This window comes from Sphaerodactylus townsendi, linkage group LG13 (genome assembly GCF_021028975.2).
Source record: "Sphaerodactylus townsendi isolate TG3544 linkage group LG13, MPM_Stown_v2.3, whole genome shotgun sequence".
Lineage (NCBI taxonomy): Eukaryota > Metazoa > Chordata > Lepidosauria > Squamata > Sphaerodactylidae > Sphaerodactylus > Sphaerodactylus townsendi.
Window position 1 is genome coordinate 32,995,465 of NC_059437.1, and position 70,168 is coordinate 33,065,632.

At 48.9% G+C, this 70,168-nt stretch overlaps 3 protein-coding genes across 5 annotated transcripts in view; all 3 read right to left on the bottom strand.

The window, feature by feature from the left end:
* Nucleotides 1-17,817: 17,817 nt before the first annotated feature.
* On the bottom strand, nucleotides 17,818-37,071 carry TSC22D3 (TSC22 domain family member 3). 2 transcript variants are annotated; one of them, XM_048514667.1, is made up of 3 exons: nucleotides 36,355-37,071; nucleotides 20,193-20,244; nucleotides 17,818-18,994 (listed from the first exon to the last, which is right to left on the bottom strand). In XM_048514667.1, the coding sequence occupies exons 1-3, from the start codon at nucleotides 36,672-36,674 to the stop codon at nucleotides 18,743-18,745; spliced, it is 624 nt and encodes a 207-aa protein (XP_048370624.1). In that variant the 5' UTR covers nucleotides 36,675-37,071; the 3' UTR covers nucleotides 17,818-18,742. The 2 variants fall into 2 exon arrangements, with proteins under 2 accessions (XP_048370624.1, XP_048370625.1); XM_048514668.1 differs by lacking the exon at nucleotides 36,355-37,071 and adding an exon at nucleotides 20,392-20,612.
* A 3,169-nt stretch (nucleotides 37,072-40,240) lies between these two features.
* On the bottom strand, nucleotides 40,241-52,298 carry LOC125442893. Its single transcript, XM_048514666.1, has 8 exons — nucleotides 52,187-52,298; nucleotides 47,706-47,822; nucleotides 46,511-46,612; nucleotides 46,121-46,243; nucleotides 45,012-45,104; nucleotides 44,217-44,309; nucleotides 41,367-41,452; nucleotides 40,241-40,472 (listed from the first exon to the last, which is right to left on the bottom strand). The coding sequence occupies exons 1-8, from the start codon at nucleotides 52,290-52,292 to the stop codon at nucleotides 40,464-40,466; spliced, it is 729 nt and encodes a 242-aa protein (XP_048370623.1). The 5' UTR covers nucleotides 52,293-52,298; the 3' UTR covers nucleotides 40,241-40,463.
* Nucleotides 52,299-63,964: 11,666 nt separating this feature from the next.
* Nucleotides 63,965-70,168, bottom strand: part of LOC125443061 (glycine receptor subunit alpha-4) — a 21,796-nt gene continuing 15,592 nt past the window's right edge. The window contains exons 8-10 of one of the 2 annotated variants that reach the window (XM_048514932.1): nucleotides 69,138-69,287; nucleotides 66,157-66,267; nucleotides 63,965-65,281 (exon numbers count right to left, since the gene is read on the bottom strand). In XM_048514932.1, coding sequence (XP_048370889.1) covers nucleotides 64,988-65,281; nucleotides 66,157-66,267; nucleotides 69,138-69,287 — 555 coding nt within the window. In that variant the 3' untranslated portion in view covers nucleotides 63,965-64,987. The remainder of the gene's footprint in view (nucleotides 65,282-66,156; nucleotides 66,268-69,137; nucleotides 69,288-70,168) is intronic. The other variant, XM_048514933.1, reaches the window with a different exon arrangement.

Genomic DNA, 70,168 nt, shown 5'->3' on the forward strand with positions numbered 1-70,168 from the left:
GAATAATTGGGTATGAATGAATTGGCTGGAATGAATTCAGGCCCACAGAGAGTCAGTTTTCGGACATGTTGTGGGGCTCCTTCACTATGGCATGCCCAGCCAGTGGGCCAGTCATGTTAACCCAACCTCAGTCAGGAGCTGTAACAGGCAATTTGCACTTACTATTTATTGTCATCAAGTTGGAAATATCTCCAGTTTGTCATCATGAGGCCCCACAGCTCCAGAGTGCTGTGCATATCTCAGTTGTGGTGGTTAGGTGTGGGCTGAACACACCACTCAAGATCAAGGCAGGGTCTTACAGAGCAACCACAATGCACCAGTACTGCTTGCAGAAGTTACCCAAATTAGGTGGGTTATTACTGGCAATCTCCTGGCTGAAGGCGTGCATGGCTATCGCCAAAGGACTCAAAGGCTTAGCAAATGAACAGAACCAAGAAGGTGCCGGGCTATAAGCAACGGCTGGGTGAAAATGATTAACATTGCAAAATCTGTGGAACCTGCAGCAGAAGAGGGAGGTGGGGAACATCTTGCTAGCAGCAGCTGAATATAATCCGGGCTGACTCTGTTTCTCTTCTGTTTGTTGGTATTTAACCTGGGTGTGGCCAGGAGCACAAGTGTTTGGCCACGCCCAAGACTTTGCAGTGAGTCAGCCTGGGCCCAGTCAACAATGGAACATTCTTGTTTGTTTGTTTACTTACATTGGTTTTTTTTCTTTGTAAACCACTTTAGGTCCCTAATAGAGAGAAGACTGAGGTAAAAATATTTAAATAGAAATAAATAAAATAAATGAATGGGTGCTGGGACTGAAAAAGCTAAGGATCGCATAGAGGTCAAGAGTGACTGGAATATGAGGTACTTTTGAAAGGAAAATACTGGGCCAACCTAAGTTGGTGAGCTGGTCTTTGTGCTTACCCAAACTGTACCATTAATCCTGAACTCCTTCAACATTAACTCAGTAGTGAAGCAATTTTTCACAGAGCCACAGTGGTCCGATCTCTTGAATCTCAAGGCAAAACGCACTGAAACATAAACAAGTATTTTTTTCCCCTCCAGCATATTGATTAATATGGTGACATAAGTTGATATGCTTTGGTTGAGAAAAAAAATGTAATAGCACCTTTTGTAGAATTCAGAGACAGCATTTGTTTGAAAAACACGGGAAACCCCCACACATACCAGTATCCTTGCAGGCAGTTGCCATGAAGTGGTGTTTAAGGGAAGAGCGGAGAAGAAATGCAGTAGAGATTCTTGAAAGTGAAATGGTGGCGGCAAAGAACAGCACTGCATATACTTTCTAAATTCCTGCCTTCCGACAGGCCACCCTCCAGGGAACGCCAACCCATTGGCTCAATTGTCCAGGGAGCCTCCTGACTGGTTGAGGGGAGTCTTCTCAAGGACTTTGAGTAGGGGGCCACGAAGATCAAATCAACAGAGGTGACCCCTGCTGATGTGCCTTGCATACTGCGTGAAACAATGGCCTGTTGTTTCCGTGTCCATAGAGGCGCCCTGTTTATAACTCCAACTTGTTCCCCCGAATGTAAATGAGTGCCACACAGCCCTGCCATCCACTTCTTGCCACCACTGTAAAAGTGATCTGGCAGGACATGAAGGAAGCAGGAAGGAGTTGGCAATAGGGAGGGGGTGAGAGGGGTGAAGCTAGATAGGCTAGCCAGAGGCAGAGAGATCACGTCTGGGGAAAAAACTGTGCTCACTGGCAAATCTGGTATGCTGTGGCGGCAAACGAAATTAAAGTTGCACTCGAAGTGGTACCACTTGCCATTGGAGAGAAGGGAAAATGAATGTGGGGCTCGGGGAAATACGTCTGTACAAAAAATCTTGCCCTGAGTGACATTTGCCTCTGCAGCATGGTGGACACCTTGTGCATAATTGGCCCAAAATAGCAATAGGAAAAGTAGAAGGAATATAATACAGAGAAAGCAACTGTGCGGGTCTCAGTGCCTATTGGATCCATGGCCTAAAGGAGAATGTCAAGACCTTTCTCCTTCTGAAAAAAACAGGGCAGAGAATGCCTCTTGCCAGCATAGCGTAGCAGTTAGAGTGTTGCTGGACTAAGATCTGGGAAAGCCAGTTTGAATCTCCACTCCTCCATGAAAGCTTGCTGGGGGACTTTGGGTCAATCACACACAATCACCCTTGCCTACCTCACAAGGTTATTATGAGGATGAAAGGGAGGAGAGGAGAGCAAATTTAGCCACTTCAAGTCTTATTGAGGAGGAAAGTGGCTATAAATAAACATATACATAAAATAAAAATAATTACTGCAGTGGGGAACCTCTGGCCTTTAAAGTGGAAATTGGGTGTCTGCTTTTCCTAGCTGCTCTGAAAGAAAAAGCAGGAGAGGCAAGGCAAGAAAACGTGTTCTCACCACAGTGGCCACCGCCTGTGTGAGACACTTTGCCACGGGGGACTCGGCTTGTAAACATGGAGAAAGTTTGCTCAAATACTAATTGCAGACATCCCAGCAGGAGCATGTATTGTGCTGTAATTTGGGGCTCTTGAGAAGTGGGGGGGGGGGAGGAGGAAGGCTGAATAATTGCTGACTGGCACTGACAAGTAGCAGCCCTTCTCCTCTTTGCCCGGCTGGCACATGGTAGAGAGAAACTGGAATCTCAAGGAGCTGTGTGGTGTGTGTGGTGAACAGAATGTCCAACCAAGGCTTTGGAGGAACCTGCCCCAAATCCCAGCTCAGCCTTGAAATTGATCTTGGACCAGTCATTCATTCTCCACTTAACTGACAGGTAAAGACAAAATGGAGGAGAGGAAGAACCACACATCCTGATCTGAGCCTCTTTAAAGAAGGGTGGAATGAAACATCAGATAGACAGGGACTCGTTAACACATGAAGCTACCTTATTGTGAGCCCGACTACTGAGGTCAGCACTGTTTACTCCAATCGGCTTCTCAAAGTTTACTCCAGTCGGCTTCTCAAAGGGGCTTCTCAAAGCTTCGGCTGGAGGTCTTTTGCATCACCTACTCCCTTAGCCTTTTAGCTAGAGATGCCAGGGATTTAACTTGATACCTTCTCCATGCAAAGTTCTAGCACCAAAAGGGTATCATTTAGGTTACAGTTGCAAATGCAATAACTATTGCCCAGCATCAGTCATGTCCTGGAGTCTAAGGAGAGTTGTTAGCAACTATACCACACCTCTGCTCAGAGACTTATCTAGGAAAAATGTAGCCCAGTGCAAAATCTGAGTTTTCTGCCCCACCCCCGGTATGGGCGGCCACCCTCCCCCACCATGACCAAACAACTTTTTTTGCACCAGGTCAGTGAAGTCAGTGTATGGACCCAGGGGGATGGAGGAGGGGTTTTTACGCCCCCCCCCCATGACTAAAGGTCCGGATGGATATGCCGCGACATCCCTGTCTAGGCGACGGGCGGATTTATGCCCGCCCGCGGAGACTTATGGATCCTATTGGATTCCTGAATGCTCTGTGGGACCCTGAACCTACTGGCACCCTCGATGAGCAAGTGGAAGACTGGAATTTCCCGCCTTTCCGATGCCAAAGCCAGAGGTTGATTGCTTTCCACAATCAGCCTCTCTGCGCTCCCGATTCGCTGACTAGCTCCTTGGTACACTGAGGAGCTACGCCATGGCATGAAACGGGAGCCTGGCGACTGCCAGAGCTGGAAGTGTGGAGGAAATCTGAAATTGTGACGGGGCTTTGCGCCAACACTATCTTATAGGACGTTTATGAAGGCTTCTATGAGATGGCTGCATGGAGTGCGAGGCGAAGAGGACTTTCTTCTCCTCCTCTCTCGCATCTGCTAGCTCTCGCCCGGCACAATGGTATTTCGTATCATTTTGGTCACTCACCTCATTGTCTGAGGGCTCTACAAATCAACAATTGGCACTATTAGCTGTGAGAGCATTTATGAAGGCTTTTTTAAGCCCGGATAAAAAAAAGTCGCGTACCAAGCTCCGCCAGGACCCTTCCTTCCACCTTAGAGACAATAAATGAACTGGAGGCTCCCTTTGCCGTCTTCTGGCGCTTGTTTGACCCTATAGTTTTCCCCTTGCTCTCTGAAGCCGCTGTCGACAGGGTCCTGGCTTGCTGTTAGACCTACTACCTGTCCTCTGGATCAACGTGCCCCTCCTGGCTTATTAAAGCATGCCGGGTGGAAGCCGCAATCCCCACCTGTTGAATATCATCAATAGCTCCCCTTGAGCAAGGAGTTTTTCCGGGTGGATTTGAAGGAGGCAGTGGTCTGCCTGCACTCTTAAAAAAACCATCAAGTTAGATCCTGGAGATCTGGCCAATTACCGCCTGCCGTCTCGAATCTTCGTTTCTGGGAAGGTAATTTGAGAGAGTGGTGTTGGAGCAGCTTCAGGGCTTCCTGGAGGACACTTTGCTCGGCTCTTCGATCCCTTCCAGTCCGGCTTCCGTGCTGGGCATGGGACGGAGACTGTTCTTGTCGCCCGTCACAGATCGCTCCGTATGCAACTTCTGACCGAGAAGCGGATCATGGCGCTGCTGGTGTTGTTAGATCTTACCGCAGCCGTTTGATGTGGTTGACCACGACCTAATCTTTGACCCACCGCCTGGCCACTTCTGGAGTGCGGGGCACTGTCCTTCAGTGGATTGCCTGCGTTTCTCCGGGACCGGGGTCAGCAGAGGTGTGGTGTGGGGACCAAGCTTCCCGGAGGTGCCCACTCTCATTGTGAAGATTGTGCCTCAGGGGGCACTGTTCAATCCCCGCTATTATTTTAGCACATCTATGTCACGCTTACTCCTTGCTCAGTTGGTACGATGAGCTTTGGGCTGACCTGTCATCAGTATGCTGGATGACACTCAGCTCATTCTGTTGATGGAGAGGGGAACGGCCATCGCCAGCCTGGGCGGCTCTCCAGCATTGTTTGGAAAGGCGGTTGCTGGTTGGTTGAAGCAGAGCAGGTTAAAACTGAACCCGTCAAAGACGGGAGAATCCTCTGGCTGGGGGAAGGCGGGAAGGAGGGGGTGGGGATCTCCAGCACGCCGACATGGGAGGGGGGGCTACATTGGCATCGGCCTCCTCCGTTAAGTAGCCTGGGGGTCCACCTGGATTCGATCTCTTTCAATGGAGACCCAGGTGGGCCCATGTAACCAGGAGTTATGCGTTTTTCCATTCCGCGCCAAGTGCCCGGGCGGTTGGCCCTTCCTCTCATCCGGACCTGGCCACCGTGATCCACGCGATAGCGGTCACCTCCAGACTGGATTATTGCAACTCGCTTCTACGCAGGCCTTCCTCATAGCGTCTGATTCAAATTAAAAATTGGTCCAGAGATGTGGCGGCACGCTTTGCTCACAGGAGAGTGCCTCGCCAGAGACCATATATCTCATACCAATAGCAATGCCGCTTCTGCACTGGTTACCGCATTGAATTCGAATCGTTTTCAAGGTAAGGTTGGTTTTGGACCTTTAAGGCCTTGCGGCGGCCTGGGACTCCTGCATTATTACCTATGTGGGACCGTCTTGCCCCATATCGTCCCAAATGCGGCCTCTGCGCTCAGCAGAGGCAAATTTACTGGTGATCCCTGGCCCCTCAATGATCGCGGCTGGAGCCTTCCACCCGGGCCAGAGCCTTTACAGCTCTAGCCCCTGCCTGGTGGAATGCTCTTCCTCCAGCTACTGGCAGACCCTCGCAAGGGATCTTAATGAATTTCGCCAGGGCCTGCAAGCACGGAGCTGTTCCACCGGGCCTTTCAGAGCTCGGCCGCTGATGCCCCCCCCCCCCACTTTCTAAAAATCTGTGGACTCCCTGCCGTTCCCCCTCCCTCTTCTTTCCTCCCCCCTCTTTTCTTAGAAGACCTTCACGAGTAGGACGCCATCGGTAATTTTGATAGATGCTGCATTTTAATAGGGGTCGATTTTAACTTATAGAGCCATATTTAATAACTATTTAAAATTTTGATTTTATTTGTGCTCTATCTATTTGTTTGTTCGCCGCCCTGAGCCCTTCGGGGGAGGGCGGTTTATAAATATAAATAATAATAATAATAATAATAATAATAATAATAATAATAATAATAATAATAATAATAATAATAATAATAATAATAATAATAATAAATGGCCAGAGTCTAGGGACATTTGACCCCATATGTTTCCCCAGGCAGTACGCCCCTGCCTCTGCTTCTGGCAGGTGATTGGTTTTAGGAAGATTTCCCCGTAAACTAGGAACACAAATTTAGCAGTGCAATCAGAGAAGGTAGTCCTAAAAGTGTTTTAAAATGCATGCCCTTCATTAACGTGATAAGGAGTTAAGGGTGTTTGGGGTGGCTGAGCACACAGCACTTTCTTGCATGGTGAACATTTCTCCATGTGCAGAATATGTGTGCAGAATATATGTTTGAAGAAGCAATGGTAAGCTGAGGCTACATGCAGAGCAAGAAGTCCATCTGCTTAGTCCATGTGAGAATATTCATGTGTGTGTGTGTGTGTGTGTGTATGTCTTTCCAATATATCTCTCGTGTGTGTGTGTGTGTGTGTGTGTGTCTTTTAACAGAGGGAATGAAGACCTGCCTAACTTCTGCCTTGCACTTGCCCAGCCCTTTGTGGGATCTTTTTTGGAAACCACTGCTCCTTTGTTCTAAGGGTGCCCAGTGTCTGGCACCGCATAGATAAAGTGGATGATGAATTATGGCAATGAGTTAAAGATTGTGCCTCTCTGCAGGAAGAATGACAGGTATGCACAATCCGGGCTTCTCTGAGCTCCCCTCTTCCCTTTGGAATTAGCCCAGCTTTAACTCTGGCCAACTCCAGGGGGTCATCAGGAACAAGGTAGTAGCTATGAGAGCCTGTCTGCACTGTTCCCTGACACAGCTTTTGTGCATTGATTGTATTGATCCACTGAGCCCTCCAACATCCCAAGCGCACTTCTTGCGCTTGTCTGGATGCCCAGAAATCTTTCCCATGGAATAGTACTGGGGGCCTTTCTCTGCCAGGGACATGACTTGCGTCACATAGGGACCGGAGCTAATATTTACTGTGCTCTCCTTGGGGATGTGTCCGTTTGCTGCAAGGACAGCTGGCCTTGGTGCCCTCTGTGGGTCTTAGCAGGAAACCCATGCCTCAGCATGGTGTGAACAGCTCAGCTGTGGCACAGAGGCTCCTTCCGCACATGCAGAACAATGCACTTTCAATGCACTTTCAATGCACTTTGCAGCTGGATTTTACTGTGTGGAATAGCAAAATCCACTTGGAAACAATTGTGAAAGTGGATTGAAAGTGCCTTGTTCTGCATGTGTGGAAGGGGCCTGAGCTCCTACCTCTACTTACAGGAGCCAAGTTGGCCACTTGTGTGTTGCATCCTTTCCAGTGAGCAGGCTTCTAGTTTGCAAAGCTGCCGCTCTTCATCCTTGGATGAAATGGTTAAAAGTCAAGCTTTGGAGGTCCAACCAGGGATCTTTAGCCAGTTTCTCATGCCAGATGTGTTTTGGGTAACCTGCGGCCCCCTCCCTAGCCACTTGCTCCAACTGTACAAAGGAGGACAGCCACCCCCCCCCCCCAATTACTTGCCTCCCATGCAGAGCATCACTTTTCTAAATGTCTTGCAGAATGGGCTTGCTTAGAAATGCCTTTGTTCTCTGCCCACTAAACAATTGTGTCTGGCTACCTGTACGACTACTGCACAGCGGGAAGAAGGGCGGCAGTCAGATATCAGTACCCAAGACAGACTGAGTCTCCAATCAAACAGGAGGCTTGTGCTAAACAGAAAGTAGGTATTTACTATATGCCATTCCAGGCCAAAGATCACTGCTTCCAAAGGGCACATTCCAAGGAGCTGGCAAAGAGACAGATCACTCCTTGCATGTTTGCCATTTGCTTTCAAATGGGAACTGACCAAGGCACGAGGAACTCTCCTAATTCCAGCCTTCAGTGCTTTAATAACATCCAATAACATTGCCAGAAAATATGACAATTGGGGGGTGTGTGTGTGTGTGCCCAAGTGACACGGGCAGGACGCCACACAACAGCCAAGATGAACAGTGGCAGGTGGGCACTTCCCCATGCCCATCTCATCCCTTATATGGTCAGCGGTTCGTGCTTAAGCATCATGCCGGACCTACCTTGTTAAACAAACACACCCTTTGCAGGAATGCAGAGAATGACATTTGCTGGGCACAGTTCTTTTGCCTCCTTTAGCAGATCACGGTGGCCCATTACATAGGGACCGATCAGTTGTTGCTAAGCAATGTATGCTCGATCCCAGAGGCATATGCCTCTCGTGATGGGTTGAGGGCTCATCTTGTCCCAAAGAAGCCCTGAAATGTTTAGGACTATAGTTTTTCAGGACCAACCATCTTTCCAGAAGTATGCAAGGCTCTCACCGCAGCCACTGCCCCACATCTCCCTCACGTGCTGCGTTGCCATTTGAATGTGCTGTTTGCTGCCTTCATCCAGTGGTGGGACTCAGCAAGTTCGCACCACTTTGGCAGAACCAGTTGTTAAAATGGTGCTTGTAAACAACCAGTTGTTAAAATCTTTGAATCCCACCACCAGAACTGGTAGTTAAATTATTTGAATCCCACCACTGCCTTAATCCCATTCACTTGCTCAGGGGTCTGCAGCCTGTGGCTCTCCAGATGTTCATGGACTACAATTCCCATCAGCCCCTGCCACCATGGCCAAATTGGCAGGGGCTGATGGGAATTGTAGTCCATGAACATCTGGAAAGCCGCAGGTGGCAGACCCCAATTGGCCATGGTGGCAGGGGCTGATGGGAATTGTAGTCCATGAACATCTGGAGAACCACAGGTTGCAGACCCCTGCACTAGCTCCATGGACAAAGTGGCAAAGGCACTGCTTGCATGGGAAGATCTCTTGTACCTGGGGCTATGCAAATGTCTGTGTAAGATTTGCCAGAGCAGGCACAGTTATAGTGAACTACTGGTAAGAGAGAGAGAGAGAGAGAAATCCTTGTAGATTGCAATTCTATTGTTACAGTTCTGTGGCTGGACCTAAAGTGGGAAAAACAGAGCCCATGATAAAAGGATTGGTAATGCTTCTCAGTAATTATAGATGCAAAGGTCCTTAGGACATGGAAAAGGGGAGGGACAAAGGGGCAGACAGAAAAGCCATGTGTCAACAGGTAGGACCAATTTGTTCCGAGGCAAGGTGCAGAATAAACCTGCCTAAAATTTCCATTAATGGAAGGTGATGATTTATATAACCTGCACACAAGTGATGGGTTGATGAGAATGAGCATATATACATAGCGGGGGAGGAGGAGGGGGAGGCTCTCTCATCAGAAGAAATTAGGAACCATAAGACCAAATGGAACACAGCCAGTGGCAATCACTGCTCTGTTTACAGAGGCTGGCTGGCAAAAGTTGCCTTTTCTGAGTTCCTTGTCTGGTGTTCTGCTCACTCAATAGGTAACAGAATTCTGTTAATCAATAAGCCTGTAGGAACCTCTCCAGAGCTGGTGTCAAAGGTGCTCGGATCTGAACGCCTCTGGCCCCTTCCGCACATGCAGAATAATTCACTTTCAATCCATTTTTAATGCACTTTGCAGCTGGATTTCACTGTGCGGTATAGCAAAATCCACTTGGAAACAATTGTGGAAGTGGATTGAAAGTGCATTATTCTGCGTGTGTGGAAGGGGCCTTACTACATGAGAGACTTCCCTGGCTTGGAAAGAGCTGTTACTTAATCTAGCCATGGTGAAATAAGAGCAGGAAGATGAGCAAAAATGGGCATGCAGAGCAGCCTATATTTGAAAATACCAACAAGGTTGATTTTGGCTCCTACCTGGACCTTCAGAGTTCCACCCAGTTTTCAGACATGGCCTAGAAGCCCTTCTTCATCCCAGCCAATAAGTGGGTCAATGTTTTTAATATTTTAATCCTTTTTAGATTGCTGTCCAAGGTGTATGTTCAAGGGTGCTCGTACATGCATTTACTTGGAAGCAAGATCAATTGACACCAGTTACCATGGTTTGCAAAGGATGCACAGTGTTGAACTGAGAAGTTACAAGTAGATTTAAGGCTTTTTAAAATATCTGACTCTTAAGCACAAAGGCAAGCACATCAGATCAGTTCTGAGACTGGCTGAAAGACTGGAACTGGTTTTGGGTTATTGTGATCTGATCAGGTATCTCCACATAGCATCTCTGATTAACAAGAGACTGGTCAGCATATATGTGGCCTGGAAGACACTCTTGCAATCTAGAGCCACTACACTGTATAATTCACATGTCTTCTCTGTGCTATTACCAGGGATACCTTGTGCATCTGTCAGACTGCAATACTCCATGGGAACTTCTGAACCTATTGCTGCTCTGAATGACTGCTTGCAGCATACTGATGCAACAAAAAAACTAATTAGTAGCACCTTAATGATGAACAAACTTAATGGTGGTAGATAGTTTTTGTACACAATAGCCTTCTTCGGGCCTGACATTGCAACAACATTCTGTCACGCCCAATTTATGGGAGTCGCACATTTGTGCCACAATGCAGTTGCTTTTTTAGCTGTTCTGCAAAGGCTATCTATTATTCAATTGAAGCCAGTACGTATGGTTTGCAAAAGATGCACAGTTTTGAACTGAGAAGTTACAAGTGGATTTAAGCCCCCCCCCCCTTTTGATCTCTGACTCTTAAGCACCAATGCAAGCACATCAACTGATCTGAGCTTAGCTGAAAGACGGGAACTCGTCTTGGGTTATTGTGATCAGGTATTTCCACATAGCATTTCTGACTGATGGGAGACTGGTCAGCATATATGTGGCCTCGAAGACCATATACATTGCAGTCTTGAGCCACTACATTGAGCCACTAATTCACATGCCGGGCACCAAACCTTCTCTGTGCTATTACCAGGGATACCTTAGTGCATCTGTCAGACTGCAATCCTTCATGGGAACTTCTGAACCTATTGCTGCTCTAAATGACTGCTTGCAGCATACTGATGCAACAAAAATATTAATTAGTAGTACCTTAATGATGGACAAACTTAATGGTGGCAGATGGTTTTGAACACAATAGCCTTCTTCAGGCCTCACATTGCAACGACATTCTGTCACGCCCAATTTATGGGAGTCGCACATTTGTGCCATAATACAGTTGCTGGTATTTTAGCTGTTCTACAAAGGCTATCTATAGTTCAATTGAAACCAATACGTATAGGATGCACAGTTTTGAACTGAAAAGTTACAAGTAGATTTAAAGCCTTTTTTTGGATCTCTGACTCTTAGGCACAAATGCAAGCACATCAACTGATCTGAGACTAGCTGAAAGGCTGGAACTGGTCTTGGGTTATTGTGATCAGGTATCTCCACATAGCATCTCTGACTGATGGGAGACTGGTCAGCATATATGTGGCCTGGAAGACACTCTTGCAATCTAGAACCACTACACTGTATAATTCACATGCCGGGCACCAAACCTTCTCTGTGCTATTACCAGGGATACCTTAGTGCATGTGTCAGACTGCAATCCTCCATGGGAACTTCTGAACCTATTGCTCTGCTTGCACATACTGATGCAACAAAAAAATTAATTAGTAGCACCTTCATGATGAACAAACTTAATGGTGGCAAATGGTTTTTGTACACAATAGTCTTCTTCGGACCTCACATTGTAACAACATTCTGTTATCTGAATGGCACATTTGTGCCACAATGCTGTTGCTGGTATTTTAGCTATTCTACAAAGGCTATCTATTGTTTTCATACAACATTCCTCCCCACTTAGAATCCTCAATGTGTAATTCATTACATGTACCAAGACTTGCACTCACGGGTCGATTCCGCAAGAGTCAATAAACACGAATGTAGGACGCCAAGAAATGGGGGGTGGGGGTGGGGGGCTTTGGACATGTTTCGCTCCCAAAACAAGGCTGCCCATTTTAATTTCCCCAAACCTTTTTTTTAAATCACTAAACTAGCGATTCTTTTGAAAAATTCCAGGCTGGAGCCACACCTAAGCGAATGGCCACACAGGAGGCACTATTTCCCTCTTTTCCACCATGCCACTCACAGCAGGGAGAATCTACTTGTAATTGCCCTACTGTTGCAGGGAAACCCTTTTCCTTTTTTTTTTTTAAATTCAGGTTGCATCTGCATAGCTACCCTGTTTCCCCGAATATAAGACATCCCCAGAAAATAAGACATAGTAGAGATTTTGCTGAAGTGTGAAATATAAGGCATCCCCCAAAAGTAAGACGTAGCAAAGTTTTTGTTTGGAAGCATGCCCGACGAACAGAACACAGAAAAATAAGACATCCCCTGAAAATAAGACATAGCGCATCTTTGGGAGCAAAAATTAATATAAGACACTGTCTTATTTTCGGGGAAACACGGTACACAGATGCAGCCGGTTGTATTGTGTGACGATTGGCAGTGCTGTGGGGGTTCACGTAAGGAGCTGGTGTGGTATAGTACTTACAAGTGCTGACCTAGGATGTGGAAGTTCCAACTTCCAATCCCCACCGTGAGCTGAAAGTTTACCAGGTGACTTTGAGCCACCCTTGCCCAGCTGCAGGTACCTCACAGGGTACTTGTTCTAAGGCTGAAATGCAGGGAGAATGATGCTGTCACCCACACTGGGATCCTGTTGCTGGGAAAGCAGGATATAAACATTTCACGAGTCAATGTGAAGGGACTTCTCTGCATTACTTTCAAGAAACCTAGAAAAAATTTTTAAAGCCCAATGGAAGCCTTTTCAGGGTGCTGAAATTTTCCAGCCTTTGCCAAGCTCTGTGCTTGTGAGCTGTAACACCACAATCCATATTCACTGCCAATACAGTAGCAACAACTTGACATTTTAGCTGCAGGTTATACATAGAATCATAGAATCATAGAGAATCATCCCACCAGGTTTCAGTGATTCCTACTATTATATCACATTTGCTTTGCTGTGTTAAGAGTTTGAGTTTGTCTTATTTATTTCCCGTGCTCTGTTCATTCATGTAGAGACATCTAAGACCGTGTGTTCATTCCCCCTGGCTGCTTATTTAAGTTTTTTCCCCACTCACTGTTGGGTTCTTGAACTATTTGCTCAGCTCTCTCTATAATCTTCGGACTATTATCTCTTGCATGTGAATACTGCCCACTTGAATACTGTCCCCCTTACCCTCATAACTCAGTTTAAAGCCCTCCTGATCAGGTTTGTGAGCCTCCTACCCAAGATGTTCCCACCTGCAGCCATGAGATGCAACCCATCCCTTGCCAGTAGTCCATTTTTCATGAAACCGCACACCATCGTCCAAGAAGCCAAAATGGCCCTGGTGGCACCACCTGTGAAGCCCGTTGTTCACCTCCACTGTTCTTCTTTCCCTGCCTGAGCTGCGTCCTTCAACGGGGAGTAGAGATGAAATGACGACCTGGGCATCCAGATCCTTCAGCTTCCTTTCCAGAGCCTCAACATCCCTTGTGATGTCTCTTGCAATGTAATTTGTTTCCACATGGATCAAAAGGAAGGGGTAAAGGTCAGTGGGCTTGACAAGTCTTGTCAGCCTCTCTGTGACATCACAGATTTTTGCCCCAGGGAGACAGCCCAGCACACCTCTCGAGATATCTGATCAGGCCTGCATGATACTCAGCAGGGAGTTCCCTACCATCACCACTTGTCTTCTCTGGGGTTTTGCAGGGGTGGTTCCATGGGTTGAACCTTCTATCACTTGCACATTCTCTGTTGCTCAAGTGCCTGTTCCTAAGAAGAGAGAGGGGACAATGTATTGGTGTGGGGCAAATTTTACAGCCAGCTTTCCTGGGGACTTACATGCACCACTAATACAGGCTACTTAATTGACTCTCTGCTGTACAGGAATGAATCATTTCCATGCCTGGTGCAATTGTCCACTGTGGTTACATCATTTCAGCCTAGTGACTGATTTGAATTCTGCAGAACTGGAGAAAGAGTGTTATGGTATCAAATCCATGAAAATCAAGGGGAAAAAAGCAGCTTCTTTGGCTGTGAAATTCCCGAGAATGTCTTGATGAAATTACTTGCTGAGCCATTTGGTACACATAGATTGCTGCTGCTGTTTTGCACAGATACTTCTGTTTAAGGAAAGGATCGTCATCAAGTAGTCGTTCTGATGTTGCACATACAGCAATACTATTGTCTTGGAATTGGATTTTTTATACTCAGCATATCAGAGGGAGAAATGAATAGGATTGAGTGATCATAGCATGCAAGCAGAGAACTTGGCAGCGGCTACAAAATTACTTTTTTGCTTTGTTTTTTAGATTATGTTCTTAGGTCATTCACCCTGACATAGATGGCGCAAGTTTGTCCAGCCTTGGAAGCAAAGCAGGGTTGACCCTGTTTAGTACACGAATGCAAAGTGTAGGGTTGCTTCACAGAGGCAGGCAATGGCAAGCCACTTCTGTTTGTCTCTTGCCTGGTTAAGAGCAAGTGCATTCTAATCTGGAGAACTGGGTTTGATTCCCTGCTCTGCCACTTGAGCTGTGGACTCTTACCGGGTGAACTAGATTAGCTTGTGCACTCCAACACATGCCAGCTGGGTGACCTTTGGCTAGTCACGGTTCTTCTGAGCTCTCTCAGCCCCACCTGCCTCACAGGATGTTTGCGGGGGGGGAAGGGAAAGGAGTTTGTAGTCCCCTTTGAGTCTCCTTACAGGAGAGAAAGGGGGGATATAAATCCAACTCTTCTTATGGGGTCACCAAAAATCAGTTTCAACTTGATGACCCTTTCCTTCACCACCTCAGAAGTCCTTAAGGCTGTGCAGAGGACACACTGACTCATATGGTGCACACAATTGTACCTCTTTTTATGCTTCCAGGTTTGTGTTCGAAAGAATTCACGTAGGGGCATCATGTGGTCCCAGTGTGGAAATGGTGCATGCATGGTCCTGTGTGGGAGATGGGGAAATTCCCACTTTGCACAATACCTCAGAAACCTGGAAAGGAGATCAACACTTCGCCCGTGTCTCCCTGGAGATCTAAAGTGAAACCATCCAGTATATACAGCGATGCCTAATGAAGTGAGGGGAGGGTGGGAAAGAGGGTCTGATCAAGAATATTTCACTAGTTCCACCATGGCGCTTCTGCTTCCTACGTCTGTTTCTCTATGAATCAGAACTGGCTCCAATTCAGGGCTGGTAGGAGGGGCTCTTCTCTTGCCTAGCAACCAGCATTAAATCAGCTCCGGAGGACAGCCTCCTCGATTTGTTCCCTTAGCATGAGCTATAACTTGAGTTTTTAATCCCCAAAATGGAGTACAGGTCTTTGCAAAGAGGCAGAATCTGGGAGCAGTCTGCCGGGCATGGCAATCGCAACGCAGATGGTGCAGCCCACGCAGTGTGGCCAGCCAAATCCAGAAATGCAAAAGCAGGAAGCAGCTCCTTTGCTTCTGACGTAGATGTGGCGGCTGCTAGGCTGAGCTGGGAGCATGGTGTGGCACGAGATACATAGTCACATCCCACCATGCGTCACATGAGCGCTGCACTGGCTGCTATTGGCTGGCACTGGCTCATGCCACACCTGGCACAACCACAGTTGCTGCAGTGACATTGTTTTACAAAACAATCCGCTTGCAAACATGCCCTGAAACACAACTCATCCCTGCTCCCCACTCCCACTTAATGACTGCACTTGCCACACAACTCGGAGGTGTCAGGAAAAGCGGGTAACCCCAGTGCAGCAGCCAAACCGAAAAAGAACAGGTGATGCTTTGGGCGACATCAGCAAGCAGGAACATGCTCACTGGGTATGAAGGACACGCCCCTCCCCCAGCCTCTCGCTTCGCTTGGCCAGAGCTGCAAAGAAGCCATTCAGCTGCTCTTAGCTTTACAGCATCAACCAGACCACCCCCCAAGAGAGCACTGATTTAGGGAGACTGCCATGCGCTCCTGTTCCAACTCTAATGCTGTCAAGGGTGAAAAACTAAAGCAAGGGTTTTAGCTCTGCTTAGGAGCTGTAATAAACCCCAGTGAGGGCTCAGGTTTTGCTGGGCTTCAGACTACAGAGCAAAATCTATTGCTCCGTCGTGAGCTTGAAGGCTGTTTGTTGCCAGCAAAGCCACCACCTCATGTCCTTCAGCATGTGAAAGACTTCCTGCTGAGGGAAGGTGAGCTGGGATGGGCCTGCCGCTGTGTCAACGTGGTGTAGTGGTTAAAAGCAGTGGACTCTAATCTGGAGAGCCGGGTTTGATTCCCCACTTCTCCAAATGGGCAGGGGACTCTTATCTGGTGAACTGGAATTGTTTCCCTGCTCCTCCACATGAAGCCTGCTGGGTGAAGTTGGGCTAGTCACAGTTCTCTCTGAACTCCCTCAGCTCCACCTGCCTCACAAGGTGTCTGTTGTGGGGTGAGGAAGAGAAGGAGTTTGTAAGCTGCTTTGAGACTCCTTATGATTGAGAAAAGCGGGATATAAATCCACACTCTTCTTCTGGAATGATTAACTCATGCCTCACCATGGCCGTTCAATAACCACTGGGGTGAGTCTTTGGCTGGCACAGGATTAGAAGGGGACAGCGAACTGCATCATGGTGGTGCCCAACTAGCTGAGGTATCATTCAGGAACTGGGCAGACTATTGCCACTACAGCTTTTCTGGCCCACGCTGTCAGTCTGAGCTTTGCCCGGATTTCATATGTACCTTTTATGTACCCATCCTGAAAGCCTGTACGTAGGAACAAGCATGCACCACTGTAATTTTCCCTGCAACCACAATTATCTATGTGGAAGAGGCAGAACAAATTAACCATCCTATAAGTGAGCAGAGATCAAACCCCTTCCACAGTACTTGTTATGGGGTAGACTTTTCAGGGTGGAGAAAAGACAAAGAGCTCTCATGCAGAGAGCCACCAGCATGCTGTCAATTTTGGGAAATTTGCCCAAACACTGTACCTGCTTTTGCAGGAAGAAGCTCTGGATCTGGGACTCATCAGAAAGCTACCAACTGCAGAGCAGGTGGTGAATTCAGACACAGAACAGCATGTTGGCTATTGCGGAACATAATTCATGTCCTTGGGAAGTCAGCTCCCCAGCATCAAAGCGAGGGAAGAATTTACAAAGGGCCCAACCTACAAAACCCCACCTTTTATGCTATGAGGGACATGTCCTGCATCGACGCATGAACTGCCACCCTGAGCAAATGAAAGCCACTAAGTGGGATCCCACAGAACTCAACCTGTATGAATTGGTTGTTGCTCCTTAATGCTAAATCTTACCAGTGAATGAAACCTCTCAGAAGGCAGGGCTGTCTCTTCACACAGTCTAGGCAGCTCCCAAAACCTTGACACGAGGGCAAGCACTCCATCATACCTCAACCCCACAAGACCAAAGTCTTTCCTTTGAATGCAGCCACAGGCTTGCTTACGATCCTTTGGGGAAGTCACCTGTCCTTCCTTTGTGGGAATCACGTGCCAGTGTTGTTCTGATTCCCTTGGAGTGCATCTGAACACAAGCATTTCAAATATTACAGATATTTAAGAGCAGAAATCTGCAGAAAGCCACAGAAGTCAGGCAAGATCCCTCCCCCTGGGCCTGTCCATAGTGTAGCTGATCGATGCAAAAACTGAATCGGAAAGACAGCCCGTTGTGGAACAAAGGAGATTCCACCGTCTGCCGCCTGTGGAGATTCCACCGTCTGCCGAATTTCAATGAACAATGCAGTGGAAATGTCTTCACTGGTGAGTATTCCTAGGCTGCCCTACTACTGGGACAACAGGCCATACAGATACATTGAAAACGGCAGCAGCCTTAACTTCAGGAGGGTGCTGATTTCTGCATCTCCCCCCACCCTGTTATTTCCACTTCTGCTTGGTTTGATTCCCATCTCTATGCCTGCACAGCACTCCTGATCTCCGGACTCCCCCACCTCAATAAGAACAGAAACCTTATATGTATTTATACAAAACTTAGCTTTTATTGCAGTGTCTTAGGATTTACACCATCAGTTAGAGAATGTGACAAACAAGCGAGATCCCATCCTGGAGGAGGGGAGGCAGCTCCCTGAGCCAGCCAATGACTCCTCTTGCCGCCCCCACCCCCACCCCCCACTATCCTTGACCCACCACTGCCTTGCCCTCGATCTGGCCTCAGCATCATGGACCAGGGTCCACCTGGGGACAGGTACGGCAGCTGGCACCAAGCCCCTCCTCCCATAAGGGTTGTCTGTGTCAATATTTCCAGGTGGGCTCAGCCCACCACCCGCTCTGTTTCCATGCAATGGCACTACATTTTAATTTCCAGTCTGAATCCTTGCAAGCCCTGCTCCATGCAGGTGGGAGTGTGCAAGTCTGTTCAGAAAGCAGTTCTGCACTTCCGGTAGCAGGAAAACAGGGCCCACGCTGCACAAATACACAGTTCTGTAATCCCCGAATAGTTGAGCGTCCAGGCCGAGCAAGCTGTTCTCCATCCATGGGCTGGGAGGAGAGGCAGCCTCCTCTCTTTCTGCTTTTTAAACAACAGCTCTCTTCTTCCAAACAACAGTCTCGTGCCAGTGGACGGAAGGCCCTTTCCCCAGCACATTGTCCTCTTCAGAAGGATGTGAGAAGGGAGGGAACGCGTGGCAAGCCTGCAGCTCCGTCGGGCAGGGTTGCTTGGCTGTGCAGGGCTCCCCTCCCTGGCACTCTTGACTTCAAGAGACAGTCTTTGGCCAACCCAAGTCAGCCCGCCAGGAATTAACCAGCCCCATTTTAGGGCGTCATTCCAGCAGCTGCTCTCGCCTAGCCAGAATCCTCCAAAAGAGAGATGAGGAAACCGCTCAGGAGGAGATTAAGTAGAAAATGTTCTGTGGCTCTGCCCACCCCAAGGACAGAGCCACCTTACACCGCAGAGCCTCCAAAGTGCTGGGCTGGGGCAGCTGCTCCTCGGCTCTGCTTTTCAGGTATTGGCGAGGGCATCTCCAGCGGCAGCCGGGACTGGAACTTCTCCAGCTGCTCCGGGCTGGCCAGGTTCTTCAGGAGGCTGTTCTCTCGCTCCAGCTGGGAGTTCTTCTCCACCAGCTCTTTAATCTGCTCTTTCAGAATCTCCACTTCCTCCCTCACTGCATACATCAGGTGGTTCTTGACTAGATCCTGCAAAGGACAAAAAGTGTGCACAGGTGAGTAAACAGCATCCACCCATACCTTCTTCCAGAGTTGTTCTTAAAGAGAAACAAAGGGTACGGGTGTTGATTAGGATCGTCTGCCCCCAAATTCATTCAGACCGGAGCATTAGGACACCTGGTGTGGAACAGGGTGGGCTTCAGCCCAGGTGAGCCTTTCTCAGACCAGGGTTGGTCCAATCATTCTCTCAGTCTAGTCTACCTCAAGAGGGCTGTGGTGAGGTGAAAAAAAGGAGGAGGAGAGCCAGGCACACCAACCTGTCCTCTTGGAGAAAGGACAGGATATAAAAGTGTTGTCGATCACTAAAAGACCAGGTTCACACTGAGCCAAGGATTTGAAGACCAGTAGCTAGGGGGCCTTGTAGGGGGCGGGGGGGTAGGTGGGTACCATAGGTATCCTAAAGCGCCCATCTACAACCCGAGCTGGACAAGAACCCTGTTTCTCAGTAAGATGGAAGGGACACCTCACAGGAAGACCCTCAAGCCAGTGTTATTAACTGGGGATACTTTGGCAGAACCTTTACAGCACAGGTGTCAAACTCGTGGCACTCCAGATGTTATGGACTACAGTTCCCATCATCCCCTGCCAGCATGATGCAGGCAGGGGATTATGGGAACTGTAGTCCATTACATCTGGAGGGCCGCAAGTTTGACACCTATGCTTTACTGCTTCCCTCAAACAGGCACCAGTCAATTTGAATGAAGACTTAATAGCTGTTCCCTTGTTTTTTATAATGGCTCTGGACCTTCACCACTATTTTAAATAAAGGAATGAAATCAGTCGGGGTTTTCCAGCCACCCTCAGTACCCACGGTTTGAAACTGCAGGGGCTGGTTTAATTAGTAAGCCATCAACCAACCCTGTGCACACGACCTCTAGGACGCTGCCGGTTTCTAGATTTGAAGACACAGTTCAGAGCCTCGAGGGTTTGCTGCACAGCCTTTTTTCTGACAATTGTGGAAGAAGGCAAAGGTTGCAGGGGGAACCCCGGCCCCAAACCTCTTGGCTTAGCAAGGCGATTGCAGTCAGCTTCAGCCGCCCTTCCTTCCCTAAAGGGGAGGCTGCCCTGGCTACAGGCGGAGGGGCTGCAATGCGGCTTGGCCAAGTGCAGGCGTCGAACAAAGGACGACCCCTCCCTTCCTCTCCTCTCCTCTCCAAGGCAGACTTACCATCGCTTGCTCGATCTTGTTGTCGATAGCGACCACGCTGGCCCCCGACGCGCTGCAAGAAGACAAAGAAGGCCGGGGGTTAGCGGACCCGACGGGCACAGAGACAAATGGCTGCAAGCCCCTCGCCCCAAAACAGCTGCAGCCGGGCTGGCTGTCAGCCAAACACCCCCCCCCCCTTCCCGCGTCTCCTGCGCGCTACCTGTTGTCCAGCTTGACTGAGACCACATCCCCGCCCAGTAGGGACGAGAAGAAGGAGATGGAGAAATTGTGCAGCTGGTAAACAGCCACCTCCATCGGGGACTGGTACATGCCGGTGCTCATAGCCACGGGCTGCCTGGGCTGGATTGGACTGGTGGCCTCACGGAGCGGACAAAGCAACGCCCGAGCAAACCTACCGAAGCGACTGCGCCTCTTTCCCCGCCCGCTTTTCTTATATAGGGGAGGCGGCCAGACGTCACATGGTGTCAGGCATGAATACGAATAAGCCCCGCCCCTTACAGGCAAAGCGAACAACGCGCCGGCGCGCTCCCCGCGAGGCCCTCCCCCCCCCCCCGCCCTTGTGCAAACAGCGAACAAATATGCTTGGCACAGCTCAGGAATGCGGCTGCCGGGCGTTGCGCTCCGAAAGGCCGTTAAGCTTATGGAGACCATTATTAGCGGTCCCGAATTTGGCGAAATTAAAAGTCTCTCCAGTGATTACTACTGTGAATGGTGCCTGTGCATCCCACTTTGCATTTTTTATAACGACAGCTTAAATTCTACTTTATATTGCATAGTATACAATAAGCAATGTAAACCTTGTGTTCTTTGCATTTTGAGGATCTTTCACCCTGCAGGTTAGATTTTTTTCCCTTCAAGATAAAAGCCAGCATAGGAGGACCCGCTGTATACATCTGACAGGGTGGGTTCTCTACGCCACTAAAATGTGATGTTAGAATATAATTGTAGCAAGGCCCCCAGAATCCTTTTTTATTTATATTTCTGGAGGAGACCATTTGGCTTCAGTGGGCTCGCTCGGTTTTACAGAAGCCTGATGGAAGATAAAGGGAGAATAGCCAGAGAGACACACGCTTGACCTCCTGTCATATCCCCTGGGCCTGGACAAACAGAAAAGTCACCCGATGCGCAGAGCAAGGTTGGTCCCCTGGTGAATGTAGGCGGGCACCTCTCTACCTGATATGCACACCAAAGGCCTGCTACTAGGTCGGACTGGGACCACTTAATTTTGCAGGCGTTCTGTCAGAGAAGTCTTTTTGAACACCTGCTAAAGTTCAAGATCCCATGTTTTTGGGGATGCCACCAGACTATGCGGACTCCTAAAGGCTTCCGGACTATTCTAACCAAGAGCCCAGTCAGCTCCGCTTTGGCTACCGTGACCACCACCTGCAGCTCTCTGGCCGAGGAAACGTTTTTCCAGCATCTGGAAACACCAAAAACGGAAGCCGTGACTTTCCGCATGTAGATCACGTATTGTCACTGAACCACAGTCCTTTTGTGCACAACTCACCACCTTTCGTTGGGAAAAATTTGTAAATACGAAGCAGTTGTCTAAACGCCACTGAAAATTGCTTCCGAGTAAAAGCGCTTTGGCGCTGCAAAGCCCAGCGCCTCGGTTTAATTGATTTGGCTGCCGTCAGGCAGCAGCGGTCACAACTGCTGCAGAGAGCAAAGCTCGGATACGTTGCCAAATCAATTAGCGCATCAGTGTCCAAAAGCGCCTTCCTGGGCGCCCTGCGAGTGGATGGTGCACAAATAATACACACACACCCCTCCCCGCCCCGGTTTCCAGCATACACAGCCCAGGGCATTGCAGCACCGGAGTCTGGTTCCAGAAATCCAAGGTATCGCCCAAGCGTAGAACTAGGTCGAAGCTTAAGATTACATAAGAAGTTACCAAAACATGTTGTTGCGTCTTTCGTCAGTTCCAATACGGGCCTTCCTGCCCGGTTTCTCTCAATGGTTAAGGGTGACCCCTGGCGGTCACTTGCTGCATGTGCAGTGAGTCACGGAGCAACTAGGGCTATAGGTTGGTGATAAACACACGTTTTGCATAGCGAAGATCCCAGCCTCTGACGGTCTCATTCACTCAAAGGCAGGTTTATAACCGGTTGACTGCCGCAAAATGCCGAATAAATTCGTGGTTTCGTGGCACGTGGAAACAGCTGGGTTTCCAGAGCAACAACCAGCACATAAACTGGCATACTTTTTTGGATTTCTGGGTAGAAGAAGAGTTTGGATTTATACCCCACCTTTCTCTCCTGTAAGGAGACTCAAGGTGGCTTACAAGCTCCTTTCCCTTCCTCTCCCCACAACAAATACCTTGTGAGAGAGTGGGGCTGAGAGAGTTCTGAGAGGACTGTGACTAGCCCAAGGTCTTCTTTCACCCTGCAGGTTAGATTTATACCCCACCTTTCTCAGCGGCAAGAATGTAGGAGTGCCGAAACACATCTGGTTCACCAGATAAGCTTCTGCCACTCAGGTGGAGGAGTGGGGAATCAAACCTAGTTCTCCAGATTAGAATCCACCTGCTCTTAACCACGACACCACACTGACTCTCAAAAAGAACATATAGCCACCCACCATGTAGCTGCACAGACACTGTTTTAGCAGTGCCGCTGAGAAGCTGGTTGCAATCAAAGAAATTATACACCCTGAACTCTTGCAATGTCACAGAGGATCCTAACTGCAGTTCAGAGCCAGTGTGTAGTAGTGGCTAAAGTGTTGGATGAGAATTTGGGAAAGCCAAGTTCAAATCCACACTCTGCCATGGGAGTTTGTTGGTTGACCTTGGGCCAGTCACAGCGACTCAGCTTGACCAGCTCACAGGGCTGTTGTGAAGATTAAATGGAGGAAAAGAGAACGATGTAAGCCACTTGGGTCCCCTCTGATGAAAGAGGCAGGATAAAATTGATGAAATAAAATAAATAAGATTGCACGGTGCTGCAAGCTACACATTCATTCTCACAAATATGCTACCTTTGCATGCATTCACAATTCTAGTAGGGTATACATTGCCCTATGCAAGAAGTGGCCTCTTTTCCCTTTGGCCTAGGAAACCAAGAGACAGGCCAAGGAAGCCAACAGGACAGAAAGGCGTGTGTTTCCAGAAACAGTCACTCTTTGCCCCTAGCCCCCCCCCCCCCCCCTCTTAGATCATAACAACAGTCCAATCCACAGTTCTGCTGAATGGCAGGAAGGCGCTCTGAAAGCTCTATGGTGGCGTGGGAAACAGTGGATGTATTTCCTCTAAGCTGCAGGAGAGCAAGGAGGAAGGGAAGCAACACCAGGTAATGGCTGCCAGAATCTCCTGCTCGGAAGGGCTGCAGAGAAGCCCGGGCAGGGAGCCCAAATTAAAAGGCCAGGGCTGCTTCTCACACCACTTTCCTAAATGGCAGGACCTTTCTGCACCTTTCAGAGCTGCGCAGTGGCTAGGAACAGAGCCCGAGAGCCAGATTCGCCCCATCTCAGCATCACAGCAGTGGTGAAATCTTTTGGGCAACTATCAGAGCTGCAGCCATACGTCTCCTTTCCCAGCAACCTTTGTGTGCATGTCAAGTTGGTGGGGACTTCCAACAGGAAGTCTATGGTCATGGCAGACCCAGTGGCTATCGCTAGACTTGGACCTGTGGGATGCAGACTGAGGCTCCAAACCCTGTTCACATGTGCATAACTTACTCCCACGGGGCCTTAGTTCCCCCGCTTTGTCAAACAGGACTAGTTATCAGCTCCCACGTGGGTGGTGCTGTGAGGGCAGCCAAGATAAGGCATTTGCAAAAGTGCTGCATAATGATGGCTGCTATTAATAACTTACTCTCCGCTCGCCTCTTGGTGCTAACCGTGGGGGCAGCCAGGGTGTCTGTGCCCCTCCCAAATCAGACCCTGCCTCTCCTGGCTGGTTATTTTTCCCTGCTTGCGTCTGCGGCGGGGACTCTGCCTGCTGGCAGGCTCCCATTTCCAGCTGCTGGGCGGCTGCTCCCTTTGATAGAGGCCTTGGCAGTACTCCCAGTTCTTGGGTTGCTGGCACGCCAGCGCACAGCCAGGAGGGGCCTCCAAAGCATGGCTGCCTTGTGCTCCTTAGCACTGGGCCGGGCTCCTTTCCTGCCGCTGCCGCAAAGTAGCTTCTGGGGGGGAAGAGGAAGCCTGCTTTGTTTTGCAGCAGCAGCTGTGCTCCTTCCTCTGGCCCTCCCTCAAAGAGGTCTTTTATCTGCATCATCAATGGGACTCCTCCGGAGCTCAGCAGCACTGTGTGCAAGGAAAACCTTTTAGGCACCTAAACAGAGCAGAGACTCGCAGGCTATTTCGGCAGAGTGCAGCCAACCCCTGTGGGAGAGTCTGGATATGCTGGGGTCAGCCAAAGGCACGCATGGGGGAGGGGGAGTTTAGCGAGGCAGTGGTGTCGGAAAGCGCTGTCAAGCCGTAGTTAATTTATGGCAGCCCTGAAGGGGTTTCAAAGCAAGAGACATCCTGTTGCCTGCCTCTGTGTAGAAACCTTGGACTTGCTCTGTGGTCTCTTGTCCAAATACTAACCAGGGCTGACCCTGCTTAGCTTCTGAGACCTGACTAGGCTGGGGAACCCAGGCCAGTGAGGTTGGTTCCATCGCATGATTTGGGTTGGCCAAAGACACATAGAAGGACCAGCTCTAGAGAAGGATGCACAGCATTCCTCTCGCTTCCCTTTCTGCCTCCCTAGGCAAAACTGGGCAGAGGAAAAGGAGCCTGGAATAAGAACGGTGCTGCCAGCAACTCCCTGGCTACGACAACTCTCCCCAGCTAAGGGAAAGGCATTTGGACAAGCAGCATTTTCCCTACCCAGCACCACTTGGTTCTTCCAGTCACTTCAGACACTCAGTTTGCCCGAATTGAGATTCTTTGAGAGGCAGCAAAGACATCTTCTGCTCTTGCTTGTACAGGGAAGGAGCATCCAAAACTCCCAAATTCTGTTCATCGCAGGCTGCACTTGCAGTTAACCCTACAAATCTGAGGAAAAGACCCCACTATTCTGCAAATGGCTTCTCATCTCTGGAGGAAAAGTTGACACCAGCCCAAAATACTGAGGGTAGCCTCGCTTCAGTGCCTTAACTGCATCAAGAAATTAGAGGGGGGACATCTTGAGCTTCAACAGAGATACTTCAGACTGACTTTTCCCAAGAAAGAAAGCCATAGTAATAATTACATTACCTGAAACATTTTTGTGGGAGGGAGGACGAGACAGGGGAAAGGGGGGCAGCGTTAGCCCCCTCATTATTTATTTCATTTATACCTCACCTTTCTCTCCATTGGGGGACCCAAAACTGCTTACATCATGCTCCTCGCCTCCCATTTATCTTCACAACAACATTGTGAAGTAGGTTAGGCTAAGGGTGTGTGAGTGGCCCAAGGTTACCCAGTAAATCTCCATGGCAGCCTCCCAGGTTACAGCTCTGGGAAAAACCACCCCTGTGCCTCTTCTTGATATGGAAAGTGCTGTCAGAGAGAATAGCTGGTACAGGGGTCTGCAACCTACGCTCTCCAGATGTTCATGGACTACAATTCCCATCAGCCCCTGCCAGCATGGCCAATTGGATTTGTAGTCCATGAACATCTGGAGAGCCGCAGGTTGCAGACCCCTGAGCTAGTACTTCAGGCGTAGTGCCGTCACCAGCTAATATCCACAGCTATCCGAGGTTCAGTCCTTTTAGTATGTGCAGTTGGTGGATGACCCCCAGAAGTCTATCCATTGTGACAGCTTCAATGCTCACTTGTCACTGGACTGTTCCCTTCCACTTCAGACTGGAACCTACAATGAGGGTTTGCCCTGGGCACAGGGGATGGATGCAGCAAGCCACACCTTTAATCCGGAGAACCTTAATGCTAGGCTGAAAAATGGCTAGACTTTAAGGTGCCTCTTCAGTGGTTCTGGGACTGATGGGGTGGAAGTGGTGGGGAATCTTCTTCACCATGGGGGCTTGTGCTAGGTCAGGGTTCTGCAACCTGCAGCTCTCTAGATGTTAATGGACTACAAATCCCAATTGGCCATGCTGGCAGGGGCTGATGGGAATTGTAGTCCATGAACATCTGGAGAGCCCCAGGTTGCAGGCCCCTGTGCTAGGCTGAACGGGAACCACAGCAGGACATCTGCTTCTCTTCTGTGTGTCTGATTTTCAGGCCTGGCCAGTGGAGGGGCTGGTGCCTGCTGTTTCCTAATGATGTTTGGTGGGAACTAGAGGGCCATAAGCACAGATAGGCTTTTTTGGGAGGGGGGAGATATTTCTCTGCAAGGGTAAGAGGTTCTCTTCCATTTCTCTCATTGTGGCTCCGCATGCACTGACCTTTGCATCTCCCAGGGTTGACTGACAAACTCAAGAACTTGAATTTTTGCACCAAGTGAAGGCACCCCAGGATAAAGAAGGCCAATTAGGCTGACTGCAGGTGCAAGCGCTTAGTATGCATTTTCCATAGGTTGCTCTCCAGTTGAGTAAGAGCAGACTGGTTGCCCCATGGGGCTCTGCCAGGCTTTGAGTGAGTCACCACCCACAGCAATTCTGGCAAACTGTCCTCTACCTCCTGAAGACTAAACCGCTTCTTCTCCTCCACAAGTTTCCTGTGAAAGGAGGATGGACTAGGACTCCAAGAGAAACAGGAGGAAGCAAGGTTTGGAGATTCCCACCTGCCCAAGATGGACAGCAAGTTCTGGGTCACTGGGGGGCAAAGCCACTGTCCAGAGGCTGACTAGAGCCCACTGGCAGCAAGGGTCCCAGCCAAATGTGCCTCAGGAAAGCCTCATATTAATAGCCACTTTGGGCGCTACAGAGATGCTGACCTTGTGTTGGTTGAATGTTTTGTTTATTTTCTGTGCACTTTTACTTACTTCAACCTTTTTCTAAAAAATAGCTATAGACTTGGACCTCAGCCAGGTACAGACAGACTTGGATTTTGCAATCTTGCTGTAGAGTTAATTAATAGAAGAAGAGTTTGGATTTAAACCCTTCCCTTTCTCTCCTGTAAGGAGACTCAAGGTGGCTTACAAGCTCTTTTCCCTTCCTCTCCTCACAACAGACACCTTGTGAGGAAGGTGAGGCTGAAAGAGTTCCGAAGAACTGTGACTAGCCAAAGATCACCCAGCAGGAATGTAGGAGTGCGAAAACAAATCTGATTCACCAGATTAGAGTCTGCCGCTCATGTGGAGGAGTGGGGAATCAAACTCCAGATTAGAGTCCACCTGCTCTTAACTACTACACCGTGCTCAAAACAAAATTCAGTGTCCTGGAAGATTAGCTGCCATTTTCTTTCTTCTTAAAAATCAAAGTTCTAGTCCTTTTAACTTACAGGGAATGTTCCTGGTGGTCACTACCCTGGAAAGTTGCTGGCAGCTACCGGTAGGAGCAAGCAGATTCAAGATTCAGGCCTGGCTGGACGTACTTGAGATTTTATTGGCTCATCTGTTGCCACCTCCTCTTGTGCTGCTGTGTTGGTGGTGCAGGAGACAGCAATGGATGAGCCAATACTGCCTTGGCCAGAGCTGAGTGTCCACGTGGCGCTTGCTTGTAGCAACATGGGGCCACTCAGCCTGGCTTTCACCTGGGCCATTTTTTTAACTTCCCAGTTTGCCCATGTGGGCAATAGCTGCAAAAGAAAAAATAAGTTTGTGAATGCATCGGTGATCTTGGAAGCTACAGCAGAGTCCAAATAGCAAGCGACTGTGGCTCAGTGGCAGAATGCAAGCACCTGCAAAGCTGCTTGATAGTTTGATAGATTACAGCTGCATCTAGCTTGGCGCTGGTTGCTTTAGGGCACAGGTGTCAAACTCGCGGCCCTCCAGATGTTATGGACTACAGTTCCCATCATCCCCTGCCATGGGACCTGTAGTCCATAACATCTGGAGGGCCGTGAGTTTGACACCTGTGCTTCAGGGTGTAACTGTACTGGTCTGTAAGGGGCTACAGATATAATTTGATGCCCACTTTCCTGGCTGCAGCTCTGCACTCACTTCCCCAGTTTCCTTCTGAATGAAAGTGGCCAGAATTGAACCAATATGCCATGCCTTCTCATTCGCCTTGTATGCAGCAGATCCCAAGTTCAGTCTCTCGCACTTCCAGTGCACTGTGTCCTGGGGTGCTCCTGGATAGCCCAGGTTAGTCTGATCTCATCAGATCTCAGCTACTAAGCAGGGCTAGTATTCAGGTGGGAGAGCTCCAAAGAATACCAGGGTTGAGACATGGTGGCAAGAAATGGCAAACCACCTCTGAATATCTCTTGCCTTGAAAACTTGATGGGGTCGCCATAAATCAGATGTGACTTGATTGCAAAATAACACAACAGAACAAAAAAGCCCCTCCTGTCACGGGGCAAGTGCTGAAAAAGGAAGGCCCACCTTTGTTTGAGACCACAGATTGTTCCTGCTGGTCAAAGCAGACCATACTGAGCTAGGCAGACCAATGCGCTGACTCAAACGAAGGCAGTTTCATATATTTACAGAGCAAAATCTAAGTAAGTTTATACTTCTTTAAATCCATTGACTTAAATGGGTGCAACTCCATTTCGAGTAGCAATGTTATTTTAGATGGATATTCAGGGGGCAGGACGCACTGCCCTTTATAGCAGTCTGCCTCGCTCTCCATTGTAAGAAGAAACACTGCCAAATAGATGTAATTTATATACCAAGCAGAATCCAGCTTTTCTTGATACAAAATTGTAACTTAGTTTTTACAAGAACTGTTTGGTTTTGGTTTTAAAGAAACGAATTCATTGTATATGGGGAGCCACCATGTCCTCATCCTTTTAGGGGATTGCTGCATACCTGGGCCTGGCATAGTGTTGCAGGGGAAACTGAGGCCTAATCTCTGAGGGGGATACAGGGCTGTGTGGCTTAAACTTAGTAAACTATATTTGGGCATTTAGAAAGTGAGCTAATGTGCCTGATCTTGCTTGGCCAGGGCTACAAACCATTGGTTGTTGATTTAGCAGGCAGGAACATAATTCAGCTAGGATCTACTTTCTGTTTCTCGCCTGCCTCATATGGAAACAAAGGTGAACAAGGTATATTCCACTATCCCTCCTACAACAGTTCCCACTTCCGCCCTCCTCAAGAGGCAGCCACAGAGTAATTCAGGCAGGAGAAGGCTGGCAAATCTTGTTGGTTCTTGCCAAGTCTGCAAATCCAGTGAGATGCCAGAACTGCTCCAACAGGTTACCAAAACAAATGCCACAAACACTGTGGAGGGACTTCTGATTCCTCTGCTGGATAAAAGCCAGGCCGCTTGTTCTATTACTAGCTGCCTGGTTCCAAGACAGTTTGCTCCTTCCGGGAGTGAACGTTCAGCAGGGACATTATCCAGCAGGTCTTCATTCCATATACAAACCTCAACCTTCTCTAAGGGCTTAACTGCACCACTGGCTTTTGGAACCTGAGAAGCTACATGCTTTTCCAAACACAAGCCGTGGTCAGGCTGTTTTCATGGTTTGTTTGCTCTAATCCAGTCCTATTGGGCTTCTTCAAAGAGCAGGTTCAATGGTCAGAAAGTACTTCTGGCAGGGAAGCCAAGTCTGCTTTCACAGTTCTGTTCACTGAGAGCCATCTTGCAGTGTCTGGACTTCTCTCCCAGAGTACAAGATGTACAAAAATCAGGCAGACTCCTCCAACCAACATATTGAATGTTCTGAAGACATAATTTGGATTGCATTTTGTTTCAGTGTCCCTCCACAATGCCTAGTGCCCCGTATATAACTTTATAAGTTCTTACTGCATGCACACGCATGCATTCTTCCACACACAAGCTTCTACTCACCCCAATACCAAACACGAAGCCTTATTACAAGTCCTATAATAGTACCGTAAATAAAAGCCAGGGCTGCAAGTGGGGATAATCTGCATCCTCTCTTTAGGATTGCTAATGTCCTAAACATGTTCCACCATCCCACTGCCCGACAATTTAAAGAGTCAAGTGTCAAGACTGCTGGATCAAAGAGCCCACAGTCTCTCCACAAGTCATTCTACAGCCTTCAGCCGGTCATGTGTGTGGGGCATCATCGCCTGGAAGATTCCACAGAGATGTGCTGCCTCGGAACAGTTCACCACGTACTCAGATTTGAACAGGTGTCCGGAGGCAGTTTTGGAATGAATGAGGGCTAACAGGCTGAAACTCAATCCCAGCAAAACGGAGGTGCTACTGCTGGGGAGGCAGGCCTTACCCAGGAATCTCCTCGTCTGGATCTCATCATGGCTAACTTGGGCACTTCTTCACCAGTGAGATTTTCTGTGTCCCTCTGAAATGATCTTCCATCAGAAGGTGAATGTTTGACACACCCCCAGAAAATTCTTATTAGACCTCTTCTCCTGATAGTGTTGTGTTTACACGCCTATGTTTTTATGGTATTGTTGAATGTATATATACCTTTTAAATGCACTTCAATGTTTTGAATGTTTTAATGCCTTGATGTTTGCCACTTTGGGGGCCCTTTGGGGTGGAAAGATGGCATAGAGAACAAAATGGCTGAACACAGGCAAGTCTGCAGTCTGAGCACATCTCAAGTCATTCACTAGCCTTGGATGAGCACAGAGTCCACAAACAAAAGTACAGTACAAATCTCACCTATACTGAGAAGTGGCAGGCCATGTATTTTCATCAGCAGTGGCGTAGTGGTTAAGATGAGGTGCGTTCTAATCTAGAGGAACCGGGTTTGATTCCCCGCTCTGCCGCCTGAGCTGTGGAGGCTTATCTGGGGAATTCAGATTAGCCTGTGCACTCCCACACACGCCAGGTGGGTGACCTTGGGCTAGTCACAGCTCTCTCAGCCCCACCTACCTCACAGGGTGTTTGTTGTGAGGGGGGAAGGGAAAGGAGTCTGTAAGCCCCTTTGAGTCTCCTATAGGAGAGAAAGGGGGGGAATATAAATCCAACTCCGTCACAAGCATAAATGAACAGGTCTGAAAAGACATCGGAGCCAGAGTGATCAGAGTGATCAAGTCTCAACCTGGCTGCCCTACGTCAGCTATGCCTCACCCTGCCCAGGTTGTTCCTGCCACAGAAGGCTCAGGAAAGACCACAAAGCAGGTCCTCAGGGGCAAGCGCCCTCTTCATGCCATTCTTTCTTACCAGCTCTTCTTCTGCCTTTCAATCCAGACAGTCACAAGTGCCTGACAGGGCAGAGCAGCTGGTGGTTCTTCTTAGTCACCCTGGACAAGGGATTGTTAGCTGAGTTCCCTCTTTCCTCTTTCCAGCCCCAAGGGAAAACTGCAGCTTCTCTCTCACAGAGCCAGGCCAGCTACAATTCAGGGTGCCTGCAGTGAGGCGATCCAGAGAGCTGGGTGCAGAAGACCGGGCCCACGTCTCTTAGGGATGCGGCCATCAGACCCTGACAAAGGTGGATTCTTATAACCAGAAGCCATGGAGAGGCTGCATGAGAGCTTACCATGTGGTGCCTCTAACCACATGACAATGTGCCATGCAGGATACCTCTCTTCAGTTTCCAAGAAGCTGCTAAGAACTGACAGTACAGAGCACTACCCCATGACTGGAGACCGCAGCCCCCTCCCCAATGCATTTAGTTATTTTTTAGTTATATTTTCTAGTTATATTTTTTAGTTATATTTTAGTTATATTTTTATAGTTTAGTTATATTTTCAACGTATACTCCCCACTCCACCCCCTGCCCAAGTAGGCTCGGGACGGCTACAATCCTCCCAACAGTTTGTATGCCATATCAGATATTCAACAATATTCTAAACAAAGAAGGCACTGCAGTGGTGTATCTGCCAGGGGAACATGTGGTGGGGAGTCAATTGACACCAGGTGCCCCCCACTGGGTCATATAGAGGCTACCCCTTGGACCGACATCACCAGGCTGCTCCTTCAGCTGGCAGAGGCTGAAGGAGCAGCCTGGCGGGGCTGCCGGGTGCCCTGGAGCAACTGTTGCCCCCGATGCCATTTTCCCGGTACGTCTTGTTGGTAGACAGCAAAAACCCAAAGCAAAGACTATGCTGCCAAACCTTTTATTAAGACCAACCAAAACACCACAACACAACGTGTATGTCTTTGAATCTTCCAAAATTCCCCATCAGCCTGGATGTCTAAAAGGGGGTGGAGGGGGCAATGATTGACAGCCTCCCATGTAAAATGCTTTGCTGTTTCCAGTGGGGCAGGGTGTGGCTAGTCAATATCAGGTTGTTCCTTTGATATGCTAGGAGCCCCTCCCCAGTTGGAAATATAGAAGAGCCACATGTCTTTGGGGGGCACTCTGTCTCCAAACAGGATGTTTCCATTTAGGTTTCATGGCAAACAGGCATTCAGACCACCTGTCTTAGAGCCCTAGAGCAGGAGGAGGCCTTCTCAGCCCTTTAGACCCAGGGTAGGAAATACTGAGGCCCCTTCCACACATGCAGAATAATGCACTTTCAATCAGCCTTCAATGCACTTTGAAGTGGAATTTTACTGTGCGAAATAGCAACATCAACTTGCAAACAATTGTGAAAATGGATTGAATGCAGAGGTGGGATCCAACCAGTTCTCACCACTTCTCTAGAACTAATTTTTTCTGAGTGCCGAGAAGGGGTTACTAAAGCAACCTCCCTGCCCTATAGGGACTGGAGGTGTATGTGTGCAGCGGCACTACTGTTTGAATCCCACCACCATCGGAACCTGTTATTAAAAATTTTGGATCCCACCACTGATTGAATGTGCATTAGTCTGCATGTGCGGAAAGGGCCTGAGTTAGAGCATTTCTCACCAATGGCTGCTCAGTTTTTAGTTGAAGACCTCCAGGGAGGGAGAGCCACCTCACTCCTGAAGAGAGAACTGGCTCTACTGCTTCTCAGGACTAGGAATCTGCTCCTTGCATTCAACCAAAACCCACCCTTCTGTGACTTAGGCACATCCAATCTAGCCCTGACTTGGATAGGCCAGGCTAGTCTGATCTCATCAGATCTCACAAGCTAAGCAGGGTTAGTATTTGGATAGGCAACCTCCAGGAAACACCTAGCTTGTGACACGGAGGCAGGCAATGGCAAACCACCTCTGAATATCTCCTGCCCTGAAACCCCCAGTGAGGTCTCTGTAAGTTAGATGTGACTTGCCAGCACAAAAAAATTTCTAGTCTTCCTTCCTAGAGCATCAGAGACCAAGCTTCTGCCCTACTGCCTGGGACCAGGGGCGTAGGGGGAGGAATGGTGCCCAGGGCAAAATGGTGCCCGGGCGCCCCCCCCCCCGCCCACTAATCTTTTTCTGTCGGCTGAAAGCAGGCCATGCTGGTGAGGTGGGGCCAGACCTGGCGAGGCGAGGGGGGAAGGGGTTGGGGGTGATTTTCTGCCCTCACTGGCATGTGCCTGGTGCACGGCACACACCCCCCCTTTCCCCTTATAGCTACGCCTCTGCCTGGGACAGCCTCTTCAGCTAGTTAAAAGGCACAACCACATCACTTCCTGTGTCTTCTCTTCCCCAGGATAAGCATACCAAGTTCGCCCTTTCTTCAGAGGATGCATTTGCCAAACACTCCAATGTCTTTGCCGCCCTCTCTTAAACCTTTGCTTCCTCATCCGGACACAGTGTTCCAAATGAGGCCTGATTAGTATGCGGCAGAGTGTAACTATTACTTCCAAGCAAGTGTCCTAGCAGTTAAAAGAATGTGCCCTGGAAATGGCCTCTGGATGGCAGCCTGCGATGTAAAACTGAAGAGGTATATCATCAGCCCGGGACAGAGCCTCCGTTACCATGGGGAGCCTGCAGTCTGGCAACAAAAAAACCCCTAAGGGGCTAATGTTTGGTCTGTGTCCCAAGGAGCGGCACTTTGCAAATGGTGCCTAGCCCTGGAAAGAAAAGAGACCCAGATGGAAGCAGCTGCCTCTCACTAGAATCTGTCTCCCCCATGCCTGTGGGTTGCCAGCTCCTGCCTGGTCAGTTCCTGGAGATTTGGGAGCATTGACTGCAAGGAAGCTCAGCAAGGCTGTGATGCCATTTGCTCTGTATAACCTGGAGATCAGCTGTGGTTCCATGAAGACAGTGACAGAGGATTGCTGTGTTAGCCTGCAGTGGGACAGCTAGATTTGATTCCAATAGCACTTTGAAAGACCAACAAGATTTTTGCTTTCGAGAGTCACAACGTAGGGACTTGATAAGAAAGCTCTAACTGTGGAAAATTTATACCCTGAACATCTTGTGGGTCTCTAAGGTGCTAGTGGACTGGAATCTACCTGAAACTCCAGGCCCCACCTGGAGATTGGTAACCCTGGTTGGATACACCTGTGTGGGGAAAATAACAAAGGTGGAGGGGGAGTCTTTATCTGCTTGGTCTACAACTCTTATCCCAGGGGTGTCCAACACTGGTGCCCCAGATGTTCATGAACTACGATTCCCATCAGTCCCTGCCAGCATGGCCAATTGGCTGGCAGGGGCTGATGGGAATCACAGTCCATGAACATCTCGGACACCAGAGTTGGACACCCCTGTCTTATCCAAACCAAACAACCACCACCCTCTCCTACCTTTTGCACAGAAAGGAAGGGGCGCTGCTTCCCCATACAATCTACCAACCCAAATCAGTAGCCCCTCTGGTGCATACACATGGATGCAGCTGGCCTGGGCACACAGGCAGCATTTGCTTCCCTGGGAGGCCAGTGTGGCATCGGCTGCCTCTGAAGAAATGGCAGAAGCAGGACGACTTTGCCACGCTGGCTCCATTTCGTTTTCCTTTGCTGTTGTTTTGGCTACAGGCAAGGCCAGCGCCCGCCTTGTGCTCACACAACATCAGCACTTATTGGAATGCACCTTGTGTTTCAGCCCCTCCCAGGTCCTTATGTAAGGCCAGAAAGGGTTGGTTCTCTCATTTTCAACAGCCTGTTGCAGTCCCCGCTTGCCTCTCAGCACCGCCCCCTCCAACCGGCATCCACAGGACTTGTGCTGCACACGTGAAGACACGTGCGCCAGCTACTAGAGGAGGCGTGTGGGCAGGCATGCGCACCACCACCTAAGCGTGACACATGGGTGCAAGCGTGAATCTCTGGTTGCCAACATCCCAGTGGGAAGCTGACTGCAGGCGTGGATGTTGCATTCTAGGCAGCAGAGGGAGATGGCTGCAGGTTTGCAAGCAGGCAGGTGCCCAGAGTTTTATGGCGAGTGTGCAGACATGTGCCCATTTAGCTGGATGCCACCACTGGAGGCTCAAGAAACTCCCACCCAGCAATTTCCACACAGGCGTTGTTACAGAACACACATGCCCAAAAGCTCACTTGGAGAGAGGAAATATCCTCTACAGCTTTCCTGCAGCACCTTCACATAACAGGTGCCCACAGTCATGGGAGAAAAAAATGTCTTGCCTCTTGCCTCTTTTAATACGTGGAAATGGGCAGGCTAAGTATCAGGACTTGGTAAATAATGCTCTATTATGCCTCTGTTAAAGGGACAGGACACTTTTTTATGTCCAGGCTCTTGGCAAAGGTTGTTTCCTGGAATCTCTACAGTAGCAACAAAAGCAAGTTCCCCTTTTCTGAGAAAGAAAAACCTGGCTGTGCCACTTGCCTGCTCCTCAGAAGGAAGTGTCCTATGCACGGGGGGTGGGGGGTGGGGTGGGGTGGAACTCTCTCCAAAATAATGACTGAGGGAGGGGGGAATCTGTCACTTATCACCCACAGGGATCCTCTAGAGCCACCTGGTTCTGCAGCGCAGAGCACTTGATTCCACTCCCCCTCCCCAGCATTTCAGGACCCCTGAAGCCCTAACCCACTGCCAAGACCTGGCAATGCCCACCCCTTGCAATGAAACCCCCCAAGCTGATGAGAACTCCTCAGCTTCAACAGGTCCAGCAAAGCCTCTCTGAGGGCAGCTACCACTGCTGCCAGGATGCCCTAAAACTGGCACAGGCTCTTCCGCACAGATGGGCACCGCACTAAAGGGAAAACTGCACCAGTCAATATTGCGGTTGGTGCTGGCCAAGAGGTCCACAGTTTCCAGACCAGAGAGCCCAAACGCAGCAGCGCACCACCAACAGCCTTGTAGGCCTGGGTTCTACAGCCCCCGCCCCCCACTGCTCACTCAAAGGTTAGGCCAATCTTGCCCTTCAGCCTGAAGGTGAAGACCCCCTCCCTCGGGTCCACTGCAGCAGCTGCTGCCTTGCCCCAGCCCAGTGGTAAAGGCTTGCCCCAAGGGGTCTGACCCGGCATGGCACCCAGCACCCACGTCTACCCCCGCCCACCCACCTGTGGAAGAACAGGAGGATGGACAGCAGCGTCTGGTCGATGTTGCGGTTGCAGATGCCCTGGTTGAGCAGGTAGCAGGGGTCCCGCACCACCGGCTCCAGGGAGTCTTGGCGCATGATGCGGTTCAGCTTGTCGGCGTTGAGGTTCTCGTAGACCAGCTGCTCCCGGAGCTGCTGGAAGGGGCTGCCCAGGTTGTTGTTGCAGCCCAGGGGCCCCTCCTCCAGGCCGCTGCGGTTGGCCAGGTCCAGGCAGCAGCTGCAGCAGTCCAGCCCCACCGGCGAGCGGCACTCCTCCGGGGAAGCGGGCGAGTAGGAGGACATCCTGGAGCCTGCCAGCGGGGCCAAACTCTGGGCCCGGCCCGGCCGCCGGGCCCCCGAGCGCTGCGCCCACAGGTTGGCGGGCTGGCGGAGCCACGTGTGCGTGGCAGCAGACGGTGCCCTCTCCGGCGCGGGCAGTGCCACACACACCGAGCCGCCCTCGGGCTGCGGGGCTGCGCTTTGGCTCGGGCTCCCGGAAGCGCTTTGCCCGGCCGCCTGGCTTGTGGAGGGGAGCCGCCGCCGCCGCCGCCGCCGCAGCGCCACTGGCCCGTGTGCCCGGAGGCCCTTTCCGCGGAGGGGAGGCTTGCCTGGCACTGCGGCCCCGCCACCCGCGCCTGTCGAACCTCAGGGCCGCCTGTCGCCGCCTCGGGGCTGCTCTCCGGACAGCTCGACAGCGGCGGCTCCCCTTCGCTTTCCTTGCTTTCCTGTCCCGCCCCCTGCTCTCGATTCCAGACCCGATTGGCAAAGCTTTTCCCGGCCCGGCCCCACAGCCCTCCCTCGGGCCGCGCCCGCCCGGGTCTCTCCGTTCTCTCTCTCACCCCCCCCCCCCCACCTCCGCAGGGCAAAGAACGCTAGGCTGGCATGCACCCGTCCTGCTGGGCTGGGGGCACAGCCTGGAAGCTGGGGGCTTCTCGTCCTGCCCAGAAGCACTGCCATCTCTACAGACACGCTGTCCTGGAAGAGCGGCCTGCCAGGCGAAGCTTTCCCCAACAAAGCTAGGTGGAGATGGGGAAAGCTGAACCTGCTGCACTTCTGCCTGACAGGCAGGTGATGCACGCAAGGGGCTTCCCTGGTCCCCATTCCTTCCCCTTCTCGGCAGTGGCCTCCGGCATTGCCCCCTTGTCTCTGGTGTCCGAGAGAGGGACGAGGACGAGGAGCGTGGGAGGGGGGCATCCCCTGAGCCCCAAGAGTTGCGTGACTTGCCTCGCCATTGCAAGCAGGCACGGTGGGCTTGGTAGCTCAGGCTTGGAGGTGTCCGTCTGTTATGCCTTGGACGAACCAGAATCCTTCCAATAGATTGTAGGATTGGGCTGTTTTGACGCGCGCCCCCGCCCCCCCCCCCCGGTTCCCAGACTCTTTCTCTTTCCCCTTAGGCGAGAATGGGGGAAGAGGGCACGTGTCTGCCTGCGTGTTCCCAGGTCCTCGCCCCCATTGCCCTGGCAGGCGTCAAATGAAAGTGAAAGGAAACTTGAAGGGGAAGAAGAAGCCCCCGGGAGCGTTTGATGCCGTTGCACAAAGCGACCTGCTGGACGGCGCCTCCCGCCTTTCCCCGTGAAGAATTCTGCCAGGGAATCGCCTTCGCGGCCAGGAGTTATGGGCCGTGCCTTTTGCCAGCTGGCGCCCTGCCAGCTGCTGACACCCGCCGCTGAACCTCTGCTGCCCTGGGCAGGGTGCCAAGGGAAGGGAACCCTTCCTCGGCAAAACCCGGGCTGTTGCTGCCACCTAGCGGATAGGCAGGAAGGGCCCGGCAGCACCTGTAAGCCTAAAGGGGTATTTCACCATCAGGTAACAGTGCCGTTTCAAGGAGAGTTGCTTCAGTCTTCTAAGCCCATTCATTTCAGTGGGCTCAGACTGGAGTAACTGCAGGTGTGTCAAAACAGTAAAGAGTTCTTGAAACGCAAAAGGTCCACTCTGACATTTCTAAGTTGAGCTGAGCTCCAGTGTATGCAAGAGAGGCAGAAGGACCATGCCATCAGTAGTAATAGATTATAACAACACGGCCCTCCAGATGTTATGGACTACAGTTCCCATCATCCCCTGCCAGCATCATGCTGTAGTCCATAACATCTGGAGGGCTGTGAGTTTGACACCTGTTGAACAACTTCAGATTTTCTGCTCATTCCCTTATTTCACTGGGGACTCTCCTTGTAAAGTTTTGGAGCTCTTGTAAAATAGTAACTTCCAAGACAACCACAGAAGATTCTGACATTTGTTCTGTGGAATTTCTGAATGTTTATTATTTATTTGGAATTTTCATAACTTACTTTTCCACCTAAAAGTGGGTCCCAAAGAGGTTTAGGAACAGTTTAATAAAACACACCATTAAACATAGGCTAAAAACCTTTAACTGCTTGCCAAAAATGATCATCCTCCCCACTGATAAAATGGAATATCTGCAAACCATGTTCATTCTACAAAAAGCCCTCTAAAAATGAAGAGTTCTGCAGAACCTTCAAATTATTAACAAAGAAGGCATCCCCATAACTTCCTCTGGCAGGCAAAGCTCGGAGCTACAACTGAAAAGGCTGAGGACAATCTTATTTCCTATGGAACAGATCAACATTACACAGGAGAAGAAATGTTGGTATACCAAGAGAGATTATTTCCAAGCTGTTTCAGTGTAGTGCTTATCAGCTGTTCAGTGCAAAGAGCAGAAAGACACTGTTGAGTGAGAACTGCATAAATTATTTTGGAACATGGGCAGGTGTTTGAGTCCATGATAGGGTGACTGATATTGTTTGCATAGTTGATGTGGAGATAGAGCTGGTGTCCAGTGGCCCCTTAGAGACTCAGATGTACCAGGGCAAGATATGGCTTCATCAGAGGCATGAAATCGTGATGGTGGTGAAAATTGATGGACCGCTGCTTGCTAAGAACACACGATTCTCCTTTTGCACCGAACCAAAAGGTCTTCAGTGGAGTTGTCAGCGGGGCAATCGGAATGCCTCTCACAAGTGAGGTAAGGAGATCATGACTGCCGCCCCCCAAAACCAACTGATATCCTGCACTCTGAAAAATGTATACTTGTTGAAACCTCAGGATAACAATGCAGTCTTATGCAGAGTGATTCCATGCTAAGCCTATTGTCTTCCATGAATTTAGATGCCCAGACTAGCTCAATCTCGTCAGATCTCAGAAGTTCAGCAAGGTCAGCCCTGGTTAGTACTTGGATCACCAAGGAGTACCAGGGTCATTATGCAGAGAAAGGCAATGGCAAACCACCTGTCTCTTGCCTTGAAAACCCTACTGAGTCTGGGCTGCCAAAAGTCAGCTGCAACTTGATAGCACTTTACACACGCACACAACTTCTGATACGGTGGCACTGCCCAGCTGGCTGTTTGCCTCCTGGGTCCTGCTCTGCCCTATCGCAAATGAGCTCTTCCAACTGTTCCAGGTTACATCCATTTGAGATCCTGCCGATGATCTACAAGGGGATCTTCATCTATTGAGACTGAAGAATCTCCACCTGTCTTGGTCTCCTCTCTCTCTTTTCCCTTCAGTTATTAATCTGGACATCTTAATTTGTGTTGAACTCTTTCTGCACCTCCCTCCCCCAGACTGTCTCCCTCCATCTTCTTCTTTTAAAATAGTCTGAAAAACCTACATTTCTTTTTCCGAATCCCTATAAACGTCTGCTTTTGGTTTCGAACCTGGTTTTTTTTTTGGGGGGGGGGGTGTAGGGAGGGGAAACCATTTCCTTTTGCAGCAAGCTTGGAATGTAGTAAGCTTGTTTCAACATAGATGGGCTGCAGGGCCCCTCCCTCCACCCCCACAGGCCTTCCGAACACAAACAGTTGTGCCAAGATGGGAACAGGAGACGCTCAGTTGAGACAAGGGGAAAGAGACGCTGACCTTTGAGTGTCTTTTATTGGCTCTTGTGTGGGATTCTGAACACTGAGCTAGAGCTGAGCAGCTACAGTTCCCGAGCATTTTAAAAAGGCTTTGAGTGGGAGTCTACATGGAAAGCCTGACAAAGTCCAACAAGACAAGCACGGAACAAGTACACGCCTCTCATCCTCTTCCAGGGAGCGCAGCGGGGGACTCTGATGAGGCCGAGTCTCTTGCTGTGTCTCAGAGGTTCTGCAATTCAAAGGCAACAAAAGTGACTCCATGTGCAGTGGGGATGCCCTCCTCTTCCCCTTCCTATTAATTTCATTGGGACTGACGCAGGAGATTGTCCCTGCCAAATGGGTCCTCTCGGCCAAATGGGTAGCAAGACCTTTCGTTTGTCTCGTCTGGCAGAGATTTCAGTTTATTACACTACACCTTGCAAGTAAAAAAAAAAGTGACATTGGCTATCCTCACCCACTGAGGCTTTTCCATCTCCGCTACGGTGAATGAAAGATTTAATTAATTTGCTCAGGGAGCATGATGGTTAACGGGCTCTGAAAATAATGCAAAAGGCAGCAGGATATGCAAGCGGAGGCTGAGTCACGTGGCTAAATCTTCCCTCTCTTCCCCTGGGAACACGTACACGCTTCCCAGCCAGCTCATTCTGAATCCCCACATCTTCTTTGTGACCCAGCAGGTGCCCCCTTAATCGTTTAGGCTCTCTCAGTGTCACTAATCTGACTTCGTCTGAATCGCAAAAGGGAATCTCTTTTCAGTTAAGATCCAGAAGAAAATTGGGCACATCAATATCTTAAATACATTACAGGTCTCCCAACATCTCTCGTAGAGTCACCAGTGCACTAACTGAATAACACTGGAGGCAGGGCTGGGGCGAGGGGAATTGCGCACGGGGACGTGTGCACTCTGTGCCCCTACCACACTCTGCCCCCGGTGCATCGCGCTCACCCCCACCCCCTTGGCGCTACGGCACTGACTGGAGGGCACTGAAGAGCATTGTGCAAAGTCTCTTATTGTTATCTGGTGGTGGAGCATCCTTAAAAGCTCTGCCATGAAGTTAAAGGTATGGCAAGCAGAATATGACCACCTGCTCCCTATTAGATTATGTGTAACGCAGAGACAGACCATTTGCACCAGGGCTTCTAGCGCCCTGGTTTTTTCCCTTCGGGAAACTTGATCTTCTGCCTCCTGTTTTCGTAGATCCATGCAATCTGAAAAACAGCAGCACATGAAGACAATGCAGAGAGTCACAAGCCAGACACAACAGAGGCAATTGCTGCCCCTACACTTGAAGTCCCTCACTGTTGAATAATTCCTGAACAAGGTGAGGCTTTTGTTGAGGGGGACATTTGTAGCATATTGATCTGTTAGGAACATAATGTGGTGGTAGTACCTAGGGATGGAAATTTTCCAGAAATTTTGAAGCCATGGGAGAAAAAAACCCTGTATCCTTCCTATTTTTTTCCCTGGAAAAGAATTGTTTTTTTTCTGTTTCCCTGGGAAAAACTGATGTTTGGGGAGAAATTGAAATATATGCAATACTTACTGTCCTATCTAACCTAATTTTACTACTTTAACATTGCAGAATACATCATTTATAACTTACCCTGCTTGTAAAATTTCATATTTGACATATTTGTGGAATTTAACAATTATAAATTCCTTAGTTTGGTACAAGCAAAATTGCCTGCATGTCCAATACTTGACAGAAAACTGCAAGTTGATGATGTACACCATGCTATCTTAATTTTTGCTATCGCATCAGAGAGAACTAAGTTGTCAATGAAATGTTCAGTTTTCTTCTGCAGTTTGGGTGCAGTTTCTACCCCACCTAGAGGCTGGCAAAAGTATAAGAAGAAGAAGAAGAAGAGTTTGGATTTATATCCCCCTTTCTCTCCTGTACAGAGACTCAAAGGGGCTGACAATCTCCTTTCCCTCCCCCCCCCACAACAAACACCCTGTGAGGTAGGCAGGGTAATAAGGTAATAAGATACTTTTTAGCCAGTTTGTGGGTAACTGTGTCACAATAGTTTGAATGAACAGTAAAAAGATCAACCAACAGATGGGCATATAACCAGTGGTGAAGTTGCAAAGGGGCGGGGGGCAGGGGCACCATGCCCTGGGCACGCACCATTGGCGTCACGTGGGAGCGAAAAAATCTCCCCAGGCCCCCGCCCAGGGGTGGGGCGGGGGGCAGGGGCAGGGCAAGGGTAGGGGGTGGGACAAGGGCAGGAGGCATGTATGGGCAGGTCGTGCCCTGGACGCAGTTTCCTCTGCCTCCATCCCTGCATATAACTATGAGCAATGAAAGCATTGCATGCTCCCTTTATGATGATTACATATCCTTCTAGGAGTAAAAATGGGTCTTGGATTTGAGAGTTGTGTATGTTTACAGCACGGCCATCACATCATTAAAAGCAATTTGCTAATTTGAAAAGAGAAAATATTTTGTAGGAGTTTATTTTTTCATTACTCTCCCAAATTTTCAGTATTTCCTCTGGGAAAAGTGGGGAAGACCTCAAGGTCAAAAAGAAAATATTTCCCCCTGAATTTCTCTGTTTTCCCCCCAGGCCTTGACATCTCTTGACACTAAGGTCACCGTCTAGTAAGAACATCATGGTTGGTGGTGGGGAGAAGAAAGGAGGCAGGCAGGAGAGCCCAGGAGACCTTGATTTTTACATTGTTGAAGGCCACTCTGCTTCTTGGCCAGGCTTCAGTATGACCAGGAGATGCTAAGGGCATTTTAATTCTGTCTGCAAAACTCTGGAAAAGTTCTGACCCAGACTCCCTTTATAGATTATTTGTATCACCTGCCTCATTGGTCTTTCACATCACACCCAAGGGCAAAAATACCCTCCATCCCACATAGCATGCCCCCAATGTCCCCATGAGTGTCAAGAAACCAGGCCCTGGAAGCTGGTTCTGCATCAAGAGGGAGGGTTTCCCTTGGTCCCAGGGGCTGCAGCTCCTCACACTCTCCTCCTGTTCAGAGATTTTTTCTGGGAGGCTGGCAAAGGTGCCTCTGCTCTGCTCTGTACCACAAGAGGCATCTCTGGCAACTGACTGCTTAGTCTGCAGAGGGCTGGATTTCCCTGCTTCATCTTATTTCATTTAAAAGTGCAAGTGCACTTATTGCTTATGTTTGCCTTCCTGCCAGCTTTTTTTTGTGGTTTCCTGTGGCTTTCAACATGTGCTGAATTAGTCTTCTGGCAGGGAATAACCACTTGCCAGGTGGCAAATCTATTTCTTATTGATGTTACTCCTTCATTTTATCAGAGAGTGGACACATCTAATTCTGTCCAACGGCAGCCTTAGAAGACCATCTCAGGATGGGTTCATGGCAACCTAGCCTCTACTAAGGAAAAGCAATGCTAAGTTCAGCTGGAGAGAAACTACCACCCACTAAGGGCTTGGTGTGTTTTCCCAGAAGGGTAAACATCAACTTTCAGGCATGCATGTGTGTGATTTGGATCAGGGGAGGAGGAGGAGGAGAAGGAGGAGATTTATACCCCATCTTTCTCTCCTGTGAGGAGACTCAAAGTGGTTTACAAACTCCACAACAGACAACTTGTGAAGTAAATGGGACTGAGAGTTCTGAAGAACTGTGATTAGCCCAAGGTCACCCAGCAGGAATGTAGGGATGGGGAAACAAATTTTGTTCACCAAAAAGAGTCAGCTGTTCATGTGGAGGACAGGGGAATCAAACCCAGTTCTCCAGATTAGAGCCCACCTGCTCTTAACCACTGTACCACGCTGGCTCCCTCAAACCCATCTCCAGTGGTGCTCAGGTCTCTTTTGCCCCATTGCTTTACCTATCATTGAAAATTAAAAAATGGAAATCCAGTAATGGATTCCCCCAACTCCCATTCTCACTCATTGCCAGGAGTTGCTTCTCATGTACCAGAACAAACATTTTGACAATCAATCCTGTTGAGGAGCCTAGGAGACACAAGAGCAAGTAAGAGGAGTACTTACAGAGCACGAGGATAACTATTTGAGGAAGGATAGCGATGGCAGATGCTCCAGCTATGACAGCTGTTAAGTCAACAGGCTCAGCCTTTCCCTTTGCTGTTTATTTTAAAAGAACCCATAAAATCAGAGCATATTCAATGGTTTTGCAAAAGTATTGACATTTCAGTTCTATATATAGACTAGAAGTCTTGTTGAATGCCTCAAGGAGGATCTGGCCTGGAGTTTAAAGTTTATTATTAAAATTCATGATGGGAAATTGTCAGATGTAGGCCATTCATATCCCAGCCTGCAGCTAAAGATATTGGCAACTGCAGAGCGGGCCCATTCTGCAAGCTAAAAACAGGTAAGAGCAACATTAAAACCCAAACATAAAATTGCGCAGTTAAAAACATCCAAGCACGGCTTTGAAGTGAAGCCATGCAGAATCCAGAGGAGAGCAGATGCAGTGAGATAAAATACTTCTGTTTTTAAAGCTGAAACATTTAATCATGATTACAGACAGCCCTGCTGGTTGGCATGAAGGTGCCAAAAATCCTTCCCAGTCTGGACAGATGGACCATCCTCCGCACAGCTTAATGGCTGGCAACAGCTTGTGTGTTTTTGTGGGGGTGGGTATCTACAACCAAATGGTTCCATAATAGAGCTTGGCCTTTGGTCAGAGCTCACCTGGCAGAGAAACTCAATTCTATTTCTGTGGCTGATTCCTACGCTAGGATTCCTTTGCTGGCATCTCTTGATCTACCCACAACTCTCCATAAATCACTGGTGCCATCAAGGCCAGAAAGAAGCAAGACTTACTTTGAATCTGATTAATCCGCTTTATGAGCATACTGGATGTGACAGCAACCAAGACCGTCCCTCCAGGGGTGGTGAAGTTCAGCAGATGTTGTCCTGGGAACAGGTGGGGGAGAGAAAGGCCAGAAACTGTATTTAGAATCCAAAGGCAAAGCAAAAGTTAGGCTGCTTCTGGGCAAATCCTCTTGGCTTTTCACCAAACCTCCCCCACCCCAATACCACCAAAAAAAGGGCTAATGGAAGTTTTGACTTCAGAGCCAGAGATGCTCCAGTGAGGTCTTCAAGTAGTACTTTGAGCAACTCTAGCGATGATCTGGAGCTGGGTTTTGACTTTGATGGCTTGCTGGGAGGCTCACTGGAGTGTAGTGCTCTGTGAATTTCTTACAACATTTTCTGTATATACTGATCTGAGTGAATTAGTCATGGCAGAGAGGGCACAGAACCACACTGGACAAATGGCTTTCTGATTCCAGGTCTACAATTCTGTGAAAGGAGAGCTCAATGTGCAGCCGAGCATCACTTTCCATCAGTACCAAAACCAGGCCAGACATCCAGTGCGGAAGTGACCTAACAGTTCCTTTCACTCAGCATCCTGTTTCCCACAATGGCCAATCAGATTCCCCCTAGAGAGCCCACAGATAGAGGCACCCTGGCCAGATCATCCTATTATTAATTGCTTCCCCACAACTGTTATTGTGAAGTAGACTACTCCTGAACATGCAAGTTCTCTCTAGTCAAAATGGCCATAGCCACTGATGGAACTTTGTTGTACGGATTTGGTTCATCACTTTTAAAGCTGCTTATGCCAGCAATCATCGTTGCATCCTATGGCTGTGAATTTCATAGGCTAGTTATGCCTTGCCTGATGAAGTACTTTCTTCTCTCTTCCCCAAATCCACTTCCCAGCTGCTCCATTGCATGCTCTTCCCCTTCCCCACATGTATGGGGAGAAGGAGGGGGGAATCTTCCCGCAGAGGAAAGAAGGTGTGATGAAAGCTGCTATAAAGTCTTGTTATAGAGCGGACCAAGTTGTTCCCATGAAGAAGAATCCTCTCCCTCCCAAGGAAGGCCACGCAAGATTCCACAATGTTCTCCCAGTTTCAATGACTGACCTGCCTTGTCAGTGACCTGACGAATGAAGTTCAGCTGGGACACAAGGCTGACCACTAGCAGCAAGGTGACCAGCATCACGTAGAGGAGGAAGATCATGAGCACAATGAAGGGAGCAGAGAGTCCTGGGAGGAGGAGATCAAAGGTTAAGATGCTCCAGATGGTACCTTCTTAATCCAACCTTTCTGATGTGCCTGGAAACCCAACTGAGATAAGGCACACGGAGAAATATTTGTCTGGTGCCACCAAGAATCTAGAAGCTTGCTTTTCACAACACACTGTGCAAAGGCGGTGCATATATTGGCATGTGAGATGTGTATTGATCTGTCTTGAGGTCTTACTGACTTGGGCATTCCCTGGGCTCTGCAGTCCAACCACTGGTACCTTCTCACCTTGATCGTAAATCCAGAGAAGGAGGGACACAAGGACCAGGACAGATGTCAAGCACACAAGCCCATTCACATAGATACCCAGCCATTTCCAGGCCTTCCCCCCTAGAAAAAAAAAGATAGTCTTGTGTTATCATTCTTGCTGAGAACTAGGTCATGCTAATTCTAGGGGGGGGGGAGCCATCTGCAGTATACAGTCTTCAGTGGCAGCGCATAGTTTGAGCAGGGGCATCTGCTCCATCATAATGTGCAAAAGCAGGCACAGGTACAGTCTGTGGAGTTAGCAGCAGCAACCAGGCAAATCAGGGGCAAAGGAAAGAGAGATGTCTTGGTGCTCTGATGCAAGAAGGAAGGGCCAGCCTCAGCAACTGACATTGGCTCGCCCAGCTGTCTGACATGGGCTTGGCTGGCAGTGCTGTTAGAACAAGCAGCTTGGGCTCCACAGACCAGTTCTCTTCAGGGTTTTGTTTTCCTCCACACAGCACTCCTGTCCCAGAGCAAGAGGCTCTTTTGTGAGCAAAAGAGCTCTGAGTTGGGGAAATGGATTTCAGTACTTGATTTTAAGTACCAGGAGAACTAGGAGAACGCATGCATGCACTGCTTCATACAGCTCTCCTGACCCCAGGGAGGCTATTTGGTGCAATTGCCTACTACTGCTGAATCTCACCACATGAGAGTGGGGAATAAATCAATACCCTGGTGCCGAAGAAGCCTTTATAAGGGCTGCCAAAGGACATCATCTTCTAATGTTGATCAGGGGGCCTGGAAGGCAACTGCATCCATTTCCCATTTCCCTCCATCTGTTTCCTTTGTTTAACTGGCAAGTTTCTTTTATAGAAGAGAGATTACTTCTGCTCACAAGCAGCCACTTGAAAATTTGATTCTCTGCTTTGCTTTGGGCTGTTCTAGCAGAGTTGCAAATCACGTTCTCCCTTTCCCATTGGCCTTTAGAGTGCACTAACACACTTATATAGCCACAGATGCACAAACCAGTCTCTATACCCACTAGGCACACAGAGACTGTTACACATATCTACCATCCTTGGTTTTTGCCTATCTTACTGCCAGCCAATCAGTGGGCTATAGGTCATAAAATCCCTGGGTTAAGAACTGGCTGCATTCTTATTTCTCATTGGTCACTGGTGATTTGAAATCCATTAGTGGAGCACCGGCCCCACACTGGGAGCTCCTTACTCACGCATTCTCAATTTTTGTGGCTGACAAAAAGGCATCAGCATCGCACATCCACAGAAGGCAGCAAACACCAGTGCAGAGACAGCAATCCGTAAAGAATCTTCCAATGCCATTGAGAGACCTAAAGAATGATGCAAAAGGACAAGCCAAAAATAACACCCAAAACAACCAAAAAAAAAAAAGAGACAACAACTAGAAAGTAACTCTGGAAAGCTTATACACAGAAACTCTTGTTTGGATTGTAAGGTGCTATTGGACTCAGCCCTAACTGTACCCTGCAGCGTGTTGCTCACAGAGGTTGAATATGGACCAGATCATCTGATTCCATTAAAAGGCCCAGGATGGATCAGAAATTTGGAGTCTTGATCATTGTGAGCAGAAGGCCAACTATAGCTAGTCAAAAACTGTGAGAATAACCCAGGGCATTGCTGACCTAGGCCCTTTCCCCACTTACCTTTGTCCGAGGGTTGCTGCGCGCAATTCCCAGCGTGTGCAATTCCCAGAGCGCGCCCCGGGTTCCCCACGACCCCGCGCTCTGCGCAGGGCCATCAAAAGGCGCCATTTCAAAAGGTGCCAGGAATTATGCGTGGTGAGGGGGCGAGAAAGAGGCAGCGTCGGGGCGGCTGCGTTCTCGCTGCCCCTGAAGTGGGGAGTGCAGCTGGAGGAGAGTAACGCGGGGCTTAAGGTAAGTGGAAAAAGGGCCCTAGACACCTCTTCTGAGAGCCAGTATGGTGTAGTGGTTATGAGCTGGTGGATTCTAATCTGGAGAATGGGTTTGATTCCCTACTGCTCCACCTGAGTGGCAGAGGCTTATCTGATGAACCAGATATATTTCCGCACTCCTACATTCCTGCTGGGTGACCTTGGGCCAGTCACAGTTCTTTGGAACTCGCCCAGCCCTTTCACCTCACAAGGTGTCTGTTGTGGGGAGAGGAAGGGAAAGGAATTTGTAAGCCATCTTGAGTCTCCTTGCAGGAGAGAAAGGTGAGGCATAAATCTTCTTCTTCTTAGGGATTAGAAGCCCAAGATATCATACTGGCTAAAGATATCTTACAAGCTCAGAAAGGATGACTTTCTCCATCCTACAGCATTGCTGGAATTGCTGAGGGAATTGGACACCTTGGTGACTGGCAGACTTAAAATGCCTGAGGATAACACACACACCCCTTAAGAAACCGGCTTTTTCCTCTCCCTCTGGCACCAGCAGAATAACTGAATGGCTAGCCACTCCTGAGATGACTCTCCATAGGGCAGGCTGGGCAATGGGCAATGAGAATAGGCAGCATTCCAACCTGAAGTGCCAGGAGGGCCAACTTCATTCGAGTGTTTCACTTGAGACCATGAGCAACAGTAAACCTTTCATATCCAAGACACAAGTTCAGTCCATACAAAAGCAGACTATAAAAATGCAATGGCTTGATAGTAACCACAATTCATTTAGGTAGGAGGATGCTCAGAAACAGTGCAGAGATTACTTTTTAAACCGAAGGTCATTACTTATTAATACAAGGACATATCTAGGTACAATTCAACTGTATTAGCAGCAGTGTGTGAGAGTTACCATTAACTGCTGTGGGAGGTGGATCTGGCCTTTGGTGGACAGAGAAACACAGAGTAATGATTGAGAAAGAGGATGGTAAGGGGTAGAATGAATGACCAGAAATCAGGTCTACACCAATTGGTTTCTAGACCTAAAATCAGAAAAGTGTTGAGGAAGCTGGGGAGAGGTGATCAGGAGAAAAATGCAGTGGGGCAAAATGTGTGGCTGCTTATATTTTTATTACAAAAATAACTTTCTGGCACAAAATATTTAGGTTTTAGGGAAAGGCAGACATTTGGACCAACAAGGTCCTTTGAGCTGCCACCAGCTGCAGACTCTACCAGACACTGGACTGAAACAGGCACTCAGTCATATAGGTTGAGTGTCTATAGGAAGCATATTCAGCACAACCAAATGCATCCAAACCACAACATATGACTTTGCATCCAGTGGGTGAAAATAAACAAATGTCTAATGGCACCAAAAAGACTAATAAGATTTTATTTCAGCAGAAGCTTTTTTTGGCCCACTTCCTCTAAATTAATGAGTGGACACCCCCTCTCCCCCCACATGCTGTCATTTTATGCAGGAGGCATTAAAATATTTCAATTTTTATTTACAATGCAAATTTGGGAGGGATGATGGGGCTCATGCATCTGCTGGGATTTCCTGGCAGGGGGAATGCCCCCCCCCCCCCAATTGCTATGCTCTCCAATATTTGCTTGTGCTGGGCTAACAGGCAGCATCATGAGGTTGTTCAGGCTGTCAAGTTTGGTCCATTCTGTTTGTCTTTGTAACCCCCTACCAAGCTCATAGGAGGCCCAGGGCTGGTTTGCTTTGTTTGTTTTTGTAAAGGTAAGAGAGTGAAGGGACTTTCTGTGGTTAATACTGTAAGTGAATAAACTTCTTTTACAAGCTGGCAGTGCCTTGCTTTGCAGAAGGTGAGGTCAAGGCTGTCCTTAGGCTGTGTTGATGAGTGGTCAAAACCTTGGGTTCATTGATGGGACAGCTACATGCCTGTCCGATCGTCACAGGGCCTTGCAAAGTCAGGTTTCAAGGTCATTTCATCAGCAAGTGCAAGTTTCCAGAGTGCAAAAGCATTGGCTACCAAACAGCCAAGTGAGCTTGATTCCCTTTTACTAAGCTGACCTGAATGTCTCCTAGCCTACCAGCCTGACAAAGACGACTACGGACCCCTTCTGGAGAATGAAAATACGCTCTGGTGTTTTACTCGATTTCGATTTCGAATACCTTTAATGGCATATAGATTGTTTAAGATTAGCTTAGCAAGATAATAACAGCCTTTACAACTTTACAATTTCTGACGAGTTAAAATAACACCATTTACAAATTTAGCCACCTCTTCCAACAGCTCATAGTTGTGGCTGCTTAAAAGATATATAACCTTCTGTTTATCTGTAATGCCTTCACTTCCATGCAGGAAGGGGATTATGTGCTTCTTCCTACCTATCTCATAAAAAGAACAATTCAACAGCATATGAGATACTGTTTCCACAGAATCCATGCCACACGGGCATTTCCTTTCTTTATGTGGAATTCCAAGGTATGCCTCTGCTACAAGGAAGAATGCAGGGCATTACACCTAGCTCAGGTGATTGCTCTCCGCCCCCGGGCCTAACCCAGGAGATAAAGGTACTGGGCTGCAATTAGTCTATCCATAGGTATTCACAGAGAGATCGGGGAACAGGTTTTGGCTTCCTCTAGCATCTGTTGAAACTCTCTGTCAAAAAAAGTCTCTTCTTGATAGCCCCATAGACCTCCTGCTCTGTTAGCATTAGCAGGTCCTCCAAGGAAATGCCCAACTCATTAAGTTTGGCTTCGATTTTAACCCACCACTGGGTTGTGTGGAGGATGGAGCGGCCCTGGGATGTATAGTCCAGTTCATCTCGATTAAAACAAATCCTGGCCCAAAACTTGAATGTACTGCACCAGGCCAGAGTTTTCCAGCCTATGCTGGCCTGTTTCTAAGCACAGGGCCGCATAGGGAACAGAATGGGGCAAGCCAAGGATTTTATACAGAAAGTATGACTGGAATTTCTTTCAACCTCTCTGCTCCATGCCCCCTATCCAGATGGGGATCCCATAAAGGATTTGTTGACTCACTTTGGCATTAAATGCTCTCAACGCTGCAGGGATGTATCCTCGGCCTTTCCCCATAGAGGAAGCGTATAATGGCTGAGGCACTTAATTTAGCGCTTAAGATGGCCCTCGACTCCTATGTAGTGTCCAGGAGGCCCTATGATGGTAGGTAAGCCCTAGGTATTTATATGACTGCACCTGCTCGAAACTACTGTGGCCTATCCGCCAATTGGTGGCTTTCCATTTATGGGTAAATACCACAATTTTGGATTTATCTAAGTTAAGTTGCAAATCGTTGAGTGTGCAGTATTCTATACAACACTCTAAAGCTCTCCTTAGTCCGACTCGTGAGCGGGAAAGTACAACTGCGTCATCAGCAAACAGAAGCAGGGGTGGTGTTTTACTCATGTCCAGTAGGGGACTCTCTAAGATCAGGTTCCTGCACTTCTCAGCATTACCCTGGCAAACTATCAGAAATCCAGCAGAGATACAGGAGAGCTACAGTTCCTCAAAGGCTGACTGGTTGGGGCATGCCATTTCGCAGCAAGCCTGTTTCTTTGAATTTCAACAAGAGGGATGAGAAACAGTTTTTCTCTACACAGGCCAAAGGTGGGCTAATGGTTGAAACTAACCTTTACTCTTACCTCGGAATACAGCAGCCTTCGGCTTGGCAAGATCTTCAGAGTTTCTGTCCTAACCTTCTGGCAAGTGGTTCAGGTCAGAATTCAGCACCATTTCCGACAGCCAGTCCTCGTGACATCTCTGTCTGCCCACTGCCCGCCCCCAATTTCTGGCCTTTGCCACTTGGCAAACCTCTGCATAAAAGGGACGCCCCGGCCACTTACGAAGATCTTCCAGCGGTGAGACAGATGAACTCTGTGGTTCAACTGAAGGTCTTTCAGATGTATTCCTGTTTACGAAATGCCACAGTGAGGATGTCAAAGCCTGCATATTCCCTGGTGCTGGTGGTAGTGTGACCGAAGAGCCCAAGGTCAAGCACAGCAGCACTATAAAATCAATAAAAACAAAGACATCCTTAAAAGACAACCCCCCTCCCCCAGGCCACTCTGCCTCAAAGAGGATGCTCAGAATGTGAAGGCCAAGGAGGAATCATCCCCTGCCCCACTGCCTTGAGTCTTACTGAGAAAGGTACATAGACTGCAAATAGTTTTCCCATTTCCTAGTACAGTTTTGTTGAATTTTAATTGCATGTATTATTCAGTTTCAATTGAATTATGTTGAAAAGAATTGTAATCCACCCTGAGAAAGGCTGAGCATAAATGACAGAAATAAGCATCTTATCTTCAGTTATAGTCCGCCTTTCTTGCTGAGACTTAAGGTGGATCTCAAGATTAGAAAAACCATGCAAGAAGGCCAATATAGGATATGCCAAAAAAAGCAATAAAAAGAGAGAGATGATATAAAAACAGTCTAATACAGAGGATTAACAATGTTATGGTGCACGTATGTATACATGTGTAATATTGGTAAACAGCTTAAAGTTGCCAGAGACTCTGAGATGCTATTCCTTTCCTGCCCTCTGGCATGAATTGTCCCACTTGCAGATTCTGCCAGGATCCATCCGTCAGCCCTTCGGGTTTCTAACAGGCGTCCAAGAACCAAACAGCTTGTCCCAGCTGTGGATCTGAAAAGGGATTTCGCCATCGGAGCCCTGGCCCATGGGGAGCAGGAGCTTGAAGGCGTCTTTCCCCTCCCAAGGACAGTGACCTCTTTTCCATCGGCCCCTTCACCCGCCACCCAAGGAAAGCGGAAAACAACACTTTGCAAAGGTACACAGTTGCAGGGGAAATGTACACAGTACAGAGTCCAGGCCTGGACGGCTTGGCTGATGGTGCTTGAACGACAATTAGTTACCAGGAATGAGCCAAGAGGTTCTCCCAGTTCTCTCTGGAGATGGGAGCGAATGTCTATTTATGGAGTGAAAGGAGGCAAAGCTCTGGGGACTCTGTGAAACCAGGCCCACTTCCAGTTCCCCATGCAAAAATGAGTGCCTGTGTACAAATGTGCAAAAGTTCCTTATGACATCTAATGCATTTTCAAGGCAGCCCCTGAATAATGTGTTGCAGATGGGGTAACAGCCTTGTCTGTACCAGATAGCAAATATGTTAGATGATACTCATGTGAACATGCTGGAAAGTGTGAAAGCAAAGGAGTTATAAAAGAAAATATTTCAGGAGAATACAACTCACAGCTGAATAAAACATGGACACGTGTTTCAGTCCTTGGGTTCTTAGGCCACCCCCTCCCCAACTCAATGCCTGGTGAGGGACACCTCAGCCTGAGGCAATGCACCCCCACCCCACCCAAAGTTGTTCCAACATAATAGGGCCCTAACCTAACTGACAGGAAAAAAGTAGATTCCTTTGAAATGTGGCATTGATGGAGAGTGTTATGGAAACTGTGGACTGCCCCCCACCCCCAAAACCAAATCAGTGGTTCTAGATCCGTGGTGGTGAACCTTTGGCACTCCAGATGTTATGGACTACAATTCCCATCAGGCCATGCTGGCAGGGGCTGATGGGAATTGTAGTCCATAACATCTGGAGTGCCAAAGGTTCGCCACCACTGTTCTAGATCAAATCAAACCTGAAATGTCCTACCTAGAAGCTAAAATGACTAAACTGTGGCTATTGTACTTTGGTCACATCATGAGAAGACAAGTGGCCCATGAGAAGACTGAAAAAGACACTAATGCCAGGAGAAGTCGAAGGCAGCTGAAAAAGAGGAACACCCAAACAAAATGGATTGACTCTATCAAGGAAGTCACAGCTCTTGGTTTGCAAGTCCTAGCAAGGCTGTTCACCAGAGTAGGTTTCAGAGGTAATTAATTCACAGGAGTGCCATAACTTGGAAGCAACTTGACAGAACTTCACACACACAACATAACAAACACACCCTCTGGCTCCCACTTTGCTCCCTACTGGCTTTAATACAGTGGAAGCCTCTCTTCCTCCCCAGCCCCCCCTTTTCTTCTGTACCTAAATCCCAGTTCTGCTCCTCCTCTGCAATCCGCACTGGGCTCAGCCTCAGACCAATACTAGCCTGCCCGAGCAACAGCATCAGCTGTTTGTGCTTTCCTTTTTGACTGAAAAAAGAACCCGTTTCCTCTGAAGCGCATCTGAGGGGCCCAGGCAGGTTCTGAGCAGCTGCCCCCTCGGCCTCTGGCATCTCAGCCACCCTCGGGGCCATGAAGTCGCCCTGGCTTCCCTACCTGGGGGCTTTGCCTTCGACTGGGGCTGGCTGCTGAAGGCCCGAGATCAGCTCCCAGCCCCACCCGCCTTTTCCTTTGCTGCGGAGCAAATTCAGATCCCGCGCCCCCGACCCCCGACGGCTGGCCCATGGGATGGCATGGCTGCGAGCGAGCGAGGGCCTGGGTTTGTGGGCCAGAGTGCGGGCTCTGCTCTCCCCCGAGTGGGCGCTCTTGCGCAGGGCGGCCACTCACCTTCCGGGAAATGGGAACGTCTCGGAGGTAGATGCGGGTTTTTCTGAAACTGGCCGTCTGAAATCCCGACGCCGGGCCCTCCGAGGAGACAGGCTGGCGCAGATGCAGCCCAGCTTCAGTCCCCTGCAGCGTAAGGAGAGGAGCGGATCTCCCTGCCGGGATGTGGAGACCTGGTGGCCAAGCGTTGCCGGGGGCGCTTGCAGGAGCCGGCTGCTTCTGGGCTGCCCCACCCTCGAACACGCTGGAGCCCAGAAGCCGAGGAAAGAGCAGCTCCTTTTCCACGGCCTCTGGAGTCTCCTGATTACGATAACACCGCGAAGCCCAGACACTTGGCAAGCCCGGCCAGTGGGAAAGGTGATTCGGATTCCTGCCTGGCTTGCCAGAAAGCAACCACAACCCCCGCCCCTCCCGCAGGCCCCGTGGCAAGCGCTGGACCAGCCAGGTCTGCCTCCCTTCCGGAAATCTTCCCTGGCTGATGCTCTGGCTGGAGCTCTTTTTAAGCACTTCCATGGGCTGCTGCTGCTGCTTTCCCTGCACTTCCAGTAACTCTCGCAGAAAAGCTAAATGGATTGAGGGAGCAGCCTCTGTAAAAATGGCTCCTCTCGACTTCTTATTATTGTTCTCAAGTGACCCAAGCCAGACTCCAAAGTAGCCTTAGTGCCACTTAGGAAACCCTCAGACATGCAACGACTTCCTTGTGCATGGAAGGGCCTCCCTGTCCCCCACCACAGAACATTTACTAGTCCACAGTTTCAAGAGTCTTTAAGCTTCTGTTCAGAAGGGATGCTTCCCTATGAGGAGAGGCTGCAGCGTTTGGGACTCTTTAGTTTGGAGAGGAGATGGCTGAGGGGGGATATGATTGAAGTCTACAAAATTATGCATGGGGTAGAAAATGTTGACAGAGAGAAATTTTTCTCTCTTTCTGACAATACTAGAACCAGGGGGCATTCATTGAAAATGCTGGGGGGAAGAATTAGAACTAATAAAAGGAAACACTTCTTCACACAACCTGTGATTGGTGTTTGGAATACACTGCCACAGGAGGTGGTGATGGCCACTAACCTGGATAGCTTTAAAAGGGGCTTGGACAGATTTATGGAGGAGAAGTCGATTTATGGCTACCAATCTTGATACTCTTTGATTTGAGATTGCAAATGCCTTAACAGACCAGGTGCTCGGGAGCAACAGCCGCAGAAGGCCATTGCTTTCACCTCCTGCATGTGAGCTCCCAAAGGCACCTGGTGGGCCACTGCAAGTAGCAGAGAGCTGGACTAGATGAACTCTGGTCTGATCCAGCTGGCTTGTTCTTATGTTCTTATGTTCTTATGTCCCACCATCATTTGCTTCCCCTCACATTTTGCATTGGCTCAGACAACTTGAATTGGCCAAAATCACACCAAAGGGCTGCCTTTCTAGTTTCCATTAGAAGTGAAGTTGCACTCGGGACCTTTGTGGCAACCATCTCCAGTCCCTCAAAGGCCAGTCTGTCTCTTTCAGGGCACTTCTGGCAGACAGGAACTAAGTTATTCCCCCCCCCCCCCAGTGGAAATGGACAGCAGCGCCCGTTATTAGCTGATACTGGCTTTTTAAAAGTCTTATTTAAAGTGCTCAAGGGCCACAATAATAAGCTCCCCATAATTATTTATTTCAGTCCATGAATGAACTAACCAGAGGGGAGTAGAAGGACCACATTTTTAAACTAATGCAATGTGGCAGACCCTGATGTAATCAGGAGATGCTCCTTAAAAGCCTGATTTAAAATGACAGATGCGCTTTTATGTGCAGTGTTGTAAATTAACTCCACCGAGAAGTGTGTTTTAGTAATAAGGGAATTATGCTTGTAGCAGTGAGGAAAAGTGGCCCAAATTCATCTCACTGTAGGCTTGTGCCTTCAGTTTGCACAAAATAACATAAGGTCTATTAAACTCACCTGGGACTGGGTTATTCCAGTCATCAATTCCCATTCTATGTTGAAAATGATGGGAGCCCTTAAAAAAATCCATTTCCAGAAGTAGCACAATGGGAAAAAACAATTGCCAACAGATAATAGAAGCAACTGTGATAAAAAATAGCAAGACAGAACATCTGCTGGACTCTGCTTTCTGAAGCCTCAGTCCATGGATAGCCAGCCAATCAGTGCAGGATGAACTGGAGCTAGGGCGGGACTCGGCTTTCCCAGAAAATTATTCCGAGACTACCTAGGAGAGGGGGTCGGGGAAAGGATCAGGCCTGCCTGTCTTGGTTGACTTTATGAATAAAGTTGCCAACTTTTCAACAGACCACTCACTGGGGAGCGCTTTGCTCTCCAGACCTTATTAACAGATTATGACTGTGCTCTGAAAATTCTCACCTGTTGAGAGACAGCTCACCAAACTGCTGTTAGAGGAACAAGAGCAGGTGGATTGGGAGTTGCATGACAACCTTGTTTTAACAGAATGCCATTCATCTGGACCCTGAACCTTTGTTTTTAATATTTAAAAGTATATTTTTCAGTGCTTATGTCAGTTTTATTGTTGTTGTTTTCTCTTTAGTAGTCATCCTGAGCATATGGAACAGCAGGTTACATGTTCTGAGAAAAGGAAACTGGTCTGTACAGTGTACACCTTTGCCCTAAAAAGCTGGATTTCACAGAACCTACTAGGGGCCCAGCAGTAGGGGGGTCCAAGGGGGATTTTCCACCAGAGGCTGCCATATCCAGATTTCTTGACTCAAAACCAGAGAGTGGACCAGGTGGTCCATCAAAGAGGGGAACAAAGGCTCTTCTGAGCTGCCCCCTTCCTAGGAGGGTATTTGTAAATGCCTGATGTTCCTCTTCCTTCTGCAGTAGCAAAAAGGAGGGTTTTTCAAGTCAACTTCTTGCAAGAAGGCCAAATGTGAAATGGCTTGGGACAGCTCTTGTCCTGGTTTTTGTTCTGAGAACTTTGAGGGCCATCATTAATGACAGCATTAAAAACTAAACATTCCCACTTGGAATAGTTGCCAGTAATAAACAAAATGGGTGTGCCTCTGTGCACACATGTGTGTGCAGTAAAAATCAACACAGACAATGGTCAGTTCTGGTCAGGAATGTTCTGGTTAGGGGTGGATGTACTGGCCACTCAATTAAGAACACAAGAAGAGCCCTGCTAGATCAGACCACTGGTCCAACTAGTCCAACTTCCTGTCTCACACAGTGGCCAACCAGTTCCTCTGAAGATCCAACTACAGAGCATGGAGGCCAAGGCCTTCCCTTGATGAGGCCTCGTGGCACTAGGATTCAGAGGTTTACCGCCTCTGAATGCAGAGGTTCCCTTCATTCACTGTGACTAGTAGCCACTGATAGGCCTATCCTCCATGAACTCAGCATAGCAAATGGTTCAGCACATCCAGATGTTTTCAAAGTCAGCTGCAAACTGTAGTGGACTCCCAGACTTTGAAATGGAGCCTGAGGAAACTACTTCAGGTGCTACTCCAGACCTGGCAAACTGCTCGGGAAGACTGGTAAGACTAAGTCCTCCAGAAGGAAGCTTGTGAGCATCTCCAAGTGGGTTCATTGGGTTTGCACCCCACGCTACTGATCTCACCTGGTGGAGAGGTGATACTGCAAAGGCCTACTTGCTTCACACAATGAGGACCAGGCTGGCTTGAAAATTAGTAAGTCATCAGCATCCAGAATCCCACACACAGTCTGTGCAGACAATTCCTTTCCAAACAGAAAATTAAGCCCCCATAAGATTCCAGGTGAAAAGGAATTCTAGGGTATCAAAATTTGGGGGTGGGGGTGGGGGGTGTAGCCAGGCTGGCCACAGCACTGCCAAGACAGACTAGGTCTGATCACAGGGTGATCATGAATCAGCAATGTAGTGATGGTAGGGGAAGGAATGCAAATGTCATTTTGGGCAACCTCAGCAGGATTTGCAAGATTTGTAAGACATATGACTTGGGATTCAGGCCATTCTGCCAGAGGGCTGCTTGCCTCTTTTCATCTCCAACATAAAGCTACTAACATCTGCAAGATAGCAGCAATCATTCAACAGATGCAGTTTCCCCATCATTCCATTTCCATAAAAAAAACCCACAACAGCCTGAAACTAAATGACATCACAGGGGGAACTCTAGCAAGAAGCATAATTGCACTGCTAAGTCCATAATGTTAATATTAAGCCTCATTTTGTGATTAAAAGCAAGATAATCTCATTTTGAAAGCAAAAACAGAAATCCTGTTGCCATAGTTCAAACAGACCATGACATTCTTCTAATGACTTTGCTGTAACTCTCTTTTTTCTCACTCCATGAGAGTTTGGCTTTCTCCAGCAGAATAAGAAGAAAGGTGACTATACCTCATGTGAAGAACTACTTCCTTTATGCCTTTATGAATCTACTACTTCCCCTTCATACCTCTCAACTTTTAGCACATCTGGAAATTTATCTGGGGAAGGAAGACAGCTAGTATAGTCAGATCTCAGGAGACCATCCAGTAAAGCTGCAGAGGAAGGCCATGTCAAACCACCCCTGCTTTTCACTGGCCTTAATGGGGTCGCCATAAATTAGTCTTACATTTCCCTACCATTTTCAGAATAATCTTTTTCTCCCTGCTAAATCGTTATATGAAACCTTGGCCATAGCCCCCCCCCCGGCTTTTTTTTCTAAACTGAGAAGCCCAGAGTCTTTCTATGGGAAAATAATCGGATCTCCTGATCGCTTGGTTGCCCTTTTCCGTACTTGCACATTGTTGCTGAGGTGGGGGGGCCTGGATAACCCTGCACAGAGTGATGGGATTCAGCAGGTTCGCACCACTTCAGCAGAACCGATTGTTAAAATGGTGCTTGTAAACAACCAGTTGTTAAATTATCTGAATTTAACTGCAAATGCCCTAGCAGACCAGGTGCTCGGGAGCAGCAGCAGGCCATTGCTTTCACATCCTGCATGTGAGCTCCCAAAGGCACCTGGTGGGCCACTGCGAGTAGCCTGGTCTGGACTCTGGTCTGATCCAGCAGGCTCGTTCTTATGAATCCCACCACTGCCTACACAGCGTCCCAAACTTGGCTGCCCCACAGCTCTCTATTTTGAAACACTTGAGTAACTGGCGGTGTTGTTTTCAACTGCTGTTCACTGTTCTAATGGCCAACTCGCCTGTTTGAAAACTATAACTTGGCTTGGCAAAAAATCCTGTCTGTTTTTTCTTTCTGGACCCCCTTCCCCCAGGGCTTAGTACTAGAGTCCCCATAGGTACAGCTGCTACTGGAGGGGCAGGGGTGTATCTAGCAGGTTGAGGCCCTGTCCCTCCCCATGAAGCAACTGCATAGCGCGGGGCCATTGCACTACTACGGGCTTTGCTCTGGCTAGCTGCTCCAAGTCCCCCAGCCCCAGGTCGAGGGGTGGGTGGGTGGTCCCCTGCGAAGCAGAGGGCCGGACGCCGCCGGTCTGGCCCTGCCGTCGGGGCCGGCTGAGCGAGAGAGGCCGCTGGGGAAGAAGGAGCCTGCGGGCCGAGAGGCGGATCAAAGGTACGAGCTGGAGCCTCGCCCCGCGCGCCCGGGGCTGGCGCACTGCGGGCCATTGGGCTGGGGGCGGCGGGAGGACTGAGGCTCGCTTCAGAGCAGCTGCGAGGCCCGCCTCCGCGTGGTGCCAGCCGGCAGCAGCTGTGCCCACCCGCCCGCCTTGGTACTGCGCGGCCGCCTGGCCTGGGCCGAGACTCCAAAGACAGTCGCCTATTCTCTAAAGCTGGCGGCGGCCCAGGAGGAGCCGGGCCTGAAACTCCGGCGGGGAGGGGCTGCTGGGCAGGTCCCTGCTCCGGCGACGCGGCCTTGCAGAAGCAGAGCTGGGCCAAGCCGACGCCCAACCAGCTCCGCTCGGCTCTGCGGCTGTTCCTCCGGGTGGCCATGAGGCCCCGCGCTTTAGGGGCTAGAGGGGGACGGACGTGCCGCCGGGGCCACCTCGGCTGCTTTCTCATTGGGCCTGGGGGTCGGTGGGTGGGGAGGAGATGCAGCAAGTTGCACATCATCCTGGACAATTGGTTGTTGTGGGCTTTCTGAGCTGTCTGGCCGTGGTCTGTTAGATCTTGTTCCTAACGTTTCGCCTGCATCTGTAGCTGGCATGCAGGTGAAACGTTAGGAACAAGATCTACCAGACCACGTCCACCCAGCCCGGAAAGCCAGTTGAGTCCGGCTTGGTCTACAACCTGCGGCTCTCCAGATGCTCATAAACTACAATTCCCATCAGCCTCTGCCACCGTGGCCAATTGGTTGCAGACCCCTTTTTAGTTCGACAACGTTTTTCTTTCCTGCGTCCATGAAGGGTTGTCAACTGACCATTATAACGTTATGCTTTGCTCCTGTGCCTGTAACAGGAGCTGAAGCCTTCAGAGCAGGAAGGCAATCAAAGGCATCGCTGGGGTGGTTGGCTTGAACCTCTGGGTTGGGTAATGTCTAATAAAACTTTCCTGCTGCAGCAATGCTCAGACCTGTGCTGTTTAGCTGGCCACAGAACAGCATCTTGCCTATGTCTCCCAGTTTTGCTTTCAATTGATACCCTCTTTGACCTTGACAAACACCAGCAACGTTAATGACGACCCCCCTTTATTTTGATAGGAAGATCAGGTTTTATATTGTGAAAGAATCGCTTATAAAATCCCACCGCTATTTCCAGATGTTGTACAGTTGTTTTGCATACCTCTGACACCTTTCCAAAATGGGTAGCTGCCAGCTTTCATAGAAGAAAGTAATATAACAAACAAGCTTACAAAGCTTCCATTCCCAAGAAAGCCACTCTGACAAGCAGAAACCAGCCCACTGGGAAACCATAAACTGCTGTAAAGTGGAAAGGCAGAGGCACCAAGAAGGCTGTGCATTTCCCTTCCTTGACAGAGGCACTGCTCTGACCCAAGTCATGGAGAAAGATGGCAACCTCAGGCGTGGGCCATGCAGAGTACAGTCAGCCTTGCCTGCCACCCTTTGACACTGGGAAAATAAAGGGTTTACTATGTGACCAATGGTCACTTCTCACATCACTGACCAAATTATGTAGTTGGCTCATTGCCAAATCAGCAGCTCCTTATTTCTTCCTGCTTCCAGACTTCTAAATGAGCACTGTAAAATCTGATCCAGCTCTTCATTTTCCTAGATGTAATTTATGAGCTATATGTACCTGGGAGCGGTGTTACAAAATCCTTTTTCTGGGTATCGGCACTGGACTCAGAAGCTTGCATATTGCTGGGTGTCATTGGATTGGTCCTAATAAAAGATAATACATGGATTTTTGGTACTGGACTAGATACCATTTTTCAAGGCTCATTTAATTGAACTCAAGGCTCTGAATTGTTGTGTGAAACATGCATTTCCTTATAAATCTTTCGTGCGAAAGGTTTGATGCCTGGGTTAAAATGCAGCGCAAGGTTGCCAGCAATGAGGAAAGACCCCATTCCGTTCCAGGTTTGAGGGGGGTCACGTGAAGAGCCCCTGTTTCTTACCAAGTTATCCTCGTTTCTTCTGTGCGCTCAGGGCTATCCAAAGCTGGCTGGCCAGATTGCATGTCACAGTCACATAAATCTCCCAGCCCAGTCCCTTGGCAGCCTCTGAGTGCTGTTTGTAATAACAGAAGGGTTTTGTGTACGTGTGTTCAAGCTTTTAAAATGCCTGGCTGGAAATCATTTTGGACATTAGTGTGGAGCTGAGTAACAAAAACTAGATGGGTCTTTATTCAGGCCTGGCAAAGGCTGATGGGGGGAGGGGGGGAATCAACAGCCCCTTATTTCTCTCCTCCCCCCCCTCCAGGACTCCCCCCCCCCTTTTTCAGTGGTGAAAATAATGGGAATTTTGGAGATCTCTGGGGAAATGACTTCCTATGAGAGATTTTCTCTTTTGGCAGGAATGAAATGTACTCTTAAGGGAAGGTTTTTCAAAACTGGAAATACGGAGATTTTAAAAATATACGAATCTATAGCTTTTTTTTTAACTGTCAAGTTGCAGCCAACCTAAGGTGACCCTGTAGGATTTTAAGGCCAAGAGATGCCTTTGCCTGCCTCCGCATAGCAACCTTGATATTCCTTGGCAGTCTCCCATCCAAATAATAGTCAGGGTTAATCCTGTTTACACACACTTGATCTTAGCCAGAAGGCCGAGAAGCCAATCCTGCTGAGCAGCCAAGATCTGACAATATCAGGTTAACCTTGGTTATCCATGTCAGGGCATTTACAGCTTTTGAGAATGGTCATTCCTGCATGTGGTCCATACAACAGTATTTCCAAAGATGTATTTATGGTTTAATTGGTGCTAATTTTGTTCCCAACAAATATGCGATAACGTGTATCACAGTAACTCTCCATTGTCAAGTTCAATTATTTCAGCGTTACAATGATGAACTTGAGGCTGTAGAGGTTAAGATATCGGACCAGGACCCAGGAAGCCCAGGTTCAAATCCCCACTTGCATTGTAGAAGCTTGCTGGGTGACCTCCTTGGGCCAGTCACATACTCTTAACCCTGACCATGGCTAGTATTTGGATGGGAGACCTCCAAGGAAAACCTGGGACCTGGCGTGGAGGCAGGCAATGGCAAACCACTTCCAAAAGCTTTCATGGCCAGATTCAACTGGTTCTGGTGGGTTTTCCGGGCTGTGTGGCCGTGGTCTGGTAGATCTTGTTCTGAACATTTCACCTGCATCTGTGACTGGCATCTTCAGAGGTGTATCACAGAGGGTACACCTTCAGATACACCTCTGAAGATGCCAGCCACAGATGCAGGCGAAAAGTTAGGGACAAGATCCACCAGACCATGGCCACACAGCCCGGAAAACCCACCACAACCACCTCCAAAAGATTTTTGCCTTGAAAACCCTGTGAGGTTGCTAAATGTCTACTGTGACTTGACAGCAAAAAAGAGAAAAAAAGAGAATAACTCTATATCCATACTATCTACTAGTCCTAGTGTGATTGTAAAAGACTGTTTTTATTCAAATAATACACTTTCTCATTTACCACAACATTTGTGTGCTTCTACTTTCAATTTTAATTTTCTCCCACCCCCTCAGATGGCAACCCCACCCCCAAAGATTTATGTGCTAAGTTAGCACTGACTAAAGCAGCTAATAGCTTTCTCTAGTATTTGGGTATGTTGGCAATTTTGCTTGTAGAAAATGCATTTATATTTCCATACTTTGGGCACTTCATAAATATGCCAAACGAGACAGTTTTATAGTCTTAAGTTATAAATAATGCATTTTATATCGTTAAATCAGTAAAATATAAGTAGGTTTGATAAATAAGTTGTACATACCTCAGTTTCCCCCAAATTTCCATTATTTTATAGAGGGCGGACAATAAAAATATCCCCCCCCCCATGGCTTCAAAATTTCCAGAAATTTTACATTTCTGATTCCTGATTAATATAGATGGTTGCCCGCTGTCCATCAAGCATCACTAAAATAAACATATGTACACGCAAATGGGATGAAGAGTTCCACTTTTTGTAGGCACCTCTTACCCCAGTGCTGGCTGGCTTGGTTAGAGACCAGCTATATCAGACACAAGCTACCCATTTATGAAGGGCTTTAATAAATGCTGGGGTAGGAGGAGGTACGCCAGAGCAGCTGCCACGGGGCTCTGGTGGTGGGAGGCATCACGGAGAGATAGGCCTCTGGGGGCACACGTCCATGCTATCAATGCAGAACTAAAGCCCAGTGCCTCCAGCATCATTCTGAGGTCTTGGAAAATGCCTCTTCTTTCTCTGCATCAGTATAACGTCCTCTAAAAGATCATGCTGATTAAATATTGGTGGGTTTGTGGGTGAAAAGGTGGCTTAACTCTAAGTTATAGTCCTAGAAAATGGGATGAGGTTGTTGAGGGCCTGCTGTGTTCTAGCCTCCCAACTCCTTGTCGGGCCATGAGGCAAGCACCACAAATCTGGAATAGAAATGCCGCTGCCCCCAGAGGTCCAGTGTTATTGAGTGTCTGGGAAAGGAACTGCAGCACCTTGAGAATCACAGCAACTCTGACTGCCATGCTGGGGTGTTGGAAGATGGACAACAGCCACATTTTGCACCTTTAATGCCATGCACAGTTTGCCAAGGTTCTCAGATGGCAAGAAAAAGTTCTACGTCCAAGAAAAATAGCCTTGGAGAAGCAATCAGCATCCGGACATTTCATACAGCGATTGCCAGAAGGAATACAGTTGGCCACAGCAATTTAGCTTGGTCTTGAATCCTGCCAAAATCTCAGGGCATGGCTAGGTGGATGTCCTCTGAACGTAGCACTTTGTAGACCACCCAGTAGAAGATGTTGAACACCAAGAAGGTGAAAGGGAAGACAGCCCGGGAGATGGTGTCAATCCGCTTGGCCCTGTCCAAGTAGCGCCTTCGGATCATCTCTTCATCTTTCAGGAGTAAGGTTGGAGGTGGTGGGCTGTAGACCTTGGGGCTCTCTATGGCAGCTCCATCCTTCGTGTGCAAGCAGTGGCCCAGGCCATAGCCCCGGAAGTAGAATCGGCTTTCGCGAACAATCTCCTCTTCCTAAAGACATGGAAGGAAGGACTCAACTAAGCAGAGCACAGGGGTGACATCTGGTGAGACTGTCATTTAAAATTTACTGCTTGCTTTTATCCAACTACAGCTCAGGATAACAGATTGGACTTTACGTATGTGCAGTATGGCTCGGTCAGCTGTACTGGACATATCATTGGTCCCAGACATTTTCTACCTGTAGAAGTGCAAAGCTCATGCTGATTTTGAGTGCCATGTTTCTTTTTTGCACTTGCCGGGGAATGTGAGGCTGCTCTGAAGACACCAGCAGAGAGCACAAAAGGTGGTGGTGGGAAAGTGAGAGGGGAAAGGAACCTGTGGCTTGAGGCATGTACTTGTTGGTTGACTTCAAGTGACCAAAGGAGGTCCACTCCTTTTAGATAGCCACTCCAGAATGGAGGTCAGTGGAGCAGGGGAGGATGCTGCTTTTAATGTTTGTTACTGGTCAAACCCAATGCACATCAGGGCATCAAACCCTGACAGGAAAGGGGGCAGAGAGTGGATTACAAATTAGAAGCACTGGTTGCTTGCCTCTCGTGCCTGGTGCAGCACCCTGTCTTACTCAAATGCTTGCATACTCCGGCATAAACATATCCCTGACCAGTAAAAGACACCATTTTGGCTGCTTATTTCTGCATCTTAGTCCTAATTCGCTCTAGTTTTCCTTCCTGTTATCATCATTTGTCTGTTAAGTGCAGCTTGGTGAAGCCCTGCTCCCACCCCCATCTGTGCATTTATGGGCTTGCAGGCAAAAAGGGGAGGTGGGGAAGGGGGTGAGATTTGGGGGGAGGGGGAGGGGGAGGGTAGGTGCATATTAAGAACTGGGGGTGAGCTGATGAGGGGGAGGGGGTGGGTTTGGTTTTTACCCTGGAGTCGGTGCTGTCGAATAGAGAGAGGGTCTCGGACGTGGACTCGCTGCTGGGCAGGCGATCCAGCTCCTGCAGGGACTCCAGGCTGGGCATCTGGCTGGTCAGACCCTTTTAAATCCAGCAGTGAGTGCAAACAGAAACAGGACAGTGGGTGACTGAGGGCTCTGCTTGCACAGATGTGCCTTGGGCTGGTTCACACATGCACACAACATCACTCGCTGAGAGGTCTGCACAGCTCCTGACCAGTCAGAGGCTTAGTGGCTCGCCCAAGCAGACAGCTGTCTGTGGCGGGTGGGGGCCACTTGGCTGGGAAGTTCAGAAGCTGTGCTGTTGTGCTCGGTGACTTCCCACTCAATGCTTCTGCAGAAGAGTTTGAGGTGAAGCTGCCCAGTGAGTGGTGTTGAGATTATGATGATGATGATGAGAGCCACTCTGGTTTAATGGTTACCGTTAGAGTGTCAGACTAGGATCTAGCAGACCTGGGCGTGAATCTCCACTCAGCCATTGAGGTTTGCCAGGTGGCCTGAGGCCAGTCACTCTCAGCCTAACCTGCCTCCTCGGATTGTTGATGTAAAATTAAAATGGAGGCAGGAAGAACAAAGCGGTAAATTGATGTATGATCCCATGGGGAGAAGAGTGGGGCATACATATCTAAATAACTAGATGCTGGCTGCTTATACCAGATGTTTATGTTTGTGTGAATCAGTTCCAGAGGAGTAGGGAGAGCTAATGAGAGTTAACAACAAGGCTGAAGGTGTTCTGGGATCCTGAACCAGGCATGCTGGAATTATTTGGTGGCTGGACATGGTGTCTAGCATCTTCAACTGTGGTAGCCATTAAGGAAGTAAATATCATGGAAGCGTAGGGGCGAGGAGGACAGAGAGTTCAGCAGGATCCTTTGTGCCCTGCAAAGCTTCTTGCCCCCTGCCTGTCATGTGTGGCATGCAAAGTAAGCATGCCTAAATCTGTTGAATCAGTTTAGTTTTTGCAGGTGGCAGAATCTTGCCTTTCTCGGTACATAATTTAATTTGTTTGGAATTTTGGACAATGCAGGACCCACCAAGTGGTTCCAGAAGGAAGTCACCAGGCACAAGGAAGAGGAAGGAGCCGCAACAAGTGGGGAAAGGGGACAGAGGTGAGGAGAAAAAAGGAGGTAGCACAGCCTCCCTGACCCACTGCTGGGAGGAGGCTGCTAGGAGATGGCATTGTTTCCTCTCTGGAGTTCAAGCTTGCCTGGATGGAGGCCATATTGTGCCCAGTATACTTTCCCTCATAGCTAGGTATGTGTGGGGACTGAGAAAGTGGGAGAAAGCCATTCTGCACATGCTCAGAGACACCATCGTTAACTGCTTTGCACATAACCTAGGCTGCTGCAGGTTATTTCTCTGGCCACCCGCAAAGAAAATGCTCCTCCTGACCAGCACCTATCCTCCTGTTTTGCAGTAGAAGCCAGCTACTGGCTCATTGGATCACGTGACGGAGTTGGTAGGTGGCCAGGCACTGTAAGGCATTTAAGGTCCTACGTTATAAAGCCCTGGGGCTTTCCATCATGGGTCTCTACAGAAGGAAAACTGCCTAGTCCATGAGGCACTCTGCAGCTGAGGGGCTTCTGGTGGCTTCTTCCTTCTTCTTGCCCACGGACCACCAGCTGGGCAATCCACATCCAAACTGTCCTGCCCAGTTTTGGTGAGTGTTGTTTACTTTGTGAATGTCCAGCTGGTGGTTTGGGGGGAGCACCTTTGGTTAGGGCTACAAGCAAGATTCAGCTTTCCTTTGTTTAATGGCTTGGGATTCACAGTTGCAGTCTTGTTCACTAGAGGGCAGCCAAGCCATCCTGGTGAGCCACTGGAGAGGAAAGAGCAGCCAAACGGAATTGCACATATCGGCTGGAGGGTGGCCTTTCCTAGAATGCTTGGCCAGTTGCCAGTCACTTCTGTCCCCTGGCCCTTTCTCCCTAGATGTCTGGGAAGCCCCCCACCATGATGATGTAAATGGCACTGCTGAAGCTGAGTATTAGACATCCCTCATCTGCAACATATTTGACAGAGGCTAGGACAGGCCATGAGGACCCTCCTTCTAGTAGATGTGCAGCAAGTGCAAGGTCAAACATTTGGGCTCTTCCTTGCTTACTGGTTATCCCTCTCAGATCACAGTTTCTAAGTAGTAACCCCCTTCCAGTATGGGACCTTCGGACAGGGTTGAATAAACATATGCTGAGATCCTAAGCTGTGACAAGAGGCCCAAAATGGTAATGTAGTGGGGATATTTAGGGGGCCCTCATAATCTGAAGCCCTATGGAGTAGCTTATTGAGCCTCTGCCTAAATCCAGTGTGCTTTCAGTTGTGTAAAGGGAGATCCAGTGAGTGCTACTCTCTTTAGATCAACCCAGTTCAGACAGAGTAGCCTTTCTAGATTGAAGAACACTGGTGTATCCCCACTGTGCTTTGGGGGCTAAGCCAAGAAGTCATAGTTTATGTCTATTGTTAGAAAGTCCTATGTGAAATTGCTTGTCTCCACTGAAAACTAGTTTGCGTGACAGATGCAGGGGAATTGAAAGTCCATATGAAAAAACACCAGCAGGCACAATGGAAGGCATTTGAAATGGGTGGAGGAACCTCATGTAAAAATAGCTCTTTGCCATTTCCATGAAAGTATGACTTTTTTTGCAGGGGGTGGGTGCAGCTGGCCTGTGCCTGGGAAATCCAGTGATTAAATTGCTGATCCAGGAGGTGCAACCAGTGCCAACTTCCTCACATTAGAAGAATGCTACTTGGCCTTGCCTCTCTGTATTGGGGGGGGGGGGGACTCAGCTGTTTCACCAGGGAAATGACAGCCACTGCAAACCTTGCCTCTCCCAATGACCATTCAGTCCGATGGAGACGACTGCTGGGGCAATGGCCAGCATGTCAATCCCATCCCACAAGAAGCCAGCCCAGAGGAAGGAGGGGTTTCGATCCCACAGCCCCAGTCCCACTCACCATCCTCTGCCGCCGCTGCCTTCGACGCAGGCGCATGAACTCCTTGTGCTGACGTGAGACAAAGTTGACTGCTGCATACTCCAGCAAGGCAGCAAAGACAAAGAGCAGGCAGACGGCCATCCAGATGTCAATCGCCTTGACGTAGGAGACCTGAAAGAGGGAGGTGGTGTGCAGAGGCCAGCAGGTAGGAACCACAGAGGGCTGAAGCACCTGGTGCCCCCCTGAACACTGTCCCCCCACTCTCTGCACCCAAGCCACAGCCTCAGGGTCCTTCTCCGCAGCTCCCAAACTAACAGGTTTTCCCTCATGGATTCCTACAGGCCAACCCTAAGGTTTCTAGTACTGTCCCACCTTGGATGAGAACCAGTAAGTCCCCTTCTGCACATGCAGAATGATGCACTTTCAATCCATTTTGCAGCTGCATTTTACTGTGCAGAATAGCAAAATCCACTTGCAAGCAGTTGTGAAAGTGGATTGAAAAAGTGCCTTATTCTGCCTGAGCGGAAGGGGCCTTGGTCTCCCTTGGCAGCACTGCTTGAGACGATGTGGGCAGACAAGTGGTGACGATTCCTTTCCTGGTTCCTAACAGGCATAGCTGCTCAGCTAGATGCACAATAGAAACTTTGGCTCCTGCCCACCTCTACACACCAGAGAGAGAAGGTGTGCCGGTGTTGGCAACAATTTGAAAGTGAAGCAGACTGGGGGCCACTGGGAGAAGGACAGAGCTGTATTCCTGGCAGCAGAATGGTCAGAGGATTGTCCATGAAAGGGGTCTCAGCCAAGGATGCTGACAGAGGCTCCTTCTTCTGGCTGCCTCCTGCTATGCGTTCTTGGAACTGGGCAAGGAAGCTCCGATTGCCAGCCTCGGGAACATGACCAATGCCGCCCCTTTCTTTTTGCCATAGGTTTCTGCTCAACAAAACTATCTGCAAAGTGTACAGTCTGGGAAGCAGCAGCCTTTTTCTTGGGAATCTATAAATACCCTTCTAAACAGATGGGCTGCAGATGTCAGCAAGACGGAGCTTGGCAGG

What these genes read in the sequence shown, in the direction of transcription:
- TSC22D3 (XM_048514667.1), bottom strand. Translation starts at nt 36,674, where the DNA reads ATGTCCTCCTACTCGCCCGCTTCCCCGGAGGAGTGCCGCTCGCCGGTG. An exon ending in ATCCTCCTGTTCTTCCACAG is followed by an intron (nt 20,245 to 36,354) that starts GTGGGTGGGCGG and finishes GTCTTCTTGCAG; the next exon opens with CGCGTCGGGGGCCAGCGTGG. An exon ending in ACAAGATCGAGCAAGCGATG is followed by an intron (nt 18,995 to 20,192) that starts GTAAGTCTGCCT and finishes TGTCCTTTGCAG; the next exon opens with GATCTAGTCAAGAACCACCT.
- LOC125442893 (XM_048514666.1), bottom strand. Translation starts at nt 52,292, where the DNA reads ATGCAGGCTTTGACATCCTCACTGTGGCATTTCGTAAACAGGAATACA. An exon ending in CTCACCGCTGGAAGATCTTC is followed by an intron (nt 47,823 to 52,186) that starts GTAAGTGGCCGG and finishes ATCATTCTTTAG; the next exon opens with GTCTCTCAATGGCATTGGAA. An exon ending in TCAGGTCACTGACAAGGCAG is followed by an intron (nt 45,105 to 46,120) that starts GTCAGTCATTGA and finishes ACCTGTTCCCAG; the next exon opens with GACAACATCTGCTGAACTTC.